At 41.0% G+C, this 72089-nt stretch overlaps 2 protein-coding genes and 1 long non-coding RNA gene across 4 annotated transcripts in view; all 3 read right to left on the bottom strand.

The window, feature by feature from the left end:
• STX12 (syntaxin 12) overlaps positions 1-27333 on the bottom strand; it is a 30583-nt gene extending 3250 nt beyond the window's left edge. The window contains exons 1-7 of the mRNA XM_043444980.1: positions 27092-27333; positions 15654-15723; positions 13865-13964; positions 8476-8613; positions 6266-6309; positions 4546-4651; positions 76-148 (exon numbers count right to left, since the gene is read on the bottom strand). Coding sequence (XP_043300915.1) covers positions 76-148; positions 4546-4651; positions 6266-6309; positions 8476-8613; positions 13865-13964; positions 15654-15723; positions 27092-27209 — 649 coding nt within the window. The 5' untranslated portion in view covers positions 27210-27333. The remainder of the gene's footprint in view (positions 1-75; positions 149-4545; positions 4652-6265; positions 6310-8475; positions 8614-13864; positions 13965-15653; positions 15724-27091) is intronic.
• On the bottom strand, positions 21304-27084 carry LOC122426230. The gene is made up of 2 exons (XR_006265132.1): positions 26865-27084; positions 21304-26412 (listed from the first exon to the last, which is right to left on the bottom strand). It is a non-coding gene; the product is annotated as an uncharacterized LOC122426230 (long non-coding RNA).
• A 14481-nt stretch (positions 27334-41814) lies between the features above and the next one.
• FAM76A (family with sequence similarity 76 member A) lies at positions 41815-70499 on the bottom strand. Of its 2 annotated transcripts, XM_043445458.1 has the most exons (9): positions 70180-70499; positions 68822-68886; positions 66308-66362; positions 65625-65777; positions 61102-61259; positions 55004-55090; positions 47748-47883; positions 44624-44725; positions 41815-44080 (listed from the first exon to the last, which is right to left on the bottom strand). In XM_043445458.1, exons 1-9 carry the CDS (start codon positions 70258-70260, stop codon positions 43994-43996), a joined length of 924 nt encoding a protein of 307 aa, XP_043301393.1. In that variant the 5' UTR covers positions 70261-70499; the 3' UTR covers positions 41815-43993. The 2 variants fall into 2 exon arrangements, with proteins under 2 accessions (XP_043301393.1, XP_043301394.1); XM_043445459.1 differs by lacking the exon at positions 55004-55090 and having other exon boundaries at positions 70180-70377.
• Between the last annotated feature and the right edge of the window lie 1590 nt (positions 70500-72089).

Below are 72089 nucleotides of genomic sequence, written 5' to 3'. Positions count from 1 at the left end.
GACACAGCTTACTGACTTCTTTGCATACAAAAACTATCCACTCACCTTTATGTTAAAGGTATCAATAATACATACCAATGAGATCACCTTGGTCGTGGATCATCATGGCCAAATCTTTAAATATCTGATTGACATCCAAAATATCAGCCTAAGGAACACACACACAAAAAAATTAACCAACATTAAGTAACATGTTGGAAGATTCATTTCCTCTACTTACCTAAAGTTCTGGCTACTAACAACACATGTGTTTTTAAAGCTTATAAATCAGGCTTTCTTTATAAACAGAAAATGAAAATGAAGTTAATTTATTAATACTTACTAAATGACTTCTGTATGCAGAGTACTATGCCAGGTAGGAAATTAGAAGCACAGTCTCTTGGAGCCTGACTATCAGTTACAGAGGACTGTTAACCCTCCACAATCTTGTTCAACCTTAAGAACTTCTCTGGACCTCCCTACTAAAATGTGGACAATGACAGTACCCATCTCATAGGATTTTCAGAAATACTAAATAAAAAGGTCTTAAAACTATGCAATAACCACTTCGTAAGTGTTAGCTATTATTAACTATTACTTAACTGGTCCTCTGGAGAAGGAAATGGCAACCCACTCCAGTAGTCTTGCCTGGAGAATCCTGTGGACAGAGGAGCCTGGTGGGCTGCTGTCCATGGGGTCACACAGAGTCGGACATGACTGAAGCGACATAGCGTGCATGCGTGCGTAACTGGTCCTCATGAAAACCCAATAACACATGTATTATCTCCATTCTACAGAAGAGGAAAGTCAAGGCTCAAAGAGGTTTAATGACTTGTCCTAAGGTCTCACAGCTACACGTGGCAAAACTGAGAATTAAAAGTTCATGATGGGCTTCCCTGGTGGTCCAGTGATAAAGACTCCATCTGCCAAGGCAGGGGACACACGTCTGATCCTTGGCCTGCACTCTAGAGCCTGTGCTCTGCAACAAGAGAAGCCACCACAATGAGAAGCCTGTGCACCACAACGAAGAATAGCCCCAGCTCTCTGAACCTAGAGAAAGCCCTCGGGTAGCAATAAAGACCCAGCATAGTCGTAAGTAAATAAATAAATAATCTTTTTAAAAGTTCACGATGTTTGAATTAATCATTCAGTAACTCTTATGAAGTAAATGTCTTCTTTGAGGATAATGAGGCTCAGAGAGGTTATGTAACTTGTCTAGTCACACAACTCATCAGTGAGGAAACATAAGTTCTGCAGCCAGGATTATATTCCTAAAGCCCATGCTCTTTCAATAAGCAATGTGCTGCCTCTCAGATGCCACAATAAAAAAATGATACCTTCAAAGCAATGACTTCCTAATCACAACTTGGCAAGAACAGTTCTAGCCAGCACCTCCATTACTTGTTAAGAGTCTACTATAGTTAGGACAGTTGGCTAGTTGCTGTGAATATAAAAGGGCTTAATAATAGTTATCTGGAGGTGGAGGTGGGGTGGAGGGATCAGTATACAATAAGAGAAGTATGAAGAAAGGGTATTGTATGGTAAATGACTAATAAATGGTATAGTATTTACCTCAAGCAGAGAAGGAAGATTATGGCAGAAGAAGCAGGACTTAAGAAGACATATACATAGAAAGGTAACTGGGTTAAAGAACAAACAGCCCAGTTTGGCTATAACATGGGTGTGATATTATGATTCATAATAAGAAATATATATTTGAAAAAAAAAAAAAAAGAAATATATATTTGATCTTTGTCCCAATCCCAGCACAGAGCTCCTAAAATTTTTTTCTAAGTGATAAAAGAGATAAAGATGTCCTTTTTTATTCAAAACAAACCCTTTCAACCACTCCTGAGTTTATGTTAATAGCTTGGCTTTTGGAAAACCCCTAAGGATAGGGGCTAGTTGCCAGGGGAACCAACCTGGTGTTTAGTTGGTTGGAACTTTCAGCCCCAGTTCCGACCTCTGGGGAGGGGAAGAGGGCTCAAGGTTAGATCAATCACCAAAGGCCAATTATTTAATCAATCATGCCCATGTAACCAGAAGATCAGAGAGCTTCTTGGTTAGTGATCACATGGAGATATGGGGAGTGAAGTGCGCCTGGAAGCCATGCATGCGTGCGAGCTCAGTCACTTCAGTCGTGTCTGACTCTTTGTGACCCTATGGACTGTAGCCCACCAGGCTCCTCTGTGCATGGGATTCTCCAGGCAAGAATACTAGAGTGGGTTGCCATGTCCTCCTCCAGGGGATCTTCCCGACCCAGGGATCGAACCCGCGTCTCCTGAATCTCCTACATTGCAGGCGGATTCTTCGCCGCTGAGCCACTGGGGAAGCCCCATGGAAGCCATGTACCCTGGCCATATACTTTGCTCTATGCATCTCTTCCGTCTGGCTCCTCCTGAGCTGTATCCTTTTATAATAAACCAGTAAATGAGTAAACAGTTTTCTTGAGTTCTGTGAGCTGCTCCAGCTAATTAATCAAACCCAAGGAGGGGGTCGTGAGAACTTCCAATTTCCAACCTGTTGGTCAGAAGCACAGGTGATAACCTGGATTTGCGACTGGCACCTGAAGTTGCTGAAAGGGGGTCAGTCTTGTGGGATTGAACCTTCAATCTGTGGGATCTGAGGCTAACTCCAGGAAGACAGTATTAGAACTAAGTTGCACTGTAGCACATCCTGATAATGTGGCAGAATTGCTTGATGTGGGGGAAAAAACACAGATTTGGTGACCAGAGTGTGAGAAGTATAGAGTGGGAGGAGAAGAGAAACACAGGAGTGTGTTGCTGCACTGTTAGAACAGGGTTTGCATGTTAGATGCAGGAAATGACTGGATACGAAAAAGCAACGGCTAAGGAATTAGACCTTGCTTCTGTTGAATGTGAAGTGCCCATTACACTCCTCTCCTCAGCTCCACACATCTCATTCTACTCTCGGCTAGACAGGATTTCTCATGTTAAAGAATCAATTAGATAATTAGTAGCAACAGATGAAAAAGAAAACACATGACATCTTTGAAGTCAAACTTTGGGCTTTCCCCAATGGCTCAGCCGGTAAAGAATCCACCTGTAATGCAGGAAACACAGGAGATATGTGTTCGATCCCTGGGTTGGGAAGATCCCCTGGAGTAGGAAATGACAACCCACTCCAGTATTCTTGCTTGGAGAATCCCTTGGACAGAGGCGTCTGGCACGTCCATGGCGTCGCAAAGAGTCAGACATGACTAAGTACAAGCACAAGGACGAACTGTTTCATCAAAAAAGAGAGGGCAACAACAAAATTCTGTAAAGCAATTATCCTTCAATTAAAAAAATAAAAAAAGAAGTATCAAGAAAAAAAAACAGAGGACTCTAGGGCAGTGTGTCTCAACCTTGACTGTACTTTGTAATCACCTGGGAAGTTTATAAGATAAAAAATGGCCCCACCCAGGGCTTCCTGTGGATTTTTGCCCATTTTTAACCTATAAAAATTTAAGAAAATCACACGCAGTTCAAACTAGTAATTGGTGGGTGGATGAGAAGAGCTGGGGCATTAAAAAAAAAATCTCCAAGTGATTCTAAAAGTGCAGTCAAGGTTCAGAACCACTGCCATAGATGAAAGTCAAGGAGGAGGTCAAAGTTTCTCCTCTCTACAACCCTCCTCCCCTCACTGCCCCCAAGATGGCAGTCTTCCATCTCCATGGAGAAAAGTACTCAAGTTTAAGGATATTTTACTGGTCATCATGCAAAAAATTAAAGTTGGAAACTCAGGTAAGAAAGGCCTTGAGACCTCTCTCTCAACACTCACCTCAAAAATTGTTCCTGTTTCTCTGACTCACTGAAGAGATACCCACAATTTGGGATTGGGCTTTCAGATGCACAAAAATGGAGCAAACTTTTTGGCCTGTCTTTATTCTGGGTTATTCAGACTAAGCAAAGGACTCTCCATAGAGCCCCACCGAACCTAGAGATTGGCACTGAGGTTTGGGACAATGTCTTAATAAAATATTTGCTGGCCTTGCTCTGTTCTCTGTGGGTATTCTCATGCAGACCATATAAAATATGGTGACTGAGGAGGGGGTCCAGATATCCTCATGCACCATGACCAATACCATCCTAGTGAAGTGAGAAAGTTGCTCAGTCGTGTCCGACTCTTTGTGACCCTGAATTCTCTTTGTGGTCTGAATTCTCCACGCCAGAATACTAGAATGGGTAGCCGTTCCCTTCTTCTTCAGGGGATCTTCCCAACCCAGGGATTGAACCCGGGTCTCCCACATTGCAGACAGATTCTTTACCAGCTGAGCCACCAGTGAAGCCCAAGAATACTGGAATGGGTAGCCTATCCCTTCTCCAGGGGATCTTCCCAACCCAGGCATCAAACCAGGGTCTCCTGGATTGCAGGTGGATTCTTTACCAGCTGAGGTCCCAGGGAATCCTGATACGATCATAAGAGTAGTTCATATTCACCATGATTACACTGAGACATAATATGCAAACCATATAACTCATTTCATCCTTTCTCATAATTACTGAGAGAAAAACCAGATTGCAGATACACTGAGTCAAACAAAAAACATGACCTGGCCCTCACCTCCAGCTGCCGAATTGCCGTCTCCCTCTCCTTAATAAGCTCCAGGTCCTGTTCGGTGATGGCCACCTCATCCTCCTGTCTCTGCATCTGGTTCCACTCCTCATGGCTGCAGAGAGACAGGCACATGGGCTGATTCCTCCCCGCAAAGGTGGTCATAAGACGTATCATCTCTGCTGCCAGCAGAGCCTGTCCAAAGACAGTACCAGGCCTCCAACTCCTCTGGTAACAATACAAGTCCCTGGGGGTTACATTCTTCACATCCAGAGGCAAAGAACGGGTAACACCAAGAAAACCAGGTCTCAGCTTTCATGGGCAAAACCAAGAGGAGGCAGAATCACAAGGGATGGGGCTCCTTGCTGTTTCCATTCAGGAGTACACTCTATAATCTTGCTAGACAAGAAGAGGGCAGAGATGTTAAATCTCTGGCCCATTCTCTCCCAGGGCACTCTCTCAAAGTACAAGCTGTGTTGGTATCTCAGGTACTAAATGGGTAGAGAAGAGCAGGTTAAGTGATCTGTCAGTGCTTCACCAATTAGTCTGACAGAATCACATCTCCCGGTTTTCAAGACTCTCTTCGAGGCTGTTAAATGTCTCTTAATAGAAAACCAAAGTAAAAAAGCTAATGAAATGTTACAACTCTTCTTTTCTGGTACCATATTTAGTATTTAGAAGAAAGGCATATGACATACGAGACATGCACTTTGAAAATTCAGTATGAAGAGCCTTTCCAGTAGTACACATAAATCACATGTCATCTCCACAATACTTAGAGAATTTTCTCCATGTTCTGGAGATACAAAGCTGAGAGAGAGAGCACTCCAGGCCTCTGAGGTGCTCATAGTATAGTGGTGGCAAGACAGATGCATACCTGTGACAAAATACTTTATGTTCTGAACTAATACCATCAATACATTTCTATGGAATTAGTTAATACGGTTTGGAGGAGAAAGGAGATGTTTTGTAGATACAAATCGTTTGCTTTTTCTAGGGTTGCCTCCATTTTAGGGGTTAGTAAACAGAAATCCAGGAACTTTGAAGAACTTAAATCTGAATTACAGGTAAAATTTCAACCCTCCTAATTTGTAGGTTTTGGGGCTTCTATTCCTCTTGAGCCAAACCCTCTCCTCAACACACAGACATCAGAGATTTCTTGAAAGTTTTTTATTCACTTTGAAATTATCCCTTTCATAATTCAAAGATCATGGAAAAGCCCACTGTTTTGACTTTTTTAATTTGATGGATTATAAACTACCTACCCCAGGGCTCTTGAGAGTCCCTTGGACTGCAAGGAGATCAAACCAGTCAATCTTAAAGGAAATCAGTCCTAAATATTCATTGGAAGGACTGATGCTGAAGCTGAAGCTCTAATACTTTGGCCATCTGATACGAAGAGCTGACTCACTGGAAAAGACCCTGATGCTGGGAAAGATTGAAGGCAGGAGAAGAAAGGGACGACAGAGGATGAGATGGTTGGATGGCATCATCAACTCGATGGACATGAGTTTGAGCAAGCTCTGAGAGTTGGTGATGGACAGGGAAGCCAGGCGTGCTACAGTCCATTGAGTCGCAAAGAGTCAGACATGACTGAATAACTGAACTGAACTGATCCCAGGGATTCCTTTATTTTTCCTCCTTTTTTTCTCACTGATTTTTAAAATTAAAAGTAAGTATAAAGTATAAAATCCCATCTCAACTATCTACCTTAGAATAATTCCTTTACCTGTCAAAGGAGACGAGCTGTTCCTCTCTCTGCCTCTCCTCCGCCTAGAAAGTAGATGGCATTATTGCTGCTGTTATTCACAAACATGTCACAGACACAGACAGACACACACACACACACACACACACACACATACACACAATGGCCTCCTTTAGCTACAGTATAAAGAAGCAACATCCTTTGGCTCTGATAGGATCTGTAAGATGACACAGGGCTCTGGCAATCTGTCTTGACTAGGAAATGGGTGTAAAGTAGTCAAAAGCCAATCTGCATTCCACTTTGGGTTCAGAATCAAAACCATACTAAGTAGGATGAAGAGAACATGGTAGGAGAAAGGAATAAAAATTAATAACAATGACAACTTATTTTAAAATTTGGAGAGAGGTGGATTAAGGGAAAGAATTAAAAAGGTGCAAGCAAACAAATTTTCAGAACTTGTAAAGATTTTTTTTTTTAAATAGACTTTTAAAGCATATCAGGTTCTAAAGTGACAAACTGACTTCAAAAATCAGTTTAATGATACATTACTTTTGTAATTTAACAACTAAGGAAAAAAGTTAAAAGAGCAATCTATTTTTAAAAAACAACCTTCCGTTTTTCGTGATCATAGTAATCAAAAAGTTAAGCAAAATAAAGAAAATTTCAAAATTCTACCCACCCAGAGGAACACAGTGGGTTTTTTTAAAATTATTATTAGTTTTCACTCTTTCCCCTGATCAAGAAACGAAACACGGCTAGTGTCCTAGAGCCTACCTCTGTGCCCTTCTCCAATAACAACCACCTCCCTCTCCTCCATAGTAACCATTATCCTGACTTTTTGGCCACCATTTTCTTGTATTTTTAAAATATTTATACATATCAATATTTAATATTTTATCTGATTTTGAATTTTACATGAATGGAATTCTACTGTTTGTATTCTTTCATGCTTTGATTGGATCACATTAGATTATGCCAGATCCATCCCTCATGCTAAATATAACTATGGTTCATTTTCTCTGTTGTAATATATTATAGTACCACCAAGTATTTCTCTCTTCTATTGTTAACTGACATTGGAATGTTTCTGATTTTTGACTACTACAAATAATGTTGCTATGAACACTCCTGTACGTATATCCTGGTACAAACACACAGTTCTCTGGGGTAGAACAGCTGGGTCATAAGGTGTGCGTGTGTTCTGAAGTTACAGCCAAAATGTTTTCCAGTGGCTGTTCCAACTCATACCACCACTGGTCAGGTAGGAAAGTTCCTGCTGCATTACATCCTTTGCGTACCCTGGGCTGTTCACTACACTGCAAAAATTATTTGCCAGTATTCTTTGGGGGCTAGGATAAAGGTGTCTGAACAGACACAATTTGTATTTGCTTTTGTCTGGCATGAAGGTACTCGACCAGACCAGGACTACTGGAAGCTTCAGGCTTTTGGGCCATTCAGGTAGTATGAATTTGGGCAGCAAATCTGCCTGAAGGTTACTTTGTGGTACAATTTACTGTGGGGATTTCCCCTCCCTCCTGCCATCCTCAGTGCTAATGCAATTTTTTAGCAGTCTGCTAGGGGAGAAGAGGGCTTACTTTTCATTTTTTTTAGGGCCCAGCTTAATTTGAGCAGAACCTTCTTTTACAATATTCACCTTGCATGGACACATTACTTTGACTTCATGCCATAAGGACATCAAAACTGAATTCACGTTTGCTCTCAGTAAATGTACTCAGCGGAAAAGTAGTTTTTTTTGGTGCTCTGCTTATCTCTATGGGTTCACACTTTCTCTTAGGCTTTGATCTTAATATTTTCATGGCTCTTCGATATTTTTGAGACATTGGGTTGTTAAAATCTAGTATGTTAATTCTTTTCAAAGAGAAGGCTAGTCCAAATAACCTAGCCTGCTACATTCTAGGAAATGGATTTATCCTTTCTTTTTAAAAAGTTTTTAACATAAGATCAATATGACAATGAGAAAGAAAAAAGAAAATTACACATAATTCTACCTGTCATTTTTGTAAATCGTTGTGCATATTCCTTTCCAGTCTTTGACGATATGTACACTTTTTTAACAAAGGTCATACCAATCTGACATTTTCATATCAGCTAATGTCCATGTTTATTATTTGGAGGAATAGTAAGCAAAGACAAATGGTCAAAAAATTTTTTTAAACTTAGGAAAGAACATCCTGAAATTTACAGAGGTCTTCTTTTGGAAATAAACTCACAGAAAGACGAGATCCAGCTCTTGCTCGGGCAATGCTCTCCTTCTCCTTTTCAGACACCCTTCTCTGCACAGCCTGGAAACTGTTTAAGGCTGCAGAGAAGTCATTCATGAGACGTTCCTTCTGAAGTTTCTGCTGGCGCTGGGAAATTAAACAAGAACTTAAAATTTCATATTAACCCAGAATCATTTCATTTTAATTCCCTTTAAAAGCAAAAGTATACCCCCCCTAAAAATTCCCAACTAGGAAAAGAACTGTGAAATAGGCTCTTCCTTAAATGAACGAACTTGCTCTTTTCTAACTCAAATCTCTGGTTAATACTATAAGCCAAGTCAGAGTTTTCCTTCTTTCACTCTGACAAACCTGTGAACTGGGTGTCTTTTACTTTGTAAGGGAATCTCAGAGGGAACCACAGTTCAGAATTTTGGTTCCCAGGAGAATCTAAAAGCAGAATAAACACCTATGGATTTAGACTGGACTCAAACAGAGACTGTTTCCTTGCTAACGTGTTAAAAACTGTATTCATCTATAGTTAGTTCACAGCTTACCTGAACACCATAGAATCATTTGCCTTCACACTGTAGTGAGGTTCAAAATCTTTGAGAACCTAAAAGCTTATTCCGTAGAGTTACAGGCTATGTTTACTTAGTAGCTTACTGATACTATGTCTCAAAAAGCACATACTGAGAGCACTTGCTATAGTCAATTGGTACTACACCTTATACAGAGGCAAGTATAATCAGTAAGAATCCAAGTGGCCAAGGCCTCAAGAGGTGGTGGACACTAAGGGAAGAGTAAGGCATGAATAGCAGAGAGAAGGGGAAAGGCAAAGCCATGCAGGGTAACTGTGAGCAAAGGCACGGCGGCAGAAATTTGCAGAGGATTTACAAAAAGGTAGTTTGACTGGAACCAAAGGTTTTTTTCATGAAAATAGCTAAAAGATAAAATTGAAAAAATAGGGAAGGGGCTGGTCACTGCAGGTTTTATTTTTCTTTTTTAAAGATTTGCTTACTTGGCCACACCAGGTCTTAGTGGCACACACAGGATTTTTGATCTTCATTGCGGCATGTAGGGCTTCCCAGGTGGCGCTAATGATAAAGAACTTGCTTGCCAATGCAAGAGACTAAGAGACGTGGGTTCCACTCCTAGCCTGGAGGATCCCCTGGAGTAGGGCACGGCAATCCACTCCAGTATTCTTGCTTGGAGAATCCCATGAACAGAGAAGCCTGCAAAACTACAGTCCATAGGGTTGCTAAGAGTCAGATATGATGGGAGCGACTTAGCACGGATGCACTCAGGTATGCAGGTTCTTTAGTTGTGGCCTGGGGGAGGTTTAGTTGTAGAATGTGAACTTGGGCCCCCTGCATTGGGAGGGCGGAGTCTTGGCCACTGGACCACTAGGGAAGTCCCCATAGCAGGTTTTATTTTATTTTTTAGTTTATTTTTGGCTGTCCAAGTCTTTGTTGCTTCACGCCGGCCTTCTCTAGAGCAGGGGTTACACTTTGTTGCAGTGCGAAGGCTTCTCAAAGCAGTGACTTCTCTTACTGCGGACCACAGGCTTTAGAGCTCAGGCTTAGTAGTTGTGGCTCACAGACTTAGTTGCTCTGTGGCATGCAGGATCTTCCCAGGTGAGGGACTGAACCCATGTCCTCTGCATTGGCAGGCGGATTCTTAAACACTGGACCACCAAAGAAGTCCACCCGCTGCAGGTTTTAAATGCCAAGCTAATGAGTTTGGGATTCAACCTCTAAATAATCAAGAGCAATGAAGATTTCTATGAGGGGAACATGATGTGTACAAAATGATAACTTAGAAAAATGAGTCCATGATGGTGAACACAATGGAATGGAAAAATGAAATAAGTCAAAAAGATGACCACAATAATCAAGATTTAAGGTTAGGAAGACATGGTACCAGTAATGAGATTTCTTTATGTTCTATAAAGAAATGAATCTAAAAAACATTATGCGACTGGCTGTGGGGAAAGGAGGATAATTTCAAAGGATGACTCACATTTCACACCTGGGAGAGAGATGGTAACACTGAAAGCAAATTTAGATGAGGGACTTTTTATCCTGAGATTTTAATTTTTACATAAAAATTAAATAATAGAGGGGGAAAAAACATCATTCCCCAATCTCACTATCCAAAAATATTATCTTTGAAGTATATTATAAACATTTTCCATGTTAACATACTCTTCACAATTTGGTCTTTGCTACATAATACTCCACTAAGTTGATCTAGTAAATTTTACATAAGCATCCCTTCTAGATTGTTCTATTTTTAACTATTATAAATAAACAAAGCTAAAGTAAGCCCTATTGTAACAGCTAATATTTATACAGTTCTTATCACATATCATATTGTTATAACTACTTTCTATAATAACTCATTTAATCCATATATCTACCTATACTATTAAAGTACCTATTTGACAGATCTGGAAAATGAGGCACAGAGAGGTTAAGCAGTTCACCTAGGATCATATAATAAATGGCAGGGGCAGAATTTAAATCCAGGAAACCTGGCTCCAGAGTGTGCAGCTGGCTTTTTTTTCCTCAGAACTTAGAAACATTTGCATGAGTGGAAGTATTAGGTCAAAAGGCACAAACATTTTTTTATGACAATAAGTACTGTCAGTCAGCTTAGTGAGGGGTTTGGGTGAAACAGGAGGGGTTCATTAGCATATCAAAGAGGAGATGTCAGAGCAGGAATTAGCAATATGGGCCAAGTACTTAGAGGTGCAGGGGCAAGGGATAGAAAAAGATTTGGGGACCACGGTCATAAAAGTCACAGGAAGCTAATAAAAGTAGAAAAGACTCCTGGGGGAGAAAGCATAAAATAACAAAATTACAGGATCACTGGTAGCGCCTTGGGGCACACCCACTTCTAGGAAGACACACAGAGAAAGACGCTGAGACTCAACCTGGGGTAAGAGAGACAAAAGGCCAGAAAGGAGTCACCAGAGTTGGGAAACATGAAAACTATCTTGTCATCTTTACTATGGAAATCATGGGAAGAAAAAGGAAGTTTCAGTAAAGACAGGATGAACAGGAGGATCAAATAAAACAAAGAGAAATGAATAAAAACTCAAAAAAAGTCCATTGGATTTGGCAATTAGAAGATCACTGATAATAGTGCATAAGTATGAAAGAAATGTGAAAGTAGGATGTATGGTTTGATAGTCAAGTAGCAAAAAGATGAGTGACAGGGCTAAGATTAATTAGATAAAGAAACAGTTGAAAAGGAAAAGAATATTCAGCACAATAGGAGGAAGGGAATCCAGGATTTATATTTCACCAGAGGTAATACCTCTGTGGATTTATTTCATGTTCTTAATGATCCAAACTTTGCCAACAAACGTCCATCTAGTCAAGGCTATGGTTTTCCCAGTAGTCAAGTATGGATGTGAAGCTGGCCTATAAAGAAAGCTGAGTGCCGAAGAATTTATGCTTTTGAACTATGGTGTTGGAGAAGACTCTTGAGAGTCCTGTGGACTGCAAGGAGATCCAACCAGTCAATCCTAAAGGAAATCAGTCCTGAATATTCATTGGAAGGACTAATGTTGAAGCTGAAACTCCAATACTTTGGCCACCTGATGCAGAGCTGACTCATTTGAAAAGACCCTGAAGCTGGGAAAGATAGAAGGCGGGAGAAGGGGACGACAGAGGATGAGATGGTTGGATGGCATCACTGACTCAATGGACATGAGTTTGAGTAAACTCCGGGAGTTGGTGACGGACAGGGAGGCCAGGCATGCTGCAGTCCATGGGGTTGCAAAGAGTCGGATACAACTGAGCAACTGAACTGAACTGAATGATTCAAGATAATGGAAGGAAACAAGAAGATACATAATCCAAAAATAATTTCTATTTGATTTTGGAATACATTAGATTTTTTTCTTAAGTAGACTGAACTTTCTATTTTGCTTAGGCTACTATTTAACACTTTGCTGTGTTGCTCAGTCACTCAGTTGTGTCCAACTCTTTGAGACCCCGTGGACTGTAGCACACTCTGTTGACATATCAGACTAAGAGATTCCCTTTTTTTACTGCTAAAACTATCTACAAGTGTGTATTCCCTATGTGCACAGCTGGGAGGAGGAAAGGGGTGATTTGGGAACAATATGAAAGAATGAATGGCAAGGGGAACTGGTCCAGTATGAGAAACAGCCAACACAAATAGCACACAGAGGCAGAGTCAAAGGGTGATTATGTTAAGGTTACTACTTTGTAGCAGGATGACAAAGTACCTAGTTTTGGTTCTTTTCTTTTGGGAAAGGGGATGCCAAAAATCCAAAGATCGAACACATACTTCATTAAACGCCTTGCCAGGAATGAGTTAAACTGATGATTTTCAAACTTTTTGATGGAGATCCAGAATAAAAATGTGACATCTTGACCTAGCATCATATACACACACATGTGTGAAACAAAAGTTTCATGTAACAGTATTTCCCTCAATTACATGGTTACACACTCTGATATTTCTATTCTGTTTCATTTCTTTTAAATGGTGATCACAACACACTAAAATTATTTTATGTTCCAACAGTTACAATTCATAGACAATCCAGGAAGGGGTGTGGTAGGCTTCATCTTTAGAGCCATCAGAGACAAAATATCATCATTTAAAAAATTCACTAATAAAAAACAACGTAAGTTAAGTGCCCCCATGAATGGTATAGAAACTAAAGCAAAATAAAATCACAATAGTCTAAGATAGAGAAGATTTTTGTCCTGGAAGAGACAGGATGTAAGGCAGACCATGAACAGTAGGTTAAAAAGTCAAGCTACAATGGAGGGGACACATTAGACTTTAAGAACAAGTGAAGTAAAGGCATGGCATATCAAGGGAACAATGAATTCCAGCAGAAACTGTGTCTTTAAAGGATTTAAATGGTCACTGAAGAAAATGACCTGAGTAGAGAAATCTATTTCTCAGAGCATTTCCTTAACTGGAAATCTACAAATGACTTGATGTGACATGAAAGTGACTGCAAAGTGAAAAAGACGTTTGCTTGAAATTTATAGACACTGTATACAAGCCAACTAGAATCAAGCCAGAAAGCATAAAGCTGCTAATCAAATCCCAACATGATGCAAACACTGAGATTCTTCTTCAATTAAACCCATTTTACTAATATATTAATATATTACTGCTAATTATCGCAGCAGCTACCCATATTGTACCTGCTAATACCTTGCAAGATCTGGTACATGCACTCTTTCTGTTGTCACAATAGACACTTATCCATTTTATGGATAAGGAAACTGAGGTTCAGTGTGAAGGCCAAGTTTGTTTCACATACCGCCTCTTCAAAAAAAAAAAAAAAAACAGTATTTTTCTTATTCAAAATAAACAAATCAAAACCCCAGAAAATACCAACCTGTTCTGAAGTAGATAAAGGAAGGGGCAAGGATCCCAGTTCCTTCAGTAATTCATTTGTTTCCTTGGCAAGCTGATTTGTAGAGTGTTGTAACTGTTGCCTAAGAGAGAAAAGATATGTTTTAGGATATTCTCATTTCTTGAGAGCTGTTAGCATCAGTCTGTTCTCAGAGTGTCTCATGATGCAGGGAATGAAAGGGCACCTGAAGGAATGGGTTCCCAGATGCTCAGGTTCACAACAAAATTCCCAAAGTACCACCCAGTCAAACTCACTTCAAGTTGTCTTCACGTTAACGAGTAGAAAGAACCTACCTCAATGAAAACTGCTGACTAGGTATTTTAATTCTTTGGGGAGAAAAGAAAAGCATTCTCAGCAGTTCTGATAGAAATACAAGAGCAGCTGCCCCCACACCTCAATCTAATAGTTTTAACATGTTGAACTCTCCAAAAATTCTCACACTGATTTGCCCAAGAGTTCTGCATGGTTACTGTCTGTCACAGTCCACTGACTAGTGACAGAATCCACGCACTGGGGGTTGGATGAAAGGTGCATTAGAAGCACAGATTCTACCCGAGGGAACAACCTCCAAAGATCAACTCCCACGTTTGTGCTTAAAGCTGGTGCTTTTTCAGCTTTATCTTTGGCTCCCTACCTATGCTTTATGCTAGACTTTCTGGTTCTTTCCTCCAAAACAAAGAAGCCCTATATTGTGTTAAAAAAAAAAAAAAAAAAATGGAAGGAGCAGAGGGGGAAGGAAATTAAAGAGGGAAAAATGTGCGGGATTGAAAGGTACTAGAAATACAAAAAAGATTCCTTTCAGTCATGGTTTCTTCTACTATCTGGCCATTTCTGCAAAGGTTTTAAGGGAGGACAGAGAAACCACACTACTAATTACTAATATTTTTTCACTGCAAAGGGATCTCCAAGATAGAAGGAAAAAAAAAAGCAAAACAAAACAAACAACAACAACAACAACAAATGAGAGTCAAAACCAAGAGGGAGTCAAAAAAACAAAAAACAAAAATGGGATTTCCTGGTGGTTCAGTGGTTCCCCCTTCCACCGAACAGGACAGTGGATCAATCCCTGCTTGGTGAACTAAGATCCAACCAGCCATATGGTACAGCAAAAAAAATAACAATAACAAAACAAAACAAAAAAGCCCCCCAAAAGAGTCAATCCGAAGCCTGAGCATCACAGACAGTACTAACATACCCACAGCTACCTCACGTCTCCCTCAAAAAAGCTCAAAGTACTAACAATAAGTCATTCTCTCACTTCCCAATGTCTAGGACAGGAAACAAAAATACTGTCAAAGATGAAAACTAAAACTTCTAACAGCAGAGGCGGAGTCAAGAAGGACGTAATAAAAAGAATCTATTCCACTATTTTCTCCTCGGGTCATTCCGAATACACTTTTCTAATATTATATACAGTTGGAAATCCAACAGATTAGGTGAGCACTGTGCCAACAATGAAGCTCATGTAGGCAGAATGCAGAGTGGTAGGGATTCCCCCTCTACTTCCCTAAATTGTTCTGCTAAGCTGCCCAAGGGAGGAAGAAAAGCAGAGTCCAAGGACTCTGAGAGGCAGGGGAGATCACAACCCATTAATGTATTTTGTTGCTCCTCTTCTAGATCCATCTATGACCTCATGTCCCACTGCCTCTCATGCCCCACTGCCTCTCATGCTGAATCACAGGCCTGAAACCTAAGCTGCCAAGCAGCAAGAGCATTAAGTGTGTCCCCAAAAGGCCCTCACAAATCCCAACCTTGTCAGGAAGCTACTCACAGATTTTCCTGTAGCTTGCTTGAATCCTGCTTAGTTCCTAGTTGGCTCATCAAGTTCTTTATCTGAGCGGCTGGGGAGAGGAGAAAAACAAATTTATTAAAAAGAAAAATACATTCATCACAAGCACCCTGGGGAGGGGGGAAGGGATAAATTGGGAGACTGAGACTGATGTATACATACTACTATATATAAAGTAGAAACCTAATAAGGACCTATTGTATAGCACAGGGAACTCTACTCAATACTCTGCAATGGTCTATAAGGGAAAAGAAACTAAAAAAGAGAGTGTATATATATATGATTCACTGTGCTGTACACCTAAAACTAACACAACACTGTAAATCAATTATACTTCAATAAAATTTTTTTTAAAAAACAAGCACCCTAATTCTCAGATCACTGGTCTCTCCCCATATCCTGAGTAAGTATGTACAACCAATAGAAAGCATGCTATGATCAAGACCCTGGTCTTGATCTTCTATTCTCTTCTAAATCTACCTGTGAGATCTACCTTTCTCCTAGAGAGTAAATATGCCACCAAGCAGAAGATGGTGGTTCTGTTCCTCACTCCCAAAGAACTTCCACATTCTGCCAGATTTCCAGTGGCACTGGTTAAAATGTTTCTCTCTTTTGGAATGGCCTTGATACCAAGTATCAATTCACAACAATAAAAATTTAAATTCATGAATACAAAATAATTTTCTACAGCAAACATTTTTGGAAAGACAATGTACATTTATTATTGATAGTAAGTTACCACTAATTGAGCACGTCTATGTGCCAAGTACTATATTAGGAGCTTTGTATACACAATGTTATTCATTTTCATAGCAACAGTCTGAAGTGGATGTATCTTCATTTTGCAGATGAGGAAATAGATTTAGAGAAGTTAAATATCTTATGTAAGTGCACACACAAAAAGAAGTAGGGCAAAACATTCAACCCCAGGGACATCATACTCCAATGCCTATGTTCCTTTAAAGCTATGCTGTCTGTAGACAAATAGTACATTGCTTTGTTCAGATTACTCTACCAAGATACTGTACTAAGATTAGGAATGGTCATATTTGAATCCTAGATGTTTAAGCCCCTAGCCCTGGACGAGGAAAGCAGAGTTCTAGAGGAATTGATAGTCTATCAATAAGCAGAAACAGACTGCCTGGGAATCTGAACACCCTTGTCGCTCACTGACTTCTACAACAGGAATAGAGCCCCTGATTTCCTATGTCCTACTTTCTATTCTCTTTATCTGTTGGCAGAGAAGATAGGGGAGATTCATTCATTCATTCATTTATAGAGCTTGAAATTTTATTGTATGACTTTTTTGTTTGTTTGCATGCTTGCATTTTAAAAGCATTCACTGTCTTCTATAGGGCTTCCCAGATCACTGTGCCATCATGGGTGTTGCAAAGCAAAAGTTTCCACAGTCCAGAATATATACGTATGTAACACTTCAAATCATGATTTTATCTTATTTTAAGACCATCTTTTAAGCAAAAATATAACTCCAATTTTATAACAGAAATATAAATGATTAAAGTGCTTAAATGATTAAAAATGATTAAAATTCACATGATTAAAAAGTTGCCTTTTGACAAACTTTCCTAAAGTATAACTATTCTATTAAATTTTAGCTTAATGGTTCCATAGGAAAATGTAAAGCACTATAAAAGATTGCATTCTGCTAAAAAAGCATTATGTAAGATATAAATAACCATTTTTCATCACTAAGATGTATAATGTCCTTCTTACCTAAGTCTAATGGGAATTAGAATCAAAGCTATCAACTGGCTGGCCAAACAAATAATTTAAGAAAGAGGACAGACATTATCATCTACAGAGTGTTCACCATGTGCCAGACACTGGGCTATGTACTTGATGTGGTATAATAAAAAGTATATTTGGTCTTTGTCCTCAGTTCCTGGCAAAGAGTTCCTAAAAGCCTTGGAATGTCCTGAGTGATAGGAGTGTCTTTTGTTATTCATAAAGGGCTCCTTTGGAGCATACAGAGCTTACCTATTGAGGTGACCTAAGCCCTGATAGCCTCAGGGTGGGTAGGGTTTGTCACCAGAAGGACCAAGTAATTAGCAGGTTGGAAATTTCAGTTCCACCCACCAACCTCTGAGAAGGGAAACTAGGGGTAGGGAGAAGTACAGGTTAAACACTATAAATTCTTGAACTAGATTTGATGAGCTTCCAGATTGGTGGGCTCCCCAGGTAGTTCAGTGGTAAAGAACCCACCTGCCAAAGCAGGAGACTCAGGAGACACGGGTCGGATCCCTGGGTCAGGAAGATCCCCTGGAGGAGGGCATGACAACCCACTCCAGTATTCCTGCCTGGGAAATCCCATGGACAGAGGAGCCTGGAACAGTCCAGGGGGTCGCAAAGAATCAGACACGACTGAGTGACCACACACACACAAGCACAGACTGGTGACCACATGCAGATACAGGGAGGGTGTCAGTGCCCAGAGAGAGCATGGAAATTTTGAGCTCTTCCTACATACCTTCTTCTAGGAATCTCTTCTATCTGGCTGCTCCTGAATTACATCCTTTTATAATAAACCAGTAAGTGAATGTTTTCCTGAGTTACGTGAGCTGGACCAGCAAACTAGCTGAACCTGAAGAGGGGCTCATAGGAACACCTCGAATACAGCTCACTGAGCAGAAGGACAGATAAGAACCTAGATTTACAATTGGCATCTGAAGGGGGGGGGGTCGGGGGAGCCTTGTGGGACTAAGCCCTTAATTTGTGGAATCTGATGCTAACTCCAGGTAGTGTCAGAATTGAATCAAATTGTAGGACACCCAACTTAAGCCCAGAGAAACTGACCACTGGAGTGCGGTAAACCCACACATCTGGTGTCAGAAGTATTGAGAGCGGAGGAAACACCAGAAAAGTGCCTTTCCTTCGCTCCTGATAAGATTATCTCACCGTTGTTGCTGTGCTAGTTGTTCAGTCGTGTCCAACTCTTTGTGACCCCACGGACCGTAGCCCGCTAGGCTCCTCTGTCCATGGGATTCTCCAGGCAAGAATACTGGAGTGGGTTGCCATTCCCCTCTCCAGGGGATCTTCCCAACCCAGGGACTGAATCCCGGTCTCTCGCATTGCAGGCAGATTCTTTACCGGCTGTCCCACCAGGGAAGCCCCTTATCTTATTAGGTAAGCATTATTACAGGTGGGGACACTGAGCTCACGCTGTTACAAAACTCATTCCTTCACTCGGAATACCTATTCTCCAGTTATGTGCTCTGGAAGATATTGCTCTCAAGAAGCTTTCATTCTTAGGAGAAGAGATAAGAAGCATGTATCAGGTAGTGATAAGTGCTATAAAGAAAAATAAAATCAGGTACGGGCAGGAATAACAGGGTAGGGAGAGGGGACTAGTTCATACAAGGTAGTCAGAGATGACCTGATAAGGTGACACAGAGCAGAGACCTAAAGGAAGTGAAAGATCAAATCCTGAAGAATATCTGGGGGAAAAGCTTTCTAGCAGAGAGCTGAAGCACAAAGTGCCCAAGGCGAGTGCACTTGTGATGGAGAAACAGGGGGCCAGTGTGACTAGAGAGAGATGACAGAGAGGGGAGCCAGGACACACAGGACCCTGTAAACTAGAGCAAGGCCTTCGCATTTTAATGAAGTGGGATGCCACCAGTGGTTTTAAGCAGGGTCATAAAAACCAGAATTCAAATCCAGGGCTAATTCCAATAACTATATTTTTTTATGTCACATTAGATTCTCTCACAGGCAAGCAGACCTTTAAAGGAAATACACAGAATACAGTGACTTAGGGCAGGCTTCCATTTGCCAGTGTTGCCCCACCCTGCTTATCTGACAGGTCCCTAACTTAACAGCTCTCTCTCCTCCATATAGGCTGATGCCCTTGCTCTAACCTGCTCCCTTCCCTAAGGCCCTGCCACCTTTGGGAAGGTTCCTTCGTACTTACTGGAGTCCAGCAGAGTGCCAGCACCCAGGGAGCAGTAAGCAATTGCTGATTAATTGAGTTAGCCTCAGTTTTATGTCATGCCACTTTCAAGGCAGAAGATATGAACGAACAAGAGCTAGGAATAATGAGATCTAAACTCTAAGCCAAACAGGACCACTAACTACATGTACGGCACCAGATAAATCATTTCATGTTGCTGGGTCTCTTTCACCAATTGTATATGATATTCAGGTTTAACTAACACATATCAAGTACTTATTGTCTGTCACAGTACTTACTCTTTGTGTGGGTGGGGCTTTTTTCCTCATTCAATTATTACGACTACATAAGGACTAAATGACCTCTAAGTACTCCCACCACTGCTCAATGATAAAAGTCAACAATAATGAAGAAGCTCTAGTCCCAGAATGATGCTGTGTAACCAAGCAGTTTTTTTGCAAGCCACAGTTTGGCTGAGAGAGACTCTGCCTCTCTGTACAAATGGGACTGGACTGACTATACGCCTCTGGAGAGGAGGGACCACATTCTAACTCATTTTTGTGTTTGCATAACCACACATGCATACACACTCCTCCAGAAAATAACTGGTTACAGGGTGACACATAAAGGTAAATGTTACTAGTATGTAACATGAATGTTACAGTTCAAGGAAACAGATCTCATCTTATTGACTGTCTTTACATAGAGCATTCTCTTTAGAAACTCTAGAGATTTCAAAATTTCAAGTTGTTAATCACTGATCAAAACGTATTAAATGCCCTAGACAGCAAAGGGGATTTTATAGACTATGGGGGAAAAGTCAATTTAAAATCAGCTGTTCTTGGTTTATCCTCAGCCGAGAACTTTTTTTACCTAGTCTTTTCTGACTTCGTTTGCTGAGATATGTAAATCGGGATGGGGGGACTGGGGTGGGGGGATGGAGGAGGACTTTATAGCGTCACTTGTTAGCTAAGCACCAGAATGAATCCAAGCTTTCATCAATTCTATTCAAATTCCTGAATATTGATATTTTCCTAAAAGTTTCCAGCAAGATGCCCCAAAACTCAAATGATAAGGACAGTAGCCTCTTTGTTTACTGGAAGTAGAATTCTCTGTATACTGCCCTCCATAACCAACATCAGGGTTTATTTGAAAATAGTGACTCAATGACCCATCTGTTTCACAACCAAGAACTGTATCACTTGAGACTTCCCTGATGGTCAAGTGGTTAAGAAACTACCTGCCAATGCAGGGGACATGGGTTTGATCCCTAGTCTGGGAAGATCCCACACGGTGGGGTACAACTCAGCCTGTGTGCCACAACTATTGAGCCTGAGAGCCTAGAACCTGGGCTCTACAAGAGAAGCCATGGCAATGAGAAGCCCACACACCACAACTAGGTAATAGCCCCCGCTTGCTACAACTAGAGAAAGTTCACACACAGCAACAAAGACCCAGCCCAGCTATAAAAATAAACAAATAATTCTTCTTTAAAAAAGAAAAGAACTGTATCCCTTAAACCTAAATCACAAAAAGAAATAGTTACATACACACTTATTTTCCCTTGAATGCACTTAAGATGTTAAAAAGTAAAGTGATACTTTTTGGAATAATTTTTATCAAAATGGGTTAAATCTGAAAGAGTTTTCTGGTCAGCTTGGTTAGCCTTTTCTAAGCATTCTAGTAAATAAAAGTTTTACTTTTAGATTGATTTGTTACATTTTGGATGAAAATCACTGGGTATCTATCCTCTATGAAATGCTACATAATCTGGAAACCAGATGACTAGGCCAAATGTAAACAAAAGTTCTTCAGTTCTGTGTAAGCAATTTTGTTATTTTTAAAACTAGGCCTCAATTTCTCCTATCACTGACCTCTCATGTTTAAAAGCATGTCCTGGCTAAAACTTTTATAAGACTACGAAGCAAACCAATTTATTGCACATTACAGCTAACATCCACACTAGGACCTACTCTAAACTGAACACTCTTCATGGACTTTTAGCTGATATCAGCTTTTAGCAGAATCTGAATCTCCAAATGAACCTTAGTCCATATCAAAGTCTAGACACATTGAAAGCAACCACCATAAAGGTAAGCAAGCAAACATATATTCTAAGAAAGAATCGTGTTTACATAAAATGAGAACATGATAGCTTATGTTATGACATAAATCATATGACAATGAAGTCATCTCAGTGTCTTACTCTGAAAATTAGGTTTGCAATGTTTTTGCAAAGCTACAATGAAAATGACCTGACTTTTTAGCTACTATAATAGGAAAGCTCTAAACTAAACTGAACATGAACACTGAATATCAAAGGTATAATCTTCTATTTACCATACCCATGACAGAACACACAATGGGTTAAGAACATAGACTCTGAATTAAGACTGCCTGTGTGTTATTCCCAGTTCCACACTTCCTAGTGAAAGGCTCCACTCCTTTGTGCCTCAGTTTCCTCACCTAAAAAATAGGAATAACAAGAGACTCCTCATATGGTTGTTGTGAGGCTGACATTAAGATAATATGAAGCTAAATTCAGAACAGTGTCTGGCACTTAAAAGAACTCAATCAAGCATAGCTATTATTATCAAACTCGAGACCAAGAAAAATGTACTTAGCGATGATAAAAATCAATTAAGTACATACTGAATGCCAACTATTAATACATATCCACTGCGGTGCCAGGCCCTGTAGCTAAAGAGAGCTGTACAATGCATGGTCGCTAGCCCCACAAAACTAACAGTGATCTCTCAGTTGGAATAACAAGGTCAAAAAGCATGAATTAATTACAGAATACAGAATAAAGTAAGTGCTAAGCTTGCGAATTCAAAAAGGAAAACAAAATGACAGTTAATATTTCTTAAACAATGTTGCAGGCCTGCTTCAAGCACTTTACATAAATTTCCTCATTTAATTCTCAGGATCCTATGAAGTAAAGACTGTTATTAACTCCATCTTATAGATGAGGAAACTGAAACAGAGAAGTACAGCAATATGCTTACATAGCTAGTTAGAAGCAGAACTAGGACTCAAACCCAGACAGTCTGACTCCTGAGCCCGCTCACTTAACTACTAAACTATAGTGGAGCAGGGGACTCAACCATTAATATTACCATTTATGGAATGTCTACTATGTGCCGGGCACTATACTAGGCACTTTCAAATATCCCATTTTACCAACAGCATTCATTTTACAGATGGGGTAACAGACAGAAAGGGGAACTGCTCCAGGCTAATGGTACAACAGAGAGGAGCAAGAACTCTGTCACAGATCTGCTGAGCCGAACTCCCAGGCTCCTGTTGACTTCATTCTTTGAAAAGCAAGGGAAAGCTTAGTTACAAGGGGCAGGATTTAAGCACAACTCAAAGGATTTGTATAATTTAGGTGGCTTGCAAGGTAGGAAACGATTGAAGAAAGGAGGAATAGAATGAGCAAAAACTTGCTGCAAAAACCAGTGTTTAGGGATGTTAAGAAAAATAGCAAAGGGTGACGAGTAGGAGAAAACATGGCTAATTTGGATTAAGATGACAGACAATGGAAGCAAAGTGGAATGCTAAGACCTGATGCAGCAGACAACAGCCAGCCACTGTAGGCTCTTGAGGAGGTAAGAGGGATTTTAGACACACTGCTGATAGCATTATTGAATGAACCAGAAAGGGAACAGAAACATTAAGACTTTGCTGCTGGATACATATGTTGAGATCATGAAGACTTCACAAAGGGGCAATGAAATAAACAGCAAAGGGACAATAGGGAAACAATTTTGAAAGAACAGCCCACAGGATTTCACAAAACAGTCAATTTCAAAAGTTTAGCTGCTTTTAATTTTTTAGTAAACAAAATCATATCAAAATTAGCAACATTAAAGAACAGACATGCTGTTCTTTCATCTCTTCAGAGATAACTTGGAGCCTGTTAGGTTATTTCCCTCTATCTGCCTAGACCCTTCGTTTCATAACAGGCGGAGTCAAGCATTTTTCTTCTGTTGCCCACACATACTGATAACAACCGTTTGTGCCAGGCAGTCAACCTTAGCTGTACCTATAACAACCCACACAGTGGCCAGCCGTATTTCAGCCTGACAGGCTCAGCAATTCCAAACCCACAAATGCAGCTAAAAAGTTGAGAAAAAAGAATAAGCTATTCTCTCGTATTTTCAATAAGTACAGGTCCTTGCAGGACTATATGGATGTGGGCATATGTCTGGGGCGGGGTGGAGCGGGAGTGTCACATCTAGACTGTATACTTAGGTACACTGGCCAAGTTTGGGGGATGGGTACCAGTCTGATAACTGGGTAGAGGCAATGTCACCCTACCAATTTCCCATTCCCAGAGCCTCACTAAACAATCCCAAAGGGAAAATTGCAACTCACACTGCCAAGGGTCATAAGATGTGGTAGGAACCACATAGCACAAGGTAAATGAGGCAGGAAGAGTTCCAAAATGGTGGAAAAATCTCATTCATTCAAACCTACTAAATACAATTTACTGAGCATCAAAACCCTAAATAATATGAGCCCTGGCTATCTCCACGGCCTCTTTTCCTACTACGCTCCCTTCTCTAACTGCAGTCCAGACACATTAGTCTCCCTGCCATTCTTGAAGGCACTGAGGTCTTTGCTCTTGCAATTTCCTCTGCCTAGAATGCCTTCCCTCAGTTACTCACATGGCTCTCTCCCTCACTTCATTCAGATGTCTACTCAGAGAGGCCCTCCTTGACCATCTGGTGTAAGATAAATAGCGCTTCTTCCTCGGGTTACTTTGTGTCTCCTTATCCTGCTTTATTTTTTCTCCATAGCACTTATTATTTCTCCATATTAGTTATATATGTGTATGTATGCATATGTATGTATATACACACATTCATACACATATATATACACACACAATCAGGGCAGGGTTTTGTCTATCTTGCTCATCACTCCATCCCCAGTTAATAGCAGGTCCTCAAAGAGTATTTATTGAACAGCGAATGAGTGAATCTATCATATGGATAGATCTGAGGTAAGTACTAGAAATATAAAGATAAATAAGTCAGGTCTCATTTCTTTAAAGGAACTAACAATCTAGCAGGAGAGGTAGACAAACCACAAGAGGAGAAAGGTCCACAGCTCAGGTATTCCCCATAGCATCTTATGAAGAGTAAAAAAAAAAAAAAGTCACTTCTAACCTGCTGAAGTGTTAACTGCTACAAAACTGTAATATTAGTTAAAAACTATAAAAAGGCTAAATGTTGGTCGTAAGAGACAGATATGGTTTCAAATTTCTTAGCCTGTTTCCTAACCCATAAAAAGAAATAATACTGGTCATTACTTCACAGGGTTGTTACAAAATCAAGTTACATGATGCCTGTAAAGCACTTACATCGCCTCGCACACAGTAGGCACCAAAAGTGTTAGCTATTAATGTTATTAATGGCTGAATCCAACTATTACTTGAGCCTGATGCCTAACCAAGAGCTAAATCTTATGAATTCTATTGCCAAAGACACCTCTCCTATCCTTTCTTTCTTTTCATTTTCAGTTCCTAACTGGTGTCTCTGATTCCAGCCTCTCCTTTCCAACTCGACTTACACATTTCTATAGAATTAAATCCAAACCTATGAGGTTAGCACTTAAGGCCCTTCATATCTGGGTCCCAACTTAACCTTTCCAAGCCTACTTTGCACTACTTTCTAGAATCCACCACGTTAGCCAAATTAAACCACTCTACTTTTCTATACACAGCACACGCTTTCCCCCTACCATGCCTTGTTCATTTAATTCCCTCTTTAAAATGCCCTTCTCTTATTTATTGTAAAAAGTTCAAATCCGTTCCACCATCTTTCCAGCCAGACCTAACTCAAATGCCATAATGCCTTCCCTGGTCCCTCCCAAATGAAAAAGATGTCTCTCCTGAATACCTATAACTTTACTTTATCTCTTCTATAGCACCAAACCCTTTCAGTTGCTATGTACGCCACAGGCTCCCTGCCAGTTCTTACACACAGTACATGCATGATACTCAAATAAATGCATACAGAATGAACATTTCACAAATAGACATTAAAATTAGATTTGGTCTCAACAATAAATCTTTGGCTTTGAATCAGAATTTTCTGATCTAGCCTGTATTACAGTTACCTCACAAAAGGAAACTGGAACACAAAGTACTATACTTCCTAACTAGTGGTCATATATTTTTAAAATATTTTTATTTTTTGGCTGCATCATGCAGCATGTGGGATCTTAGTTCCCCAACCAGGATTGAACCTGTGCCCCATGCAGTGGAAGCATGGAGTCTTAACTTCCCTGGACCACCAGGAAAGTCCCACCAGTGGTCATATAAATGTTTGTTTCAAATTTATGGATTTCACAGATCACATATTCTTCTTTCCACTTCCAAGGCGCCAAGACTCAAATGATTTCCATCAGAAATTTTCCCTCTCTCAAATTCTACGTTACATATTAAATTTAAAAGCTAAGTGGTATTTTTTTCTTTAAAATATAGAACATAATTGTGATTCAGGACCAATTAGTTCTACCTATTAACAGGGTACAGCCAAGCTCACAAAAACACAATAATAAACAACACGGATGATGATACCATTCCTTCCAAGTATTTGCTGCTGCTGCTGACCTCCTGTTTATAAGGCTCTGAGTTGATTTTCAGGCACAAGATTTAACACATTCATCTACAGTCTCATTTAGACCCTAACAGTGGGGAGGCAGTTTTAAGACAAGCAAAGACATTCCGAAATCCACCACCAGCTCTACCATGTCTTACTTGCTATGTGACTGTGGCCATGTCCCTGAGCTTCTGTGTATCATGCTTGTTGAAAAGAGTAACTAGACGGGGAAGGAAAACAAAAGACTCATCAGCTTGAAATCCAAAAACACGCAAATCTTCTGCTACAAAAGACAAAATACTGTAAACTGAAGTGTCTTTGGTGAATTCTCTTTATTAAAGTAGAAGTCATCAGATCCCTTGAATACAAGTCATTGTAACTGACTTCCAAACATTACAAGAAGAACTGTATTAAAGTCACCAAAACACATGCATTCTCCAGTCTGCTTAATTGAAAGCAGCTGACTTTCAAGAAGCTGAGCAGAATGTAAAGTCTAAACCGGTAAACAACTCCCGATCCAAACTGGTCAAAGAGAAGTGGGTGGAGGGAAGCAGATGACAGGAAAAACTCGGCTGACCGCTGCATCAGGTCGACTCACTCACTGCTCTGGAGCAGACAAACACACCCTCCCACCCTGGGGCTGTCAGGACGGCTGTCTCAGCCCCAAAACACCTTAAGGGCAGAACTCCTGAGAAGAAACTCGAGCTTCAGTTGAGGCTCCGGACCCTCAGGGTGTCTGGGCCTGGCAGATTCGCGGATGGCAGCCCACCGTATCCAGAGCGGAGCGCCCGAGACGGCCTCAGGTGTGGCTTTGGCCGTAGCCCCGGCTGGACTCCGCGGTCCCGGCAGCCTTGTCAGGACGGCCCCCGCCCCCCAGCCGCCGCGGTACCCCGGCTCACTGGCTTGGCTGATCCGCTGGATGTTGCCGCTGCACGTCTGGATGATGCTGTTGAAGTCCCGGAGCGGGGGCCCCGAGGCCCCCGGGTTCCGGTACATGTCTAAGGGACCGTAGGACATGACGAGGAGCAGACACCGACTCGCCCTGCACCGCGCTCCTACCGGAAACAGCCGCCAGACCCGACCCGCAGGCTGACAGGGAAACCGGGAAGAGAAAGGGCGGGGACGGGATGAAGCTGCGTGCGCACCAGCCCCGCCCCCTCGCGGCGCGCTCGCGTCCGCCCCGGTTCGACCCACCCCGCATTTGCGCAGGCGCCGCTGGACCTGGTGGCTGAAAGGTAGCTTAGAGACGCGACGCCCTGGAGCTTGCGAGGCGGAGCGATGACGTCATGCCGTTGGGACTTGGATGGGAGAATGTGGGGTGGCGGTGTTGTTTATTGTCAGGGCGCGGCGACAGAAGGCAGGAATTTTTCGATTAGCATAAAATTGTACCAGATGATCTCAGCTCTAACATCCTATCCTGTTCTATTCTGAGAACCCAGGCCCAAATATGGAGAATTCGACAACCTTGAAACCCAGATCCGTAACCGAACTCCTGAGATGCCTCACTCTGTTTTCATCCCCTAGGGCTTTGGGAGGATTTTTGAAGCACTTTTATGGTTTACAAATCACTTTCATTTCTCCCTCCACCCGTTTTCTAGTCTGAGTGCTTCGTCGCTCAATCGTGTCCGACTCTTTGCGACCCAATGGGCTGTAGCCCGCCAGGTTCCTCTGTCTATGGAAGTTTCCAGGCAGAAATATTGGAGTGGGTTGCCGTTTCCTTCTCCAGGAGATCTTTCCCCACCCAGGGATCGAACCAGCGTCTCTTGTGTCTCCTGCATTGGCAGGCGGATACTTGATCAGTGCGCCACCTGGGAAGCCTAACAATAAAATAATAATAATGAAAAGATTTTTTAAGCACGTATTAGGTGTGACCCCCCCCCCCCACACACACACACACACTGCAGTTCAGTTGTTCATAAGCTGTTTCACACCAAGGGACGATGTCCTAACTATTCTTACCTTCAGACTAGATAACGGACAATCGATTTTTAAATGTTGAAGTAAAGTAACAACAATACTTTCGGCCACCTCATGCGAAGAGTTGACTCATTGGAAAAGACCCTGATGCTGGGAGGGATTGGGGGCAGGAGGAGAAGGGGACGACAGAGGATGAGATGGCTGGATGGCATCACCGACTCGATGGGCATGAGTTTGAGTAAGCTCCAGGAGTTGGTGATAGACAGGGAGGCCTGGCATGCTGCAATTCATGGGGTCGCAAAGAGTCGGACACGACTGAGCGACTGAACTGAACTGAACTGAAAGTAACAACAGAACAAGCATCATCATTTTCCCTATTTCAGGTGAGAAAGTTAATGCCACAGAGGTTAATTTGCTTTTCTGAGATTTGATTGCAAAACCCAAGCACTAAACTAATCGTATTGTCATCTTGCTATGTCCTTAAAATGCATTCTCATATTACCAAATTCATTCTCCATCTAAATCCCCTCCAAATAGCTTCTTCATCTATATCCCAAACTAGGATTTCTTGGAGAACTAGATTCTCAAATTTTTAAAATCATTCCCTTAAGCAACTTGTAATGTATGACCTCAGTGTTTCCACAGAAGACTGCATTTTGTGAGCTTATGGTAAATGGAAAGACAAGGGTAGATTTTGCTTTGGGAGGAGATCAAGATAGACAGAAGTGAGGGGAAGCTGGCAGTGTTTGTTTTCCATTTTCTCCACCCCACTTCACCCCAGTCTGCTTTGCAATCTCTGGGGAATGACCAAGAGAGGAAGCTGCTTGCCTATGTGGGAGGGGGCCCTTAATGGGTGAATGAGCCTGCATTCAGCCTTAGAGCTTTTATAAGCAAATCTGTCTCTATTTTTTGTTGAAGCATTTATAAGAGCATTTTTTTTTTCTCTTTAGAGAAAGACAGATGACATTTGGGGGCTCTCATTCTGGTTTTTAAAACCTTTTTTTTTTTTTTTTTTAGAATCCTTAGTTTTATATGTTTGCCGGCTAAGTCGCTTCAGTTTTGTCTGACTCTTTGCAACCCCTTGTCTCTTCTGTCTCCTGCATTGGCAGATGGGTTCTTTACCACTAGCACCAACTGGGAAGTCCATAATTTTATATATCTTGCCGACAAAGGTCCATATAGTCAAAGCTATGGTTTTTCCAGTAGTCAGATGTGGATGTGAAAGTTAGACCATAAAGAAGGCTGAGCTAAAGAATTGATGGTTTTGAGCTGTGGTGCTGGAGAAGACTCTTGAGAGTCCCTTGGACAGCAAGGAGATCAAACCAGTCACTCCTAAAGGAAATCAATCCTGATTATTCATTGGAAGGACTGATGCTGAAGCTGAGGCTCCAATCTTTGGCCACCTGACATGAAGAGCCAACTCATTGGAAAAAACCCTGATGCTGGGAAAGACTGAGGGCAAGAGAAGGGGGTGACAGAGGATGAGATGGTTGGATGGCATCACCTACTCAATGAACATGAGTTTGAGCAAACTCCAGGAGATAGTGAAGGACAGGGAAGCCTAGTGTGCTGCAGTCCGTGGGATCACAGAGTTGGACACAACTTAGCACCTAAACAACAACGGTAGTATTGTATGGGCTTCCCAGGTGGCACTAGTGGTAAAGAACCCCATGCCAATGCAGGAGACCTAAGAGATGCCGGTTCGATCCCTGGGTGGGGAAGATCCCCTGGAGGACGGCTTGGCAACCCACTCCAGTATTCTTGCCTGGAGAATCCCATGGACAGAGGAGTCTGGTGAGCTACAGTCCATAGGGTCACAAAAAGCTGGACATGACTGAATCGACTTAGCACACAGCACACATAGTAGAGTAAATCAGTATTCTTGTCTGGGAGACTCCGTAGACAGAGGAGCCTGGCTGGCTACAGTCGATGACAAGAGTTGTACATGCCTTAGCAACTGAAACACCACCATAGTAAATCATGTATATTGTACTTTTTACCTAGAAAGTAGTCTTGGGAATGTTTTCATTTACATTTGACTGTTTAATGAAGTGAAGTTCGGTAAAGATTTTCATCCTGGTTTCAGCAAAAGTGGTGGTTGTTATTGTTGGTTTTTCTTCAACTAAAATAAAAAGTGGTTTTCCATTTGTGCCGTGGCTATCTTGTGCTGTCACTTGTAGAAATACATTTGTGCCTTGCAAATACTAGATGTCAAATGAGTATATATTGAATTTATACATGAATAATAAATAATAATTTCTTAAATGCCTATTAAGGCAATGTGAACACATTTTACAAAGTTATTGGTAATTTCTAAGATGAAACCTATCTGACAGAGACCACCTATGGTCTGACAGATTTATTAACTTAATGCTGCAAAAGGGACTACAAACTAGAGGAATTGTGAGGCGTCTCACCAAGCACAGGGAGAGAGAATTATTCTAGAATTTTGAAGGATGGACTGTAGGTAAAATTTAAAAGAAGCAGTGTTTTTGATAGCCGCAAAACATACCAGGCTATGTGTAAAGGGATTATCATCGGGCCTGAGCTAACAAGAGGACTCAGAATCCTGTTTCCTTGGAAACTAACAACATGAAGATAAATGTGGAATGCTGTATCTAGAAACCCCTTATCTGAAGCTCTGCACCTGGGTTGGAAATTGAGGCTGCTTCTCTGTGTCAAAGTCACTCAGATGCTCCAGGCAAGGGTGGAATATTCTGGTCTTACTGATATTTCAAATAGCAAATTTTCTGAAAAAGCACTGCTTTTAGAAAATGAGATTTCTCAGCATTATGTCTTTTTTGCTAATTGACAAAAACAGTTTTTCTTGGTTTAAACCCATCAAGGTGAGATTAGCTCCTTGGTAACAGATGAAGAAACTGGTGTTCTCTAGAGGTCTGGATGCTTGCCCACAGTCATGCAGCTATTAAATTGCAGAGCCATGATTCATGCATATTCTATGACCCAGTAATTCTACTAACTATATACTCAACAGGTATGCATCCATATGTGTTCCAAAAACCAAGTATAAGGAAGTTCATACCAGCATTTTTTTATGACTAAGCAGAATTCATCTGTATTAATTTTTATTGTGTTATTATTAACATACAATAGAATGCACAGATATTACATGTTCATTTCAATGAATTTTGACATTTGTATATACCCACATACTGTGTTAGTTGCTCAGTCATGTCCGACTCTTTGTGACCCCATGGACTGTAACCTGCCAGGCTCCTCTGTTCATGGAAATTTCCAGGCAAGAACAATGAGTGGGTTGCCATTTCCTTCTCCAGGGAATCTTCCCAACCCAGGGATCAAACCGGTGTCTCCTGCATTGCAAGCAGATTTTTTTCCATCTGAGCCACCAGCCACCAGGGAAGCCCATACACCCACATAACCACCACCCAAACTGAGAAATACAACATTTTCATTGTTATCAAAGAAAGTTTCTTCAAACTGTGGTCCTTTTTTTGTGGTGGTGGAGGGGCTACACTGTTGCTGCACTTGGGCTTTCTCTAGTTGTGGTGATCTGGAGCTGTTCTCTAGTTGAGATGCTTGGGCTTCTCAATGTGGTGTTTTCTCTTGTTGCAGAGCATGGGCTCTAGGGCACATGGACTTCAGTCATTAGTTAGGGTTGGGGACTCAGTAGTTGTGGTACATGGGTTTGCCCCTGGACATGTGGGATTTTAGCTCCTGGACCAGGAGACCAGGGACTGAACCTGTGTCCCCTGTATTGGCATGTGGATTCTTAAACACTGGACCACCAGGGAAGTCCCATCTGTGCTCCATTCTAATCAATTTCCCTCATTCCCAGAAATCACTTTCTGATTGCTATCATTACAGATTGGTTTTGTCTATTCTCAGGCTTCATCAAGAAGGGATCATACTTTATGTTTTTGTTTTTTGATCATACTTTATGTATTCTTTAGTGTTGGCTTATTTCAATTAATATGCTTCTGAGATATTTCCATGATGTTGCATATGTCAGTGGGTTAGTCTTTTTTATTGCTAGTAGTATTTTATCACATGATTTTACTACAATTTGATTATCCATTCCCTTATTGATGAACATTGGAGTTGTTGCCAGTTCAAATCTATTATGAAGAAGGCCAGAGAAGCATTTATTTTTTTTAGATCTATTTCTTTTTTATTTTTTAAATTGTGAAAATATGATAACACATTTACAGGAGAGTTGGAAAATACATAACAAGGTTGCATATAGTTCTATTTATATTACAGTTATTTTTTAAGTAGATAAATTAATTTTTTGGTTGGAGCTTCAATATCAAATTCTCAAAAATTAATAGAATGAATATACAGAGAGGTTGAAGGATATAGTAGACCTGAAAAGTACTATGAACCAATTCAACATAATTAAGATTTATATGATTTTCATGCAATGATAGGATACAAATTTTAGTCAAGTTCTCATACATTATAAACTAGGAGACACTGGAACATATCTAGGGACATAAAACAAGGTGCAAAAATTTCATGGTCAAAAGGCATTGAAATCATATAGAATCTGTTCTCTTATCACTGTGGAATTATGTTAGAAATCAATATCAAAAGACATTTGAAAATAATTTTCAAGTGCAATGTGACATTTACCAAGAGAGATCTTTGACTTAGCCTTGGAAAGCCTCACTAAAGTTAGAAGACTGAAAAAATGCAGAGGGTGATTGCAGAGAAGAGAGCATTTTAAAGGAGATATTAATATCAAAATGAGAAATTAATATCAAAGATACTTTTAAAATCTCATGTATTTGGAAACTAAATGTCCATTTTTAAATGATGGCTGTATCTAAGTCATAACAAGGAAAATTAGAAAATATTTGCAAAGAATAAAAATGAAGAAAGAATTTACCAGTTTGTTGTACACAGCTGAAGCTGCTCAATACAATTAAATACAATGTGGAGTCTTGAATAAGACATGAAAACAAATAATGCACACTGGCATAAAATTTTGTGAAATTTGAACAAAATCAATACTGTAGTTAATAATACTATTCAGTTCAGTCGCTCAGTCGTCTCTGACTCTGAAACCCCATGAACCGCAGCACTCCAGGCCTCCCTGTCCATCACCAACTCCCAGAGTCCACCCAAAGCCATGTCCATTGAGTAGGTGATGCCTTCCAACCATCTCATCCTCTGTCATCCTCTTCTCCTCCTGCCTTCAATCTTTCCCAGCATCAGGGTCTTTTCCAATGAGTCAACTCTTCACATCAGGTGGCCAAAGTATTGGAGTTTCAGCTTCAGCATCAGTCCTTCCAATGAACACCTAGGACTGATCTCCTTTAGGATGGACTGACTGGTTGGATCTCCTTGCAGTCCAAGGGACTCTCAAGGGTCTTCTACAACATCACAGTTCAAAAGCATCAATTCTTCCATGCTCAGCTTTCTTTATAGTCCAACTCTCACATCCATACATGACCACTGGAAAAACCATAGCCTTGACTAGACGGACCTTTGTTGGCAAAGTAATGTCTCTGCTTTTTAATATGCTGTCTAGGTTGGTCATAACTTTCCTTCCAAGGAGTAAGCATCTTTTAATTTCATGACTGTAATCACCATATGCAGTGATTTTGGAGCCCAGAAAAATAAAGTCAGCCACTGTTTCCACTGTTTCCCCATCTATTTTCCATGAAGTGATGGGACCTGATGCCATGATCTTAGTTTTCTGAATGTTGAGCTTTAAACCAACTTTTTCACTCTCCTCTTTCAATTTCATCAAGAGGCTCTTTAGTTCTTCTTCACTTTCTGCCATAAGGGTGGTGTCATCTGCATATCTGGGGTTATTGCTATTTCTCCCAGCAATCTTGATTCCAGCTTGTGCTTCCTCCAGCCTAGCGTTTCTCATGATGTACTCTGCATATAAGTTAAATAAGTAGGGTGGCAATATACAGCCTTGATGTACTCCTTTTCCTATTTGGAACCAGTCTGTTGTTACATGTCTAGTTCTAACTGTGACTTCCTGACCTGCAAACATTACTGTATCACATGTTAATTTCCTTTTTTTTTTTTAAACAACATAGTATTTATTTATATTCTCAGAACTGGATTAGAAGTTTCAAGTTTCAATCCTCATTCAAAAATTTTTTTTTAAAAATCACTAAGATACCCCCCGGCTTGGGTGCCTTTCTTCCCCATGGCGGGACAGCTCGCTTCTGACTTTGCCTTCTCGCCCCCGCCGGGCGGTGGAGGCGATGGGCCGGGAGGGTCAGAGCCGGTAAGTTTAAAAAAAAAAATCACTAAGATAATAAATTTTCTAGACTTTAAGCAGTAATATTAGATGCCAAAATACATGAAACTATATCAAAGTTTTGAGTGAATATAAATTAGAAATCTGGTATTTCTATTCATAGTATGTCAAACAAGTGGAATCAAATGGCAAAAATTCATAAGTTTTCTAAAATATATATATTATACATGACTATATATGTATACATATTATACATACTAGTTATGTGTATATTATATACATGCATACACAAGTTTTTCTACTACACTTAATAAAATCTTGGGAAAGAACAACAGTGATAAAAAAAGAGGTGCAGAAATTGGAAAACATAAACTAAATGAAATGGGAGCACTGAATATGAAATAGGAAAAGTGAAACAACCAGATAAAAGCAAAAGATCATTATACAGTCCAGTTGTTTTTAAACGCGGTTGTTCACTAGAAACACGTCTGGAGCTTTGGAGGAAAAAAGCAATACCTGAGCATTTGTATTTCTCAAATAATTGCAAGATAATTCTGATATGCATCTGGATTTTTTAAAGTAATTACAGGTTTTCCTATTAAATGGTAGTGTTATTGATATAGAATTCTATTGTTTTCTGTTGCAGAGCAGCATTTATGTCTACAAGTTCCATACTGGAAACAACCTAAATGTCCATCAGCAATAGGGTGGATAAATTGTAGTATCACAGAGCATGAAAATTACTGGCCTATTACTATGTGAACAACATGCGTGATTTCGTCCAAATATAATGTCTGGCAAAAGAAGCAGACCAAAATGAGTACATTCTGTATTATCATCCTCTGCTGTTCCCTACTTGTTTTGCCTTCAATCTTTCCCAGCATCAAGGTCTTTTCCAATGAGTTGGCTCTTTGCATTAGATGGCCAAAGTATTGGAGCTTCAGCTTCAGCATCAGTCCTTCCAATGAATATCCAGGGTTGATTTCCTTTAGGATTGACTGATTTGAGCTCCTTGCAATCCAAGGGACTGTCAAGAGTCTTCTCCAGCACCACAGTTCAAAAACACCTATTCTTTGGGGCTCAGCCTTCTTTTATTGGACCATAAGGAACAATGAAGGACAGGGAAACCTGGCATGCTCCAATTCATGGGGTCGCAAAGAGTTGTATACAACTTAGCGATTGAACAACAACAGCTTTCTTTATGGTCAAACTCTCACATCCATAATGAATACTGGAAAAACCATAACTTTGACTATATGAACATTTGTCAGCAAAGTAATGTCTCTGCTTTCTAATATGCTCTCTAGGTTTGTCATAGTTTTCCTCCCAAGGAGCAAGTGTCTTTTAATTTTGTGGCTGCAGTCACCATCTGCAGTGATTTTGGAGCCCAAGAAAATAATATCTGTCATTGCTTCCACTTTTTCCCTTTCTATTTGCCTTGAAGTGATGGGACCACATATCGATGCACTCAATATGCCAGCAAATTTGGAAAACTCAGCAGTGGCCACAGGACTGGAAAAGGTCAGTTTTCATTCCAATCCCAAAGAAAGGCAATGCCAAAGAATGCTCAAACTACTGCACAATTGCACTCATCTCACATGCTAGTAAAGTAATGCTCAAAATTCTCCAAGCCAGGCTTCCAGATGTTCAAGTTGCTTTTAGAAAAGGCAGAGGAACCAGAGATCAAATTGCCAACATCCGCTGGATCATCGAAAAAGCAAGAAAGTTCCAGAAAAATATCTATTTCTGCTTTATTGACTATGCCAAAGCCTTTGTCTGTGTGGATCACAATAAAATAAAATAAAATAAAATAAAACTGTGGAAAATTCTGAAAGAGATGGGAATACCAGACCACCTGACTTGCCTCTTGAGAAATCTGTATGCAGGTCAGGAAGTCACAGTTAGAACTGAATTTGGAACAACAGACTGGTTCCAAATAGGAAAAGGAGTACATCAAGGCTGTATATTGCCACCCTACTTATTTAACTTATATGCAGAGTACATCATGAGAAACGCTAGGCTGGAGGAAGCACAAGCTGGAATCAAGATTGCTGGGAGAAATAGCAATAACCCCAGATATGCAGATGACACCACCCTTATGGCAGAAAGTGAAGAAGAACTAAAGAGCCTCTTGATGAAATTGAAAGAGGAGAGTGAAAAAGTTGGTTTAAAGCTCAACATTCAGAAAACTAAGATCATGGCATCAGGTCCCATCACTTCATGGAAAATAGATGGGGAAACAGTGGAAACAGTGGCTGACTTTATTTTTCTGGGCTCCAAAACCACTGCATATGGTGATTACAGTCATGAAATTAAAAGATGCTTACTCCTTGGAAGGAAAGTTATGACCAACCTAGACAGCATATTAAAAAGCAGAGACATTACTTTGCCAACAAAGGTCCGTCTAGTCAAGGCTATGGTTTTTCCAGTGGTCATGTATGGATGTGAGAGTTGGACTATAAAGAAAGCTGAGCATGGGAAGAATTGATGCTTTTGAACTGTGATGTTGTAGAAGACCCTTGAGAGTCCCTTGGACTGCAAGGAGATCCAACCAGTCAGTCCATCCTAAAGGAGATCAGTCCTAGGTGTTCATTGGAAGGACTGATGCTGAAGCTGAAACTCCAATACTTTGGCCACCTGATGTGAAGAGTTGACTCATTGGAAAAGACCCTGATGCTGGGAAAGATTGAAGGCAGGAGGAGAAGAGGATGACAGAGGATGAGATGGTTGGAAGGCATCACCTACTCAATGGACATGGCTTTGGGTGGACTCTGGGAGTTGGTGATGGACAGGGAGGCCTGGAGTGCTGCGGTTCATGGGGTCGCAAAGAGTCAGAGACGACTGAGCGACTGAACTGAACTGATGGAACCAGACGCCATGATCTTAGTTTTTTGTTGAGTTTCAAGCCAGCTTTTTCACTCTCCTCTTTCACCCTCATCAAGAGGCTCTTTAGTTCCTCTTTACTTTCTGCCGTTAGAGTCGTATCCTCTGCATAACTGAGGTTGATGATATTTCTCCCAGAAATCTTGATTCCAGTTTGTGATTCTCCCAGTGCAGCATTTTGCATGATGTACTCTGCATATAAGTTAAATAAGCAGGATGACAATATACAGCCTTGTCGTACTCCTTTCCCAATTTGAACCAGTCAGTTGTTCCATGTCCTGTTCTAACTGTTGCTTCTTGACCTGCCTACAGGTTTTTCAAGAGACAGAAGGTGATCTGTTACTCCCATCTCTAATAATTTTCCACCATTTGTTGTGATCCACACAGTCAAAGGCTTTAACACAGTCAATAAACCAGATGTTTTTCTGAAACTCCTTTGCTTTCTACATGATCCAACAAATGTTGGCAGTTTGATCACACAACTTCAGGCGTGTATGTACTAAGTCATTTCAGTCATGTTCAACTCTTCATGACCCTATGGACTGTAACCCACCAGGCTCCTCTGTCCATGGGATTCTCCAGGCAAGAATACTGGAGTGGGTTGCCATGTCCTCCTCCAGGGGATCTTCCCGACCCAGAGATTGAACCTGGATCTCCTGCATTGCAGGTGAATTCCTTACCCACTGAGTCACTGGGAAGCCCTCACAGCTCGTACATCCATCAAAATCCTTTGATCTATACACTAAGAAGGGTAAATTTTACTATATGTAAATTATATCTTATTAAAGTTAAAAATGGCACTCTAAAGATCAATGAAACGAAGTTGCACACATGAGGTGGGTAATATGGAGTTGGGAAAAAAAGACATATTAATTTTAGTTTTTGTGAACGTTCTGGTGACCTAAAAGTGATCTTGGAACCAAGTAACTTTGGAAACAAAAAACAAGTGAACATACGTGTTCATTCTATTTTGTCACTGTTGTTTTCCCTCTCAAGAAACAGAAAATATAGATTCTGTGGGAGTCTTGCATAATAATAACTTACCAAATCTAGTGCATACTATGTGTCAAGCACTGTTCTAGAGACTTCTCAGTTAAGTTCAGTCACTCAGTTGTGTCTGACTCCTTGCAACCCCATGGACTGCAGCCCACCAGGCTTCCCTGTCCATCTCCAACTCCCAGAGCTTGCTCAAACTCATGTCCATTGAGTTGATGTTGCCATCCAACCATCTCATCCTCTGGTGTCCCCTTCTCCTCCTGCCTTTAATCTTTCCCAGTATGGGGGTCTTTTCCAATGAGTTAGTTCTTCGCATCAGGTAGCCAAAGTATTGGAGCTTCAGCTTCAGCATCAGTCCTTCCAATGAATATTCAGGACTGATTTCTTTTGGGTTTGACTGGTTGGATCTCCTTGCAGTACAAGGGACTCTGAAGAGTCTTCTCCAACACCACAGTTCAAAAGTATCAGTTCTTCGGCACTCAGCTTTCTTTATGGTTCTACATAGATTATTTAATGTATGTAGGATCATACATACATTGTGTAGGAGACTTCCATATTCATTATTTAATCCTCATAGCAACCCTAAGTAGAGATAGAACTCAAACACAGGCAGCCCAACTTCAGAGCTAACCACAGCCTGACACAGTCTCACTTTTCAAGTAGAGTTGATAATCTGCTTCAGTGCCAGTCTGACAAGCACTAGCAGGCTGAGTAGTTATTGGTTCCAGTCATAAGTAAGAAATATGAACTCCTTCCCCCCAAAAGCCAATTTTCATTCCTGCCTTCAAAACCCAGAGATTCACGTAGTTGTTAGTCTTATAGATCAAAGGTCAATGTAGTAGCCAGCCTCCCAGATGGACCCCAGTGGTCTGCCTGCTGATTTGAACGCACCTGGGTAGTCTCATTCCACATTGAACAGTGTCAGTAATTTGTCGTCTGTAACCAATAGGGTATTGTAGAAATGTTGAGGTGTGACAGTCAGAGACAGGCCATGAGAGACATTGCAGCTTCTGCCTTGCTGTCTGGAATTTGGTTTGGTTCTAAAATCCATTCCCCATGTGGCAGTTTATATTTTTAAAAATTGCCACCACAGTAGTTTCCATCCTACATGCTCTTCTACTTTGTCACCCTCTCATCAGGAGAAGGGATCTATGTCTCCTCCCCTTGAGTCTGGGTGGACTTCTGTTTTGACTAATAAAATGCTGCAGAAGTGAGGTACTGTGACCTCAGAGGACAGATCAGTAGATGAAACACAGCTTCAGATTTGTTCATTGGATCGCTTGTGCGATGGAGTCTTGAGCCACCATGGAAGAAGTCTGATTACCTAAAGGCCACCATGCTGGGGAAGGCCAAGCTATATATGGAGAGGCCCATTACATAGGTGCTTCAGTCAGTATTACTAGACTTTATCATCTCAGTCCAGGCACTAGATACACAAATAAACAGAGCCTTCAGAGAGATGATTCCAGCTCCAATAAGTGTGTTTCAGCTTTTCAATCTGCCCAGCTGAGGACCCAGAAATTACACAACAAAGACTAGTCATCCCCACCATGCCCTGTCCAAATTCTTGATCAGCTGGGTCTGTGGGCATATTAAAATGGGTGTTTTAAAAAACTAAATTTTGGGAAGTTCTCTGGTGGTCCAGTGGTTAGGACTCACTGCTCTCATTGCCATGGCCCAGGTTCAATCCCCGGTCAGAAAAAAAAGACCCACTAAATTTTGGGATAATTTGTTGTGTAGGAATAATAACCGCAACACTACATACAGCTCCTGACAGTTTGGGCTTTCCCAAAAATGGCCCCTCCTCCAAGAATCTAGATGACGGTTATGTGAGGATCGTTACACTGCAGGTAACATATGGTCTTAAACTGCAAAGGATGGGACCAAAAGTCTGCTAAGTTACTTTAAGGTCTTTTGTTGAAGAGCTTCACTTTCACTTCACTTTCACTTTCCTGAAGAACTAGATGATGTCTTTCTCTGTTTATATTATATTCTTCCCCTCTAGTGGTTTTTAAGGTTGAGTAAATGAGTAAATTAAAAAGCAGAGACACCACTTTGCCGACAAAGGCATGTATAGTCAAAGCTGTGGTTTTTCCAGTAGTCATGTATGGATGTGAGAGTTAGACCATGAAGAAGGCTGAGTGCCAAAGAATTGATGCTTTCAAACTGTGGTGCTGGAGAAGACTCTTGAGAGTCCCTTGGACAGTAAGGAGATCCAACCAGTCCATTCTAAAGGAAATCAACCCTGAATATTCATTGGAAGGACTGATGTAAACCTGAGGCTCCAATACTTTGGCCACCATGAGATGATTGGTTGGCATCACCAATTCAGTGAACATGAGTTTGAGCAAACTCCAGGAGACAGTGAAGTACAGGGAAGCCTAGTGTGCGGCAGTCCATGGGGTCGCAGAGTCAGACACAACTTAGCATCTAAACAACAAATGCGTAAATTAAGAGAATTCACACAATAAAGATGATCATAAACAGTCTACTGTCTTAGTCTGTTTGAACTTCTAGAACAAAATATCACAGACTGGGTAGCTTATTAAACAACAGAAATTTATTTTTTACATTTTTAGTGGCTAGGAAGTCACAGATCAAGAGGCCAGCTTGGTTGCACTCTAGTGAGGACCCTCTTCCGGATTCATTACAGGCACCTTCTGGTTCTCTCCTCATATGGTAGAAGGGGCAAGGGATATCTTTGACGCCTCCATTATGAGGACACTAAGCCCATTCACGAGGGAAGAACCAAAGTATCTCTCAAAGGCCCCACCTTCTAATACTACCATCTCTAGGCTTTAAGATCTCAACATATGAATTTGGCAGGGTGCGTGTGTTAGTCACTCAGTCCTGAGTCTTTGCGACACCAAAGACTGTAGCCTGCCAAGCTCATCTGTCCATGGGATTGTCCAGGCAAGAATACTGGAGCGGGTAGCCATTCCCTTCCCCAGAGGATCTTACACACTCAGGGATCAAACCCGGGTCTCTGCATTGCAAGCAGATTCTTTACCATCTGAGCCACCGGGGAAGCCCCTGGCAAGGAGGGAGAGCAGGAATAAACGTTCAGAGCATAGCACCTATAAAATATGCTGTCATTGAGCCTACAGAAGAGAACGACCAGGATGTGACCATGATGTCTGAAAGGCACTTACCAATTTAGAAACCTACTAGTGCCAGGGTTTCAAACCAACACATTCCTGTCCTTGAGATGGCATATCAAAAACCTTTCATTCATACTGTATGAAGCTTCATCCCATATTAACTGTGAATAATACTGGTAAATACAAAATCAAGGAATAATGGCATTGTCCAATATTCTATTAAATGGGGGCCTCATGAGAGTAAGTTTGTCAATTGCCTTCCTGGCTGTATCCTCACTGCCCACCAGTGCTTATAAAGCAAGCAATTGAACTGAATAAATACAATCACAGAAAAAAGAAATTAGCTTATTCTCTGATGGACATAAAAACTCCCTATTAGCGCTGTTAGGATTTTAATTGTTTAAAGTCTACAAGCAAGACAAATTGACTCTTTTCTAGGTTGAAGGGGATTATGGGATATGTCTATTGGTGAACCAGCAAGAAATAAATGAAAAACAAACAAACCAACCAATAATTATACTTGAGTCAATATGAATTTTTATTAACACACATTTTTCAAAGTCTGTACAAACCAAAACATTCCTGTGTTTTAAAATGTCCATTATTACAAACATACAAATAAACAAAAGGTGTTACCAAAAGTTAGCTACTCAATTTTATGGTAAAACAGTATCATGATTTTTAAAAACCAAAATTTCAAGACTGAGGTTTCTTCCTTCTCTTTTTGGAACTCGTGGAAAGTTAGAAAATGTATGGATTTGCTTTATATTAAATGCCAAGACCTTAAAAAAAGATTTAGTATAAAACTAAATATGTTTTTACATTGTCACTTCAGGTAACAGAATTTCTCAAGTCTTTAAAATTAAAAAAAAAAACCATGACTGCAACTTTTTTCACAATCTTTTCCCCATAGTCAATGTAAATGCATCTGAAAAATATTATCTGACAGTTTGTCTTTACCTAAAATTTCCTCATTCAAAAAGTTACAAAACTATTTAGCACTGCCATTTCCCTTGCTTAGAAGAGAAAATTACATCCCCTACCAGAGAGATAAGCAACATGGTCCATTGTTCCTGTTATCTGAAGGAAGTCACTCATTTCTATGTCTCTGTCCAATTAAGTGCATGGCTCCACTCGTGAGAATGTTCACCAATTAGAAGCATTTGCTCCTGGGAAATGCCTAGTAAGTTAATCTTACTGCTACACTTCTGGTAGTTTGAGGTACAAATGTCATCTGCCCTTATGATTACCTCTAACTCCAGTATCGCCCCCTGCGTTAAAGGATTCCAAAGTAGCTGGTTTTACTGTTCCATGGCACACCACACATCTCTAATTTCTTTTACAAACATCACAGAGGACCTGAGAGTATGGCTAGAAATGCAAATTCATCCTCTCACAAGAAAAGTAAATCCATGTGCCTACTGGGTCAAGAAGGGAAAACAGGACACAGTTCAGGTTGGGGCCAAGCTGCTTTTGAGAAGCACCTGTTTTCAACACGTTTCCATTAAAAGCAGGGAGTGTACAGGCAGCAGTGGGTGAGGAAGAGTGGGGAGACAGTACATATAGGGATATCATTCCCCCAGTCACACTCAGAATCCATACTTGAGCAGCTCATACTAACTTCCAAAATGCTCTGTAGTCCAAATCTTATCCCATTTTGAATCATCTAAAAAAAAGTTATCTGACAATGGCCCAGTATGACAACTGATATAAGAGCATTTTCTTTTTTTAAAAAAGAGGTGGCAGTGTGGGAATTTAAAATCAGTCACATAAAACAATCAAGAAAGGGGAGGGAGAGGGAAGTGTCCAGTACAACCTGGACAACCTTTCTTTCTGCCCTTACTCAGAAGGACAGACTCTCCAAATCTGTGCTACCTCCCTTAAGTATCTTCTTATATGCTCTTCCAAGAAACCCTCCAAAAGGCACTTAACTCCATGCTTATATATTGAATTGTTTCACCTTAGCAATCAGTTTTTAAGACTCCAAGGTAACAAGAAAGAAAAGATCTGATTCTTTCACTAAAAGCTAGAGAGTAGTATTTTTTTTTTTAAAGAAGCATCACTTTTACAAGAAGAACAAGCTAGGCTACCATTATTCCTTTATCAAGAAAAAGTTTCTTTTTTTAAAAAATAAATAAAACTCTGGCTATACATAGTACAAAGTTCATACATAATATACCTGGAAAAAAACCCAAGAGTATACCCTGAAGCAAAAGGTTTATTGGAGAGAAAAAGTCTCTTCCATTGTACCAAGTCTTAAGGTGGCAGTTTTCAAAGTTCAGAGGGTGGCAGTGATATGTAATTAATGCCAAATTGCTTGCTCATGGGTATGGCAGGATGCAATAATGGATCAAAAAAAAAATTCTGCACATAACACTGAGCAGTGACCACCACAAAAAGGAAAAAAAAAAGTAGCAAAAGAGAGACAGTAGTACTGAGAGAAGGGCTGGCGGGTAGAGAGGGGAGTGAGGGTGTGAGAGAGAAAGAGAGGGGAGCTTAAAACCCCAAACATTCAAGCATGCAGTCGTAACACAGCACAAACCAGGTGTTTCCATTCAGCCCAACGCAGTCACACAAAGAAGGATAACTGTAATAATATAGAGATTTCTTAAGGAAGCTTGCAATTCCCAGAGAACAGCCAGGTTGCCACCCTAACCAAGGAATCCATTTGCTGTTGCCGGGAGCGTTCTTGTGGTCTCTCATGGAGAGGTTATAGCTCCTGACTTCTCTGACTTCTTGCTCTTGGACAAGGCAGCTGCCTGCTTCAGGAGCTCTCGGTTTTTGGCCTAAAAAAAAAAAAAAAAAAAAAGTGCACAAAGGAAGTTTTATCAGGATAGGATGTGTTTCATGCAGATGCTAAGGGAGACAATGTAGAGGTCAGGAAGAGGTGAACAAATTCTAGACGTAGAAAACAACAGAAAGTTCTAGGGTTTGGTTGAGAGGGAAGAAAGTATTTGCCGGAAGTTAGTCAGCGTACTTGCATCTCCTGGGATCCACTATTACAAACGGACGCTCTATGCAACACAAACAAACCATGGAGTGCTTTAGTGTGTTGGATAAACAGAATTTACAATTCAGACATCTGGAATCATATCTGGTTTATCCCAAAATCAAAGAACACATTTATTAATCCCATTAATTAATTAATTAATTAATGAGGTAAAAAGATTAGAACACATCTAAGAGAAAATAATAAAAGTCATCTATAAGGTGATTTAATATGTCAACTGACATGTCAATTCTCTGAGAAAAAAAGAAATCTAAGAGAAGATCACTTAAAATACCATCAGCTAAATACACCAGAGTTATCATATTAAATAAGCAGTTACCTGCAATTGTTCTGTGACTTCTTTGTGGGTTTTCTCCATCTGGTTCATTTTGGCTCTCATCTGAGATTCTTGGTATTGAAAATCAGCCTTCAACTCTGTGATCTGTGGGGGGAAAAAAGGCAGAGTGACCAGAAGAAATTTCTGTGCAATGAAAAGTGTTTTGATACCAGAGAGCTAAATAGTCCCCTAAATTAATGAAACCCAGGGCTCTCCTAAACAGCCATACCTAAATCAAAGCCAGGGAACCGTGTATCCTATTTTTTTCTAGTGATTTCCTGAAAATTACACAAAATTCTGCATTAATTAGCATGTCTGCCACTGACCACTTGCTAGAAGGTTTTAGATATTTCATATAGGCATACTCAATATAGGCAATAATCTTTCAAATTCTCACCTCCAAGTAAATCAATGATTATAACAAATATGACTGACAGTTTGAGAGAAGCCATGAAAATAACAGCTGCTGTCATTTACTGAATTTTTGCCCTGTTCCAGGCAAGCTGTTTGATTATATTATTTTATCTAATCCTATGATAACCCTGTGGGATAGTATCATTATTCTTCCTACTTTATAGATGGGAACATCAAGGCTTAGAAAGGATTAAGTAAAGTGGTTAGCAAGTAGCAGAGTCAGAATTCAAACTCCAGGCCTTCTTCTATTGACTATGCTATTCAAGGAGCACAGAGAAGAGATATAAAATCAGAGAAATGAGCTGTGAGCTGAGTTGTGAGATACATGTAGCAACTGGCACATGAGGTACAGAAAAGGGCATCCAAGCGAAGGGAACAGTATGGGCACAAGCAGAGGGCAAGATAACTGAGAACTTATTCAGACGCCTGATGAGCGTGTGGGGAGATGAGGTCACAGATAGGAAGGCATGATGCGGAAGAGCCTGTGTTCTAGCCAAGGAATGTGATCTTGATCCTGAAAGTTACGGGAAACAATCTACTATTTGTTTCTGCTCCTTTTAAAATCCTGACTTTGTGGGAATTCCCTGGAGATCTAGCGGTTAGGACTCGGTGCGTTCACTGCTGTAGGCAAGGGAATTAAGATCTTGTGACCGCAAAGCACTAGAGACGAGTATTCATTTTGTCTCTATTTTGCAAAAATCCTTTCTTTAATGTGCCATTCTGATCTAGTTCATAAAGAAAATATACTTGGGTCTGCTTTCATCTGACAGTCATGTAGTAAACTGAAAAGAATACTGGTCTCTTGGAGAAGGAAATGGCAACCCACTCCAGTACTCTTGCCTGGAAAATTCCATGGATGGAGGAGCCCAGTGGGCACAGTCCATGGGGTCACAAAGAGTTAAAAAAAAAAAGAAAAGAAAAAAAAAAAAAAGAATACTGGTCTCTTCCCACGGACCTCCACCTTACTGGCAGAGTAGAAACAGCACAGCAGAAAGAACGGGAGGGTCAGAAAGATCTGGGTTCATCCCTTGTTCTGCCTTTCCCCAGCTGTGTGATTTGGGCAGACTGTTTAATCTCTTTCAGGCCATTTCCTCATCTATAAGATGAGGGAGGAATCAGATACAAAGAATGCACATAAGGATTTTAACATTACAGGACTTCTTTGGTGGCCCAGTAGATGGGACTCTGCCTGCCAATGCAGGGGACACTGGTTCAATTCCTGGTCTGGGAAGATTACACGTTTCGCGGAGCAACTAAGCCCTTCCACCACAGCTTCTGAGCCCATGCTCCAGAGCCCACGAGCCGTTAACTACTGAGCTTGCGTGCAGCAACTACTGAAGCCAGAACCTACAGATGTACTCTGCAACAAGAGAAGCCACCAGAATGACAAAAAGCCCGCGCACCACGACAAAGACCCAGTGCAACCAAAAATAAATTCAGTTAAAAAAATGTTTTAAATAATAAATGTCTTTGCTGGCACTCATCATAGATTTCTGAACACAGTGCGAAACAACAACTCCCCGCCTCGGGGAGAAAACAGAGCTAGCGGAAGGAACCCTGAGGGGAAGGCACTGTTATCTATGAAACGAGGATAATAATTCCTACCTCAAAGTGGTATGGGGATAAATGAGTTAATACACATAAAGCACTTAGAATAGGGTTAGGCAGATAGAAGGGTGTTAACTGTTCAGTCGTGTCCGACTCTTTACGACCCCGTGGACTGTAGCCCGCTGGACTCTTCTGTCCATGGGATTCTCCAGGCAAGAATACTGAAGTGGGTTGCCACTCCCTTCTCCAGGGGATCTTCCCAACACAGGAACTGAACCCTGGTTTCTTGCATGGCAGGCAGATTCTTTACCATCTGAGCCAAAGCATTCAATAAAAGTTAACTATTATTATTAGTTATTAGAATAATAAGGCAAAAACGAGACATTCTCTAAGAATCTGAAAATAAGAAATAACAGACACGAACCAGAAAAAGGACATTAAAAAGTTCCCCTGAAGAGGAGACTATGACTCTTAGACCAGAATAAAACATCACTAAAGATAATAATGAGCTTAGAGAGTAGGTCACTCAGGAAGGGAGTTGTCACCAATGGAAACAAAGTGATGTAGTGACTACAGGAAGGCCTACTGGAATATTATCTGGGGATGAGGCAGACTTAGTCCACATATTTTGAGCACTACGGTCCCTTGGACACAGCCACCCCAATAATAGAGATGGAGGCATCAGGTTCCCCTAGCCTGAGAGCATTAAAAATTCCAATTATATAACTACTTCCTCTTGTCTCAACTCCATGCTCACTCAGCACCCTCTGATTACAAGCTCCCTGAACAGCTTATGCTGAGAAGAGTAGCATTCTGCCCCACTGTGAAATAAGAGGTGGACACTGTGGTTTTACACATCATCTCTGCAAGCTCAGTCAATGTCAGTCCTCCCCTAGAAGTGGAAGCTTCCTCCAAATGAAAGAAAGAAAAATCAACCCTCTAAACCACTTGACAGAAGGGGACTGACAATGGTAATGCCATGCCACGATCCTGGCAGACAGCAAGCTGCTCCCTAAGACATCCCAACCTTGCCACTGGGTATCTCTCTCAGAGCACCAATGGTATGTATCCAACAAACATCCATTAAACAGCGAGCATCGTGCCCTGAACCGTATATGTTACCTGCCTGCCTCATCTGCCCTGAGAAGCACTAACTGAGCAGTACCTTCTTCTCTTTCTCTAAAATCATTTGATCCTTCTGATGCAGCATCTTCTTCAGAGTGGCTACTTCCTCCTTCAGTTGGGCAATGATGACAAAGTGGTCAGTGCCTGGTGAGTCCAGAGCCAGATCTGGGGAAAAGCTGAGGGGAAAAATGGAGGGGGAAAATATCAGTTGGATGCATAAACTTTTTTCTACCTGAGGTCACATTATAGGCCACTTGGCTGCAACTTCAAGAGCAGGAGCAACTAGTTGAATCTCAGCCATCAAGCACAATACACATCCGACTTGGGAGTATTTGCTAAACTGCACAGGCAAGGTGGCCATCAGGTAACTGTACCAACCAAAGCCACAACCTGCAGCATTCCTGCAGCATCTTTGCTCACGGGCGGGCATGCTGTGCATGCGTGCTAAGCCACTTCAGTCGTGTCCGACTCTGCGACCCTATGGACTGTAGACTGTCAAGTTCCCATCCATGGGGACTCTCCAGGCAAGGATATCGGAGCGTGTGGCCATGCCCTCCTCCAGGAGATCTTCCCAACCCAGGGATCGAACCCGAGTCTCCTATGTCTCCTGCACTGGCAGGTGGGCTCTTTACCACCACCACCACCTGCAAAGCCCATCTTTGCTCACATTCAGGACTAAAACAAATGCCACCTCATAAGAGCCAAAGATATTCTGTTTCAGGTTCATTGAAGATCCCTAGTTATTGTGGGTGAGAGTCATAATTTTTTGTGATTAGATAATTTCTCTAGAATCTGGATAAATTGTAATTTCATGCATTTTTCTTTAAAGATCCCCATAGAGATTTTGACTCTGCTTTCTGCTCCAAAGCCCATGATGTGGTACAGCTGCTGAGAAGCTGCTGCTTTCCATCTCAGTTACAATCTTTTAAAAAAATGATTAAAAAAAAAAAGACGACGAAGTTAACAGGAAAGAAGCCAACTTCCCCTACTACAAGTGGCCTGCGCACTGTCACTTCCAGTATCGAGAATTCTGTGATATTTAGTTAGGAAAGGAAAAAAAGGTGGCAAACTGCAAAGTAATATCACAGCCTGGGTCTTCAGCAGAGCCCTCCCTGTGACGGCCTCTGAGCACCACATTTCGTCAGAGTGCCAGGTGAACTCTGTCCTTTCAGTCGAGTGTCTTACTTAACCAGGAAAGTTTCAGGCAATCTGTAAGCCCCCAAGATTGTATATACAATTCTATGCATACATACAACGGGGTGGTTTCTAGGATGGGGATCCGAGGCTCTCCTTAGTCTGGTCAGAGGTGTCTTAGACCCACACAAGTTAAAAAATCACTGCCAAGAGAGTTAAATCCTACGCTTCTCTAGAGACCTACCCAAAGGAAACTCTTTACTTCTCACAGGGCAACCTGTAAAGTAAAACACAAACCAGTTTTTCCTAGAAAACTGCAATACTGATTCCCAACACCCTGTATCAATATAGCAACTATTCCAGATCCCCCTTGCTGTTAGATCTTTCCTACACTTTGAACATCTAATAACCATCAATTTTCTACACAGGTAGAAACTCCAAATAACACAGTGAACTGCTGGACAAACCTCCTCATAGTTACCAAGTTAAGCGTTTCTATGGCTAGAATGGGAAGACAGTCCATTGATAAAAATATTCTGCCCTCAGTCTACACGAAGCATATGAGAAAGATGTCAGAGGAACAATGGATCACTGCTTTGCTAACTGATAAATGTGCAGAATTACTGGGTAACAAAAACAACATGTAAAATAATAAAACAAGGCATGCAGGAGAAAATATTGAAAGGATCCATCACAGTCTCCACCAGTTTCCAAACTTGCTAAGGGACTGTCTTCCCTCAACCCAACAGAATCTATTTAAACCCATAACCCGAGTGACAAATGAAACGGAGTAATGGGCTAATATGCTCTACCCACTTCTTTAACTGAAATATAATTGACATACAATATTATGTTAGTTTCATACATAATTTGACATTTGCCTATATCACAATCACTCTAAGTCTAGTAAACATCTGCCCCATAAAAAATTATTACTGACTACATTCTTTATGTTGTATGTTACATCCCCATGACTTATTGATTATATAACTGGAGGTCTATAGCTCTTAATCTCCTTCACCTGGTTTTGCCTATCCCCCCACCCCCCAACCTTCTGGCAACTACCTGTTTGTTCTCTGCACCTATGAGTATGTTTCTTTTTGCTTTGCATTTTAGACTCACATATATGTGAGATCACACAGTACTGATCTTTCTCCAACTTATTTCACTTAGCATAATATCCTCCAGGTTCATCCAGGTTGTTGCAAATAACAAGATTTTGTTTTTTTATGACTGAGTAGTATTTCATTGTTTGTGTACACACGCACACCCCCACACACACCCCATAGCTTTTTAGCCATTTGTCTATCAACAGTCATTTAGGTTGCTTTCATTATCTTGGCTATTGTAACTAATGCTACAGTGAACACTGGGATGTATACATCTTTTTGAAATAGTGTTTCTGTTTTCTTTGGATAAATTACTAGAAGTGAAATTGCTGGATTATACGGCAATTCTAATTTTTTAAGGTACCTCCATACTAGCTGCTTCACCAACTTACAATTCTACCAAGAGAGCTGCTGCTGCTGCTGCTAAGTCGCTTCAGTCGTGTCTGACTCTGTGCGACCCCAGAGACGGCAGCCCACCAGGCTCCCCCATCCCTGGGATTCTCCAGGCAAGAACACTGGAGTGGGTTGCCATTTCCTTCTCCAATGCAGGAAAGTGAAAAGTGAAAGTGAAGTGGCTCAGTCGTGTCCGACCCTTAGCGGACTCCTCCACCCCTGGGATTTTCCAGGCAAGAGTACTGGAGTGGGGTGCCACTGCCTTCTCCGACCAAGAGAGCACAAGGGTGCTACTGTCTCCACATCCTTGCCAACACTTATCCGACAGCTGTTCTGATATGTGTGAGGCAGTAGCTCATCGCCATTTTGATTTGCATTTCCCTGATAATTAGCAATACTAAGCATCTTTTCAGGTGACTACAGGCCATCTGTATGTTTTCTTTGGAAAAATGTCTATTCAGGTCCTCTGCCCATTTTTAAATAGAACTGTTTTCTTTTTTTTTGATGTTAAAATATATGAGCTTTTTGTATATTTTGGATATTAACCGTTATTGGATATATTATTCCCAAATATCTTCTCCCATTCAGTGGGTTGCCTTTTCATCTTGTTTCTTTCATTGTGCAAAGGCTTTTGAGTTTGATGTAGTCCTCTGTAAAAGCAAAAGTAAACAAATGGGACTACATAGCCTGAGGATACATACCCAAAAAAACCTGCTAAGACCAATGTCAAAGAGCCTATGTTTTCTTCTAGGAATTTAATGCTTTCAGGTCTTACATTTACGTCTTTAGTCTACTTGAAGTTATTTTTGTAAGCAGTGTGAGAAAGTAGTCCAGTTTGATTCTTTTGCATGTAGCTGTCTAGTTTTCCAACACCATTCAGTGAAGGGGCTGTCTTTTCCTCACTGTATACTCTTGCCTCCTCTGTTGTAGAGTAATTGCCCATATAAATGTGGGTTTGCTTCTGGGCTGCTTGTTCTGTTCCATCAGTCTCTGCATCTGTTTCTGTGCCAATACCATACTGGTCTTCTTGTTTTGTTTTTGGCTGAGTCAGGTCTTAGCTGCGGCACATGGGATCTTTCATCGTGGCGTGCAGGCTCTTCATCGTGGCACGCAGGAGTCTCTAGTTGTAGTGCATGGGCTCAGTAGCCCAGCAGCAATGTGGGATTTTAATTCCTCAACCAGGGACTGAATTCATGTCCCTGCATTGGAAGGCAGATTTTTAAATACTGTTTCACCAGGGAAGACCCCAACACCATAATGTTTTGATTACTGAAGCTTTGTAGTACAGTTTGCAATCAGAAAGCATGATGCTTTCAGCTTTGTTCTTCATTCTCAAGATAGATTTGACTCTACCTGCTTCTTGAGGGAAGATTCTTCCCATATCAATAAATTGCTGACAAATCTCAATGTGTCTTTCCTGTGTTAGGGACTGTACTAATTCTGTAACTCCTGATGAATAACAATTGCTGGGAATCAAAATGAAAAGAGATGGCTAGGTTACTAAGGCAGAAAATCAGATCTAGTCTCTTTCTAAACACTGCCAAAGACAGGGAACTTGCTATTTATCCAGGAAGCTTGTCTTTTCCAAAAACATCTCTTCTCAGGCTGAGCCAAAATCTGCCCGTCACTCCCATCCATTGGTCCTGGATCTGTCCTCAAAGGCCACACAGAGTTAAGTCTAATCTTTCAGGTGTATTTTAGAGGGAGAACACAATAAAATGATAAGGAAAGGAAAAGAATGTCTTTCAGAAACAATAAACCACAAGATGTGCCTAGAGGTCACTCATTGTTCACTGCCCATCAAACAATAAACAAATATGATCAAAAAGTGCATTTCTCAGGGAAGGAAAGCTAGAAATGAACTTGAATTTTCTTCAAAATAATTTTGAAGAAACTATATAATTTTGACAAACCATAAAATATTGAGATGGAAGCTGTGAATTTCATAGGATACTAAAAAAGATTAAAGCATTTTCTAAGTATAAAACCATGAGAAAAATGTGTTTTTAAAAAAAAAATTCTATAAAGTAATGGGTTCTCTCCATATGATACGAAAGGCTAATGAATAAAGAAAAAGAGAAAAATCAAATATGCCTCAATATTTAAAAAATAAATAAGAGGACTTCCCTGGAAGTTCCGGGGTTAACATTCTGCACTTCCACTGCAGGGCTCTCAGGTTTGATCCCTGAATAGAGAACTAAGATCCCACATGTCATATGTGAGGCCAAAAAAAACCCCGAAGAAATATGGTAGTATATGGTCAATGGAAAACTGTTAGAGAACAATCTTATGAAGACATGAGAGGATAAAAATGAAGGAATAAAAACATAAATTTAAAAGTGGATTGTGATTAAAAACTGAGAGGGAGTCACAATAGATAGTAAAGAAACAAAACTGGTAACATTTACTATGGAACTGAATTCAAAATAGATATTCAGTAAAAAAAAATTTTTTGGTTTCCATGACATTAAAAAAAGGACTGTTCATGGAGAAGGAAATGGCAACCCGCTCCAGTGTTCTTGCCTGGAAAAGTCCATGGACAGAGGAGCCTGGCGGGCTGCAGCCCACGGGGTTACACGACTGAGCACACGCGCACGAGGGTGGAGGGAGACGGGCTGGTGGCAATAAACGGGTGGGACCAAAACAGATGAAGGACAGTTCAAACAACGCCTGGGACCTCCTCAGTGGTCCAGTGGTTAAGATTCCACACTTCCATTGCAGGGGGTATGGATTCAATCCCTGGTCAGCCAAAAGAGAAAAAAAAATTTTTTTTAATGTTTTTAAAGTCTTGTCAGAATGTTTCCCAAGTGAAGGAAAAGCATGGGAAAAAAGTAAAAAGGGAAGAAAAAATGTAATTTACCTTGTATATAAACTTTTAAAAGAAATGCAAATAAGTGGAATAGATTAAGATTGCTAATGCAGGAACAGTGAAATGGAACTTGCATATGTATATAAATAATTTTCATGGCTGCAGAAAAATTTTTTCCAAATTTTCAAGTTATTAGGCTGCTACTTTTTAAATTACCATGTATATTTAAAGAAAAAATTATTTTTAAAGATCTTTCCCAGAGGACATTATGAAAGACCATGCACCTAAGTTAAGGACCAGCATCTTACTTGAGGAAAACAATCATTGCTGGTAACCCCGATGCAATAAAACACTCTGAACAGAAAGTTTAAAGTCTTTGGCTTGGTGAAGCCATAGCAATAGTCAGCAAGAACAGTGGCAGTATCTCAAGAACAAAATGACCTAACAGAAGGCAAACTTTAAGGCCTCTTGGTTAAACTAAAGGCTATGAATGAGCTTTTTCTGGGTCATTCAAACACAGCCCACATCATAAACAGCACAAAACAGAAATGATGAATCTAAAGTCTGTGGGCCTTGGTTTAGGCTTTCATAAAGCAGGGCATTCAGAATGGCTCACTCCCTGAACTGGTTTTTATAGGCTCACGCATCCTGGCAGACGTGGTAAGACAATCAGTGCCAGACCCCTTTTCTTCAGGATGGTCAAACTGGCTGCTCAGAGAACTAACAGCAACAGTAAAGCTAACCAGAAAGATGATCTTTACGGTTCCTTCCCCTATGTAATCAGAATATCTAAATCAAGCATTTCTAGAAGGATCAGTTCAAGAAGTTTAAAGGCAGTGATACCTTAAATACAAAGAGAGTCTGCAGAGTCTCAAATCAAGTAAATGAAAAAGCCAACATCATAGATGCTATGTATACCCCCCTAAATAAGCAAAATTCAGCCCCAGTAAGCCTATATGCTGGTCTGCTCCCATATCCACCACTGTCTGGGAGAGAGAACGGAGAATGGGAGTTTTCAGAATGGAGATGATTCCAGGGATTTCAGGGATGAGTGTGCCAGGTGGTCTCACTTCAGAATGCTCAGCCTGGAGGAACAGGCCCCAAGACTCTGTTGAGAAGCAGTCCACTACACCAACATAGATGGGGCGTCCTGGATATGAGGAGAAAATAGCTCATAAGCGGAAGCATCACTAAGAAGGAAGGGGAAAGTGAGGAATAAAAATGCATTTAGAAAGGCTTAAAATGAAACAAAAATATTTAAATGCATCTCCTTCCCTCCTGATTCAGCATTTGCATTGGGTTCTCTCTCTCAAGGCTAAAGAAGCATGGATCATCCCTCATAGACTGAGCAATACTGCTTTAATTCTAAATTGTCAGGAACTCCCTGGTGGTCCGGTGGTTAAGACTGAGCACTTTCACTGCCACGGCCAGGGTTCAATCCCTGGCCGCGGAACTAACATTCTGAAAGCTGTGCGATGTGGCCAAAAAAGAAAAATTTCCAATTTGTCTCTGTTTTGCCTCTGCAGACCACCTCCTGCCCTGCCTGGAGAAGGCTACAGGCACAGATCACAATAAAAACCATGTCTTTGAATTCTTGTGAGGAAGTTATTTGTGGACTACAGAAAATTCAACTGCTATTAAATCCAGTTATATGTTCTAGACAAGATTATATTTATAAACTAATATCAGTATTGTTTATTTGTAAGATATCAAGTGGTTAGTGTAGTATCCCTGAGAAGTTCACTGACAGCCATAAACTAGCTCCATGACACACCCTAAAATGTATTCCTGTTTCAGGAACTGTGTATGCATTTCAAACAGAAACATGCACACACACTTGAACTGGCTTACCTATCTCCATTGGTTGTGATCGACTCAAACTTGGATTTTTTCTTTGGGATTTCATTTTGAATTGAAGACGTAGAAAGGGTTTTCTGACTTTTAATGGCAAAAAAGAAAAGAGAGAGAGAAAGAGAGATACACACACTTTAGAAATCAAAGATTAATAAAACATCACAATGAAAGTCTTGTCAAATGGGACCAACATAATACTGTACCTATTCTATGCAAGAGTTAATTATTTTTGATCATCAAAATCCACCCATCTTAATTCCATAGGTGCATGGGTAGTTCATTTCTATAGTCCTTCCCCAGATTTTTAGCTGTGATTAAATATTATCTGCTTTATACTATGAGAATAAGTCAATAAAACCTCAATCAGAAGCATGATCCATCTTACAATTTAAAAAGTACTTTCACATTCATTGTTCCCCATGCATCTTATAATACTGTGAGGCATATACAAGGGATTATTTCTATGTTGCAGAAACTGAGGCTCCTCGAGGTTAACTGACTCACCCAGGGATATACAGCTAGTTAGCAATAAGGCTGGGCTGAGATAGCTTCACATATGTGAACACCAAGTCCAGTTCTTCTTCACTCTGTTTCTGTAAACCTTCTAGTATCCAAGAGTCTCATGACAACCCTAAAGATCAGTTTTAGTCCCTAAAACTAGTCTGCAATCCTTTTACTTTGATGGATGTAAAATTGCCAAGTCCAAAGGATTTTTCAGACCTTTTCTTATTGGCCTCTTTTCAATATCTGATACACTGATCATGCCTTCTCCCCATCACGTCCAACTTTCTAACTGACAAATATAACTGTACATTAACTAAAATGTACGAGGTGACAATTTTATATATATTATAGAATGATTACTACCAAGATCAAGATAATTAACACACCCATCACCTTGCATACTTGACTTTATTTTTTGGCTGTGTCACGTGGCTTATGGGATCTTAGTTACCCAACCAGGGATTGAATCTGTCCCCACTGCAATGGAAGTGCAGTGTCCTAACCACTGGACTGCCAAGGGAATTCCATTTTATTTTTTTTTAATGGTGAGCATGCTTGAGATAGCATCACCGACTCAATGGACATAAACTCAGGCAAACTCCGGCAGACAGTGAGAGACAGGGAGGCCTGGCGTGCTGCAGTTCATGGGATCGCAAAGAGTCAGATACGACTTAGGGACTGAACAATATGCTTAAGACCTACTCTCAGCAACTTTAAAGCCAACAGTCAGTGAGCTGTACATCAGAACTCAGAACTACTTCTAAAAAAGTGTGTACCCTCTAACCTACACCTCCCCATTTCCCTCTCCTGTTGCACCTGGCAACCACCATTCTATTCTCTATTTCTATGAAATCAGTTTTTAAGATTCCACATAAAAGTGAAACCACATGGTGTGTGTCTTTCTCTCTCTGGCTCATTTCACTTACCACATGCCTTCCAGGCTTATCTATGTTGTAGCAAATAGCAGTATTCCCTTCTTTTTTTATGGATGGATATTCCATTGAATGTATATACCATATTTTCTTCAAACAGTCATCCCTCCAAGGACATTCAGGTTGCTACCATATATTAGGTATTGTGAATAAATGAGTAGAAATGCTGATTTCAGTTCCTTCAGATATATACTAAGAGTGATTGCTGGGATCATATGATAGTTTTATTTTTAATTTTTTGAGCAAACACCATACTGTTGAGTTCTTTATATATTTTGGATATTAACCCTGATTAGAGATTTGGTTTTCAAATACTCACTCCATCCTTTCTTGAGTGCTTCTATAAACTGTTTTCAGTCTCCAGCCTAAGTTGTATCAGTCAAGAGTATGGTTTTAACAACTATTATAGTGGGTGGAAATGATGTTCCCCTGATCATCTGCATGAGAATCATCTGAGAGGTTTATAAAACAAAGCAGATTCCTGGATTCCATCCTAGATCCTACCGAATTAAACTCAGGTAGAGCCACAGAAATCCACATTTTAAAATTAGCTCTGCTACCACCGATTCTTATATGCTACCAATGGCTCATGTTCAAACCTCTTCTGAATTATAACCTAACCTCCTACTAAATAATAATCTTTTTAAATATCAGATCTTAGTTTCTTGCTACTTCCAGAACATCTTATTTTTGACTGGGCACAGACACAGAGGTCGAAGCTCTCAGAGGATAGCTTCCGTTTCTTGACAATCTGTTCCTTGCATTTTTCTTTGGCCTCCTTCGTTCTCTTGGCCAAAAGTTTAGCATATTCTGCAGCCTCTTCCTTATTTTCTTATTCTCTTTCTTATTTTCTTCCTTATCTTCTGTTTCTTCAGAGCAATATGCTGACATTTGTGCTGCAGAACACGTGGAGTAAAAAGACGCTGAATTTTGGGTGCTTTGGTCCTAGTTTTCTCATCATCTCCGGTTCAAGGCTTTCTCACAATATACTGGTAGACATTATCTTTACTTCAGTCAGTTCAGGTGCTCAGTCATGTCCGATTCTTTGTGATTCCATGGACTGCAGCACACCAGGCTTCCCTGTCCATCACCAACTCCTGGAGCCTGCTCAAACTCATGTCCATCGAGTTGGTGATGCCATCCAACCATCTCATCCTCTGTCGTCCCCTTCTCCTCCTGTCTTCAATCTTGCTGAGCATCAGGGTCTTTTCCAGTGAGTCAGTTCTTCGCATCAGGGGGCCACAGTATTGGAGTTTCAGCTTCAGCATCAGTCCTTCCAATGAATATTCAGGACTGATTTCCTTTAGGATTGACTGGTTTGATCTCCTTGCAGTCCAAGGGACTCTCAAGAGTCTCCTCCAACACCACAGTTCAGAAGCATCAATTCTCTGGCACTCAGCTTTCTTTATGGTCCAACTCTCACATCTATACATGACTACTGGAAAATCCATAGCTTTGACTAGACAGACCTTTGTCGTCAAAGTAATGCCTCTGTTTTTAATATGCTGTCTAGGATGGTCTTCCAAGGAGCAAGCATCTTTTAATGTCATGGCTTGAGTCACCATCTGCAGTGATTCTGGAGCCCAAGAAAATACAGTCTGTCACTGTTTCCATTGTTTCCCCACTTCATTTGCCATGAAGTGATGGGACCGGATGCCATGATCTTCGTTTTTTGAATGCTGAGTTTTAAGCCAGCTTTTCCACTCTCCTCTTTCACTTTCATCAAGAGGCTCCTCAGTTCCTCTTCGCTTTCTGCCATAAGGTGGTGTCATCTGCACATCTGAGGTTGTTGATATTTCTCCTGGCAATCTAGATTCCAGCTTATGCTTCATCCAGCCTGGCATTATGCATGATGTACACTGCACATAAGATAAATAAACAGGGTGACAATATACAGCCTTGACGTACTCCTTTCCCAATTTGGAACCAGTCTGTTGTTCCATGTCCATCCAGTTTTAACTGTTGCTTCTTGATCTGCATACAGATTTCTCAGGAGGCAGGTAAGGTGGTCTGGTATTCCCATCTCCCTAAGAATTTTCCACAGTTTGCTGTGATCCACAAAGTCAAATGTTTTGGCATAATTAATGAAGCAGAAGTAGATGTTTTTCTGGAACTCTCTTGCTTTTTTGATGATCCAACAGATGTTGGCAATTTGATCCCTGGTTCCTCTGCCTTTTCTAAATCCAGCTTGAACATCTGGAAGTTCTCGGTTCACGTACTGTTGAAGCCTCACTTGGAGAATTCTGAGCATTACTTTGCTAGTGTGAATGCACTGGTCATAGCAAACACCCTCTTCCAACAACACAAGAGACGACTCTACACATAGGCGTCACCAGACGGTCAATACTGAAATCAGATTGATTATATTCTTTGCAGCCAAAGATGGAAAACTCTATACAGTCAGCAAAAATAAGACCGGGAGCTGACTGTGGTTCAGATCATGAACTCCTTACTGCAAAATTCAGACTTAAATTGAAGAAAGTAGGGAAAAACACTAGACCATTCAGGTATGACCTAAATCAAATCCCTTACGATTATACAGTAGAAGTGACAAATAGATTCAAGGGATTAGATCTGATAGACAGTGCCTGAAGAACTGTGGACAGAGGTTTGTGACATTGTACAGGAGGCAGTAATTAAGATCTTTACTCAGAGATTATAAAGTGTGCAGACTCTAGCTCTTGGGCCCCAGGTGGAGTCCCAGCAGTACCAGTAAATCTAGGAATATCCTCCTCTCCCTTTTTGACAATGACCAAATTGAGGACACTCAGATTGGCATTCACGATGCAACCTCATACAGATTTGCTCTTTCCTTCTCGTCTTCCTTGGCCTGTAACAGGAATACTTTTCAACTCAGTAGCAGGTGGACACTGTTATGGGTTGACACCCTGGCTTCATGGTCCTTTGCTTGTCATTCCCACCACCGATTCGAACCACATAATCACTCCATTCTTTACCTGGAGCATCAGGAGCAACTTCCACGGCCACGAACTTCTCACAGACGGTACAAAGTCTGTGTTCACTGTCCACTGCAGTGAGTTTCTGGCAGCCAGTGGCTGCCAAAGAGATGTTCTGCTTCACCCTGAAGCAGCTGATAGCCTCAAAAGTGACACGTAAAAGAACTAAATAGCTCTTGACACTTCAAACTCAACCTTCCAAAACTGAACTTCTTTTTTCCCCTTCCGATAGCCTCTCAGATAAGGATTCACTCACTCACCCCAGTAGGAAACCTGAGAATTATCCTTTATTCACCCAGATCCTGCCCATCTGTCTGTTCATCAGATTATCTAAATTACGTGTAATTCTCCTTCTGAAATGTCTTCCTGAATCTACCTCTTCAATCTTTAGTGCCACTGCCTGAGGTTCTCTACTAACATCTCTTTCTGGACTCTTACCAAAAAAGCTTCTTAACTAGCCCCCAGCCTTTTTCCTCCAGTGCATTCTTCACAATAGTTTGGGTTAATCTTTTTTTTTTTTTTTAAGGTAGATTTGGTCCCTCCCCAACACAGGTCCTTTCAGTGGCTTCCTATTAAAATTACTAACATCAAGTTCATGTTACTTACCAGGTCTGCTGGATTCCTTTCCATCCCATTTTCCAGCTCCCAACCATAAGCTCCAGCAAAATAAAAGGATTTGCTGTTCCTAACTTCCATGTGGTCTTATGCCCTCCATGTCTTTGCAGTTGCTATTCCCTCAGCCTAGGATGTCTCCGCCCATTCCTTATCTGACTTATTCATTCTGACTTATCCTAAGACCTAGCTCCAATGTCAGCTCTTCTCTGATCTTTCATTGTTAGACCTCCCAAGGCAGTTAATTACCACAGCCTCTTATGCCTGTATCTTGACATGCTTTCACTGTGACACCCTTAGATTATCCTGCAATAATTTGATTACAGGTCTGTCTTGCCTACCAGGCTGCATACTCTTAGAAAACAGAGTGCTTCTTTTTACTCATCTCTGCATTCCTTGCAGAGAATCTGGTCCATGAAAGTAACTAACAATGAACAAACAAAATCATAAAGGTAATGACAACAATGCATAACTATCATGTACTGAAGCTTCCTATATGCCGGTTATAAAACTTATCACTATGCACGTACCATATAATTTATTTTCACAGCAACTCCATGAGTTAATATTATTTCCCTCATTTTACAGATGAAAAAACTTACCCAAGATCCTATACCGAGAACCTGGCAGACCCAGGATTCAATCCAAAGTCAGAACTCAACAACACAACAGATACTCTGAAAGGAAGCTTAAGACAATGAAGGGACATCATTTTGACTGGATCTTATAAGGACCAACCTAGAATATCTATCAATCTCCTAGCCAAATATGCATAAGAAAAGTTGCATTTCCTCAGACTGTGGAAATGTCCAGTCTTCTAGGGAGAAAACCCACTCTTAATGGTGGGGAGAACACAAACTTTTAAGACACAACACAAACCAAGTCAGAAAACCCTAATGCCTTATGGAAGTCTCTCTGGCCCTTGGATGATATATGAATTATAAAATACATCAAAGGAGATTCCCTCTATAGATTAGCAACTAGAGAGAAAATATGAAAATTTGGACAAAATGGTATCTTCCATGACTACTTGTGTATTACATCTGACCTCCCAGAAGCTCTCGTTCTATCTCAAGCATCTTGAGGTTACCTGTTGTAATGGCTACCGCCACTCAGTCGACTATACTGCTCCTTCTCCTGGTGGCTGGCACGGGAAGAGCTGCTCAGGTGCTTCCTCTGCTCTTTGGTCTTCTGAAGGACCCGTTTGTATGAAAGCGTGCATAGCCAGCATAGCAATTTCCCATCTACCTGAAAGATGAGGAGACAAAGATAAAGAAGGGATGTGCTAGTGCGGAGGCTGAGAACATGGTATTAGGAGCTAGAACTTCTGGTTAAGTCTGGATCTGCCACTCATGAACTGTGTGACTATGTAAGTCACCCGGGCACTCCTGGTGTCAATTTCTTCATCTATAAAATGAAGGATAATAATATGTACCTCAGAGGGCTAGTGCAAGGATTCAGTAACATAATGGAGGTAAAGCATGGTGCAAGGTACATAAAAAGTGCCTAATAAAATATGACCTGGGGACTTCCCTGGTGGTCAAGTGGTGAAGGCTCTGTGCTCTGTGCTTCTGCTGCAGGGGGCACAAGCTCAATCCATGGTTGGGGAACAAACACCCCGCATACCACGGGGTATAGCCAAATTTTTTTTAATATGCCAATTATATGTATTTTTTTATTTTGTTTTTCTTCAACTTAACACACACCAGAGCAAAGTTCCCACGAGAATTTCAAAAGACACAAATATCTCCATAGTTCTCACCAAGGAAAATACAGCAGGGAGAAGATAAAACATAAAATTTGTACTTTAGCTTTCATACCTTATAGATGGCTCATAAAGTGGTATGCTGGATATCTTTTCTCAGATGGAAAGAAGGTTTCCAGAAAAAGACTGATGGGCAAGTAGCTTCCAAGGCCCCAGTCCCTGGTGGTGACTACTATGGCACTTCGTTTGAATCAGAAAAAGTCGATCACTTTGGGCAGAAGCATCTCTACACCAAGGTGCAGAGCACAGGGCTAGGAAAGCAAAATGGGGCTTCCCCAATCCTCTGAAGCTGGGGCACCTCTGTACCGCACTCAGATAGCAAAACTGAGTTTGTGAAGTGGCCTCATACAAGTGGCAGGGCAGCAGAGCTATTAGCTCACACCTGGGAGGGTATGTGCTGAAATTTTATGGAATTTTAGTTTGGGGAGTTTTAGTTTTAGTTTTGGGAGTTTAGTGTTTAGTTTTGTCTTACCTCTGAATTAGACCTTCTGCCCCATTTTGAACATGGGTAGGTAAGCCACCCCATCATTTATCTGAAGTATTGTTTAATCTTGTGAGCAAAAGCCTCTCTGCCCCTCACTCTCCTAACCTATTATATTAGCATGGTCTGATCTAGTCACTTCTTTCCAACTCTACTGCTTCCACCCAGGCAAAATCATTCTTCTCTCACAACTACAAGACTCACACAGGGACTTCACTGGTGGTTCCCTGGCTACGACTCCACACTCCCAGTGTAAGGGGCCCGGGTTTGATCCCTGGTCAGAGAACTAGATCCCACATGCCATGACTAACAGTTTGCACATCTCAATTAAAGATCCCACGTACTGCAACTAAGACCTGGCGTAACCAAATAAATAAATATTTTAAAAACTGACTCACCCGAATGATCTCTCTGTTCTTCTCCCTATCAACCATTTCTACATAGGTACCAGAGGACTTCTTAAATGTAAATCTGATTATAACTCTCCTCACCTTAAAATCTTAAATTATCTTATATAAAAATTTAAATTTTTTACCATGGCCTATGTTGACTTAAATGTAGCCCCTACTTGCCTTTATAATCTCATTCCCTTGCTCACGCTGCCTCCTTCTTTTATTTATTTGGCTGCACTGTGTCTTAGTTGTGGCATGTGGGATCTCTGACCTTCACTGCTGCCATGCAGGATCTTTGATTTTCTTTGCGGCACGTGTGATCTAGTTTCCTGACCAGGGATTGAGCCCTGACTCCCGCCCCAGCATTGGGAGCTCAGAGTCTTAGCCACTGGACCATCAGGGAAAGCCCCCAGGCTCATCACTCTTGCCTCAGGGTTTTTTCATAGCTGGTCTCTCTTCCCGGGATCTTTGCCCTCCAGAGATTCCCACTGCAGCTTCCTTCTCGTCAAGTTCAGTTTCCAGTCAGCTGTGATCTCCCTGCAGGTCCTCCTGAGTGCCCCATCTAAACTGGCCTCCCCAGTCACTCACTACCAGAGACTCTGTTTCCTTATAGCACTTACATCTAAAACCTGTGTTCACTCCACTCCTTGTTTGTTCTCATCCGTCTCCTACATATGTAGATAAAACCTCTGAGAGAATAAAGTGTCTTCTGCTTAGTTCATTAGTGTATTTTCAATACCCAGAACAGTGCCAGCATGTAATTATTTGTTAATGAATGCATAAATGAATTTTGAAACCAAACTTCAATGTGGTGCATTTCATGGTTATGGGATGTGGCCTAAAGGCCTGATTTTAAAATACGCTAGGAGACCTTGACCAGGAAAGAGCTTTCATTGAAGAAGGGTTTGAAAACAAAGCAAATGCACTGAAAGAGAGCATTAAACATGAAAATCAAATACTGAACCACAGGACACCTTATTTCAATCTTCCCTTAACAAATAAACTTTAAAAATAGAAAATTACCCTGAGAATTAATCATAAAGAAATCATCATAGATAACACTGAGTACTTATCACATGCCAGATTCCTTTTGAAGGGGTTTACACCCAATAACTCAACCTTCATAACAATGCTGACGTCTGATCAGCCTCATTTACAGATGAGGAAACTGAGGCACTGATAGATTAACTTGACCAAAGTCATACAACAAATAAGTGACAGAACAAAGATTTCAACCCAGGCACTCTGAGAACAGATTATGCATGCATGCACGGTCAGTCATTCAGATGTGTCCAACTCTTTGAGACCCTATGAACTGTAGCCTAACAGGTTCCTCTGTCCATGGGAGTCTCCAGGCAAAAAATACTAGAGTGGGTTGTCATTTCCTCCTCCAGGCATCTTCCCAACCCAGGGAGCAAACCCACGTCTCCAGAATTGGCAGGTGGATCCTCTACCACTGAGTCACCTGGGAAGCCCACTGAGTCCAGCTTATCCACCCTTAATCCCTAAGATTAGTCTTCCTTAAGTTTGTAAATAAGTGATTGAAGATACCTATAATTATGCAAACTCTAATCATAGGATTGTAACTAGAAAGTAGAAACTTAACGAATTCTAATGTAATCCAATTAATAATAATATAAGTACCATTTACTGAAGTACAGTGCTAGGCTCAAAATTAAGTGTTTTATATGACATATCTATATCAACTAAATCTCCTTATGCCCATGTAGCCACTGTTATTCCTATTGTAAAGATGATAAAACTAATGCATAACAGGAGTAAGAACTTTGCCCATGATGATCCAGCTAAGCCAGCAGTGGGATGGAACCTACATTTGTGGGACTGAAAACCCTGTGCTCGCTCCAACTATTATGTTACCTTCTGATTACTAATTCAGCTTTTCCGGTATCTTGATTCAGGGAAGAGGTGCCCTGGTTGGCAGGCAGGAGTACTCTAGTCACTGGAAAGTTACTTCCTCCCATTGTAAATTAATGACTTGGGTTACAAGAATCAGCTTTTGAGAGACTAAGCCAACTCTGAAAAGCACCTCTGGACACTGAGAATTTCCATACAACACTCTTTCACTCAAACAATATTTATCAAGTACCTATTATGTGTCAGACTGCTGGGAACACAGCATGAAAACAAGATGGACAAAGAGCTCATAGTCCAGTGGGGGTAGACAAACATGTACGCAAATAAACAAGATAATTTCTCATGTTACATGCTATTGAAGACAATAAACAGAGTATGTGATAGAGTGACTGAGAGTTAGTAAAGGTCTCTGTGAGAAGGCAGCAACTGAGCTGAGACCTGACATAAGGAACCAGTCATGACACTCTGGAGAAGGCTGTGTATCCAGCATACCAGCCAGCACAAATGAGACCAGCATGTCTGAAGGACTCAAAGGTGGACAGTGTGGCTGGACCAAGGGGAAATGGGGGAGTAATGGATGATGAGACAGAGTCAGGTATGGGCCTTGCAGGTGATGGAAGGAGTTTGGGGTTTATCCTAAGTGCAAGCACTAGAGGGTTTTAAACAGACCAAATCTATACCATTTTAATTCCACCAAGGTACCATCATTCCACACAGACCTTTATCTGTATCCTCTTCTTGTGATCTTTAACTTCAACAGAGAGAAACATTTGAAGAGCCAGATTGTAAAACTAGTAATACACTTATCTTGCTTAAGTCACAATCTCTACAGAGTTTTGTAGAATTTTGCCAATCACCATTTCACTTATAAGGGATGTTGATCACTGTAATTTAGATTCTTATGAAACACTAACCCATGAAATGTTAGAACATAATGGTCCACATTTGATAAGTGAAGAAAACAAAAGCTGAAAAGTTTTTTCAAGGTGAATAACAATTGGGAGAGGAACTGAAAAATCAGTCTCTGTTACATGTCTTTTTAACGCAGTTGGCCCATCTTAATTTCTCTGAAAGAAAAAAAGAAAAACACAGAGACTTACCTTCTTTCTATCATCTTTCCTGTCAAATGCACACTGCTGCTTGCACTGTTCACAAGAATACGGTGGTCCGTACTTCTTCTCTGAATTTGTGCAACGCTGACACTTGTTGCCAATAAAAGCTGCGATTATGTTGCAATACTGACAAGGTTTGGGCTTTAACAGAAAAAAAGGTGTCAAGTAAGTATATATAAAATACCAGTGCGTTTTTTAACACAATGATTTCTATTAAACACGTTCACTAATCATTGCAAAAATGCATTCCCAACTTTATAAATTTCCTTTTACATTGATCAAATAAAGCCCAATTCCTCATACCATGTAAAGTGTTTTTATGCACAGGACTATTGATTTTTAAATAAATAACAAAATCCCATTAGCATATACGCTACGACTTCTCTAACAAATTGAACAGAACTAGCTCTTTGGCGAAACCAGCAAGCACTTCCAAATTTCTGAAAAGGCCTCTTTGCCATTATCAGTGTATAAACACGTTGGGAGAATGCCTGCAAGAACTAAGTATTAGCTAACTTTGAAAGCTAAAATACTAGATACATTTTTCTGAGAACATTTTTACATAACTAGGTCTTCTAATTAAAAAACTGTAATTATATTAACAGTTCGCAGAAGGTAAGGTCCCAAGAGACCAGACTACTCACTGTTAAGTATGGAGAAACCCTACTTACCGTTCCATACAACTGCACATTCTGAGCACATTTCTTGCATATAGTATTGGTTTTACTGTTAAGAAAGAGACACAAGGCTTTATGAGGAAAAAAAGTCATTTTACTTAGAACATCTCAAAAGTGATTCTTCCTTAACTCCAAGGAATTTTCTCATTACTAAGTGCCAAGGTAAAAAATGGTTTGGATATTAGATTAACTGAAGGTTGAGTTATCTGGCCATGAACTCTTTTAATTCTTTTGTAGTTTTAGCTCAAATAAAATGAGGCTTTGGTTTAAGTGGAGAGTGAGTTGTTTCTGATTATGAAATTTCCAAGTATCACCAAGTAAAATTATCAGATATGGAGAGGACCCTCAAAAGAAATATTACGTCAGACAAAAAATGTAGTGCTCGCTTCAGCAGCACATATACTAAAATCAGACAAAAAATGTACTCAGAAAAGAAATTAATCCTCCTTAATTTAGATGACCAGGTAAGAAATTTGAGATGAGAAATAAAGTATTGGTGTTTGGGGTATAAACTCAGAAATTCTATTCATGTCGACCTTACTCTGTCTACACTCTCCTCTGTAAGCAAAAGTATATGAAAATCACAGATGTGGGGAAATAGATGCGAACATTAAATATTTTTTCAATATTTCAAGTACTCTAGGAGCTAAGCACTGACAAAAATAAACACACCCTTTCCCTTATGAGGGTACTTCCCTTGTAGCTCAGTCAAGATCCAGGTCACAGTATTTCCAACTTGCCTAAACTGATAAACTGTCTTGGGGAAAAGAAATCATCTTCAAATAAAATCTTCACACAGGAAGGTACAAACAAATACCTGATGTTTAAGAACAGTTTAAACAATATTTGAGGGCTAAAAACAAAATCACATAAAAATCCAGTATATTCACTCCTTTGATTTTTCCCCCCTACAATTCCTATCCTAAGTTAAAAGCCAGAAGAAATACCTCAATGTAGAAAACATTAAATTAAAATGAGATATTCAAGCAAAATATTTCCCAGGGCAATTTTCTGCTACCTAAAAAAGGCAGTTCAGGGACTGACTTCCCTGATGGTCCAGTCAATTTAAAAAAAAAAAAGGCAGTTCAGGAAGTGAAGTACGTTGAAAAAGACCTCTAGAAAGAGAATTAGCATCAGTGATGCTGTGATGTTGAACATTTGGGTTTATCTTAGATTTATTACTCAAGGAGTGGGACATATATACCAATATATATAAATGTTCTTGACCCCTCAGAAAAAAAATGCAAAAAACCCCTCCTATTACTATAATCCATCTTGAATTAATTTTTATGTATGGTATGAATTAAGGTTTAAACTTCACATCTCACCCTACACACAAAAACTAACTCAAAAGGGAATCACAGGCCTAATGTAAGAGTAAGTATAAAGCTTCTAGAGTATATTCTATATGTTTCCATTTATATGAAGTTCTAGAACAGGTAAAACTAATCTATGGTAGAAAGGAAAATCAGAACAGTAGTTGCTTGGAAAAAAGCAAGGAGGGTGGGGACTGACTGGGCTGGAGCTATAATCTGTGGGGTGACAGTAATGTTTTATGTTTTGATGGGGTTTGGGGTAAAACAGATTTATACTGTTTGTAAAACTCATCAAATGATGCAAATAAGATGTGAGCATTTCACTGTGTGCGAATTTTACCTCTAAAAAAATTTAAAAACCATAAACAAATATTGAACTCTAGTTAATGATATGCATGCTGCAGTGTTTAGGGTCAAGTGCACTAATGTTCACAACTTTAAACTGCATCACAAATAAGATAGATCAATATACTGATGGACACATGCAAATACAATAAACTAAACGTAAATTGTAGAATTTAAGTAGTGGGTAGATGAGTGTTTACAGTCTAGTGTTTTGGTTTGTTTGTTTTTTTACTTTTTTTTTGTTTGAAAATACACATAACAAAATGTTGGGGAAACAGTCCCGGAACTGAAATGATGCTGACTAAAATCAAGCTTCTAGGTCCGTGCGTGAGCTAGCAAACAAGACCCCATCCTGCTTAAGGTAATATTACCTACAGTCACAGTTCCACAAAAGAGTTGAACTTGCTATACCACTAAACCACTCTGCTGCCATTAAAAAGTCCCCCGTAGATGTGTGCTTCATTCACACCCAGGTTATTTTTCACACTTCTCAAAATGAGATTCACACAAGGTAAGTGTAAAGGCAAGTGAGTTTTTTCAAATGTGACTAGGGCTAACAAACCCTTTATCAGGATTGTCACATTTCCAAAAGTATCTTCTTTCGGCTTATAATTTCTTCAAACTCTGTATATAAACGTACTAGAACACAAGACTCAAGTTTTCTGTTGTGGGGTTGCTTTCTTAGTGTCAAAAATATCAAAACCACAATATAAAATTATCAAGGATGTGAAAAATAAGTAACTGATAAGGTAAGCAATGAATGAATAACTAGAGAACAGTATGTGTATTTTACATCCATTGTGTTACAACCGGAAATGGCGGGCCCGTGTATAATGCAATTGATTACCTCTCTTGCTGGTATTCAGTCCTACAATAGGTGCACTTCACAACAGGGTGTGCAATCCGACATTCCTGAAATGAAATGAGGATATAACTTTAAGCAGTCAGAAATGGAAACAGTCTTCAGTAGGAGGCAGAAGACCGGAGTACTATTCCAAGCACAAGCACTGTGCTTGACTGAGTCACTTTAACTTTCTGGGACTAATTTTTTTCGTCTGTAATACTGGCATCACCATCCTGCACTGACGTGGGAGTTAAGTAAGAATTTATATGGAACTAGTCATAAATTGTAAAACAAAGGTATGAATAAGCCTCAGACATAAGGAATAAAAAGCCCTGAATTCTAATCGGTTCTGCCTCTGCCACTGTGTGATTTTTCAGCAGGTTCATTTGTGAAATCAAAGTACTGGATAAAAATTATTATTGCTTACATACATAAAACTCCCTTAAAATCAAATACACACATACACACAAATATATATTTATATATTTAAGGCCAAAAAGGCACTCAACTATTTGATTTTTGAGATCGCTCATATCTAGTTAACAAAAAGTGTCAAAGTTATGGCCATTTGAGGCAATAACGATTGCCTCAACACAATTATGAGTTATCCATAATAGAGACACAAACTCTGGATTAATCTGGAGATATCTCGACATCACTCTCCAGTCGGTTTAGTGACTTTTAACTGTCACCTCACAGCACCTCTATTCATTTAAATAGGCAAAACAAGATGAAGCAACTTAAACGAAAAAGAGAACTTGGACTTTCAAGGGTAAAAACTGATCAGCAGATAGTTAGAGGTAAGACCGAAGGTCACTAACTAGACGCTGAAAAAATAATTCTTTTGCTTTATGCGCTTGATTGCGGGGCTTTATTACGAAGCCTGCCTACCTCTGACTCTGAAACTGATTGAAAAGTGCCCGTGAGGCGCCCGAGTTAGAGGCAATCCTCCCAGGCAGCACCCGACTCTGGAGTTTATCCCAGGTGGGGTAGGAGGTCCGTAACTCTGAAGCCCATCAGACCCCGGCGGGGGTTGGGAGAAGCCAGCCCAAGAGGAATCTCCGGCGCCGCTGGTCCAGGGCGAGCCGGGGACCAGGTGTCCCCTCCCCCGACCTAACGGGGTCCGAGAACAATCCCTCACGGTTGCTAAGCACCCGGACACGCCGGCCGCAGAGACCTGGACGCGGCCTGGGTCTCCCCCACGTGCCCCGCCGACTCCCGGCGGGGCGGGTGCGGCTCCTTAGATAGGCGGGCCTGCCACGCCCTGCCCAGGGGACCCCGCCGGGCGTCCCCGCAGAACCGGGAGATCCGGGCCGCGCCTCGAGCGCCCCAGTTCCCGGCCGCCGCCCCAGCCCGCGCACCTTGCACAGCTGCTGCCCCTGAGACAGCGCCTCGAAGGGGAAGCGCTGGTGGCACTTGGTGCAGGCGTAGAGCGCCGCCATGTCCGGCCCGGGCCGTGCTCACCGCCCCGCCGGCCCGGCCCGCCGCTTTATCTGACAGTCTGAGGCACAACCTGGCGGCGGCAGGCTGCGGGCTGCGGCAGGCAGGCGGGCCCTCGGGTGCGAGCGGACCAGGGCGGGCGCGGCAGCGCTAGATGCCCGTTCACTGGTTCACTTCGACGTCTATCAAGGGGAAAGGGGCGGAACACGGAGCTTCGTAGGACTCTGATTCGGTCTGGACTGGAGTACGCCACTTATGACGCGCGCGGCCTCGATTATGTAAAGCGCAGTCACGCGGGGGCGCCGCTGGGAGGGACAGTCTCCCGCCCGGGACCTAGGAAGCGCCTAGGCTCCTCCCACTTCTCTCTCGGCTCCCGCCCTCGCTCCTCCTCTCTCCGCCGCAGGCGCAACCGCGCCTCTCGCGATACCTTCGCAGAGTTGTGATGTTTCAGTTTCCATGGAGTTGCCCTTTGGTAACGTGTTGTGCCCAGAGCGGTGCATTGTTGAACTAGAACACGGTCGCCACCGCGAGCCTGAAGAAGATTGGGAGCTGGGGGAGAGGGCGGGGGCGGCTCTCGTAATAAAATGACTCCAACCTCAGAGCCAGAGGGTCCTGCACAGCCCTCTTAACTCGAAAAAGTAGCGGAAACAGGAGAAACAACTTAGACGGATGCCCTCTGTCTGAGATTCCTAAAAAGGAGGGACCTAGTCTAGGGTCTCTGACCTCCAGAGAAAAAGAGAAGCCCAAAGAAAGCACCTCTATTTTGTGGAAGAGAGGTGCTGGCCCCGCAGAAAGGAGAAGACAGATACTAAAGCGAGGCTCTCCACTGCTGAGAGTTCTTGTAACCTCGAGGACCCCTCCAAGTGGGAAGCAATTGGCCTGAGGCCTGCTCTCTACTGTGTCTTATCCAGTTGAACCCTCGGTTTATATCTGTCGAACAACCACCTGGCATTTCCTGGTTAGATCTGACCACCGGAAAGCAAGCCACATCCTCCCAGCTACTCTGCCTCTTTCCAGTTCCCACTTCCAGTTCCCAGCCTGTTGCGTCTAGGGGCTGTCCAAGGAACTACAAAGTTTTTATTCTTGAGACTGGCAAAGCTTCGTGCAGTGCTGACCTTTCCAAGTCTCTGCTTCATAGCTGCTCTGGGGCTATTACTTTTGACTCTGCCAACCACCTGAGCCATACTAACTGCAGTTTTACCTCAACGTGCGGTTTTGTTTTTTAGTTTTAAACAACAGAGGGCCCATTTATAGCTTATAAATCCCGCCTCCACCAAATTTTCTCTCTTTGATACGCAAATCCAGCCCCCTGCTTGTGGTTTTGCCTCAAGTTGTGTTTTTGGAAACTTATGTATTTATTTTTGGATGTGCTGGGACTTGGTTCCTCTGCGCAGGGTTTGTCTAGTTGCGGTGATGGAGCCTACTGTCGAGTTCTCATTGCGGTGGCTTCTGCTGTTGCGGGCCACCGGCTCTAGGGCACACAGGCGTCAGTAGTTTCTGCACATGGGCTCAGTAGTTGCAACCGGTAAACTCTAGAGTATGACTCAATAGTTGTGGTGTAGGGACTTTTAGTTGCTCAGCATATGGACTCTTCCTGGACCAGGGATCGAACCCATGTCCCCTGCATTGGCAGGTGAATTCTTAGGCATTGTACTATGCGGAAAGTCCCAAATATGTGTATTAATCAACGATTTAAACTCTGGAGACAGAAAACTAAGGTGCAAAATCAGTGCTCCATGTCTACTGGCTCTGTAACCTTAACCTTCTAAACTTCTCACCATGGTTGAATTGCTCAGAGCCTCACTTTTCTCAGTTGTAGAATCAGGTCATT

Source organism: Cervus canadensis, chromosome 24, assembly GCF_019320065.1.
Source record: "Cervus canadensis isolate Bull #8, Minnesota chromosome 24, ASM1932006v1, whole genome shotgun sequence".
NCBI lineage: Eukaryota > Metazoa > Chordata > Mammalia > Artiodactyla > Cervidae > Cervus > Cervus canadensis.
This window is presented reverse-complemented; position numbering and strand designations above follow the sequence as displayed.

Bases quoted from the DNA above. Each gene is read 5' to 3' on its own strand.
- FAM76A (XM_043445458.1), bottom strand. From the start codon at position 70,260: ATGGCGGCGCTCTACGCCTGCACCAAGTGCCACCAGCGCTTCCCCTTC. The intron at 47,884-55,003 runs GTAAGCCAGTTC...TTTTCCCCTCAG, and splicing joins ATCACAACCAATGGAGATAG to CTTTTCCCCAGATCTGGCTC. The intron at 44,726-47,747 runs GTACTGCTCAGT...TTCCCCCCACAG, and splicing joins TTTTAGAGAAAGAGAAGAAG to ATCACAGAGTTGAAGGCTGA.